The sequence below is a fragment of the Lactuca virosa genome, chromosome 8, assembly GCF_052849685.1.
Source record: "Lactuca virosa cultivar CGN04683 chromosome 8, Lactuca_virosa_CGN04683_v6, whole genome shotgun sequence".
Taxonomy (NCBI): domain Eukaryota; kingdom Viridiplantae; phylum Streptophyta; class Magnoliopsida; order Asterales; family Asteraceae; genus Lactuca; species Lactuca virosa.
In genome coordinates this window covers 35925675-35997763 of record NC_136433.1, presented here as the reverse complement: position 1 = coordinate 35997763, position 72089 = coordinate 35925675, and positions in this window count along the sequence as shown.

The following is a 72089-nucleotide window of genomic DNA, read 5'->3' as shown; positions in this document are numbered from 1 at the left end:
ATTTGAGTGTTCTGAGGATGGATATCAGGGAGTTTGTGGCGAACACCACGTATAGGACATTGGATGAGATGCAATGCCAATAGGAGAGAGGTCGAGCTGGAGACTCAGGCTAGGGAGGAAAGGGAGGCTAAAGGGAGAGACAGGAGGCCAGTGCAGTCGCAGTTAGCGACTAAGCGGGCTAAGCCCACTGATCAGAGAGCTAGAGGCCAGAAGGGCAACACTTACGGGAAGTGTGACAAGGTTCACGAGGGACCATGTCGGTCCGGGTCGGCTTGCTACCTGTGTGGTAAAGAAGGGCATATGGCTAGGGAATGCCCCAAGGAGTTTCGAGTTTGTTTCAGCATCAACCATACGGGCCATATGAAGGCCGATTGTCCACAGCTTGCATCCAGGGCAATTCAGACTCCCTCCCCAGCGACACTGCGTATCACTGAAGTCTACTGGGGTTGTGTGTTGGAGATTTTTGGTGTTGGGTATCTGATGGATCTCATCCCTGTATAGATGAGGGATGTTTATGTGATCGTGGGTATGGAATGGTTGAGCCGGTTTGGGGATTTAATTGACTACGAGCGTCAGTTAGTGACAATCAGGGATCCTAGTGGCAGAGTGCTGACTATCTATGACGAGGGTAATGGATCGGGATCAGTTTTTGGTTCTGCCGCTAAGGTAAGACAGAGTTTGCAGCATGGGTGTTTGGGTTTTCTGGAATATGTAGTAGATACTCGGGTTAAGAAGAATGGATCAACTTTTGTTTCTGATGTTCCGGTGGTATGTGATTTTCCTAATGTTTTTCCCGAGGAGTTACCGAGTGTGCCTCATGAGAGGTACGTAGAGTTCCGGATCGATCTGATTCCGGGTGCGGCGCTGATCGCCAAGGCACCGTACTGTCGTGCACCTCCTGAGATGCAAGAGTTATCCTCTCAGTTGCATGATCTATTTGGGAAAGGGTTAATTAGACCGAACAGTTCTCCGTGGGGAGCCCCAATCCTATTCGTCAGGAAGAAGGATGGTTCGCACCGGATGTGCATTGATTATCGGGAACTGAACAAGCAGACGGTGAAAAAATGTTACCCTTTGCCGAGGATAGATGATCTTTTTGACCATCTCCAGGGGGCGTCTTGGTTTTACAAGATTGATTTGAGGTCCGACTATCATCAGATGAGAGTTCGGGAGGAGGATATTCAGAAGACGACCTTTCGAAATCGTTATAGGCGTTATGAGTTTGTGGTGATGCCTTTTGGGCTCACCAATGCACCAGAACGTTTATGGACCTCATGAACCGAGTGAGTAGGCCCATGTTGGATCGATCAGTTATCGTTTTTATTGATGAAATTTTGGTATATTCAAAGACTAGGGAACAACATGAGGAGCACCTACGAGAGATTCTTGGGGTTTTGAAGATAGAGAGGCTTTATGCAGAATTCTCCAAGTGTGATTTCTGGTTGTGAGAGGTTCAGTTCTTGGGACACCTCATCAATCAGAACGGTATCTTGGTTGATCCAACCAAGATTGAGGCGGTGATGCAGTGGCAAGTGCCAAAATCACCATATGAGATTCATAGCTTCCTTGGTTTAGCAGACTATTATCGGAGGTTCATCAGAGATTTCTCCAAGATTGCTATTCCTCTCATCAAGTTGACCAGGAAGGATGTTGCTTTTAGTTGGGGGCCTGAGCAACAGACATCATTTGAGACTCTTCGTCAGATGTTATGCGAAACCCCAATACTTGCCCTCCCAAAGGGAGTTGAGTATTTCATAGTTTATTGTGATGCATTTATTACGGGATTGGGTGTTGTGTTGATGCAGCGAGGGCATGCGATAGCCTACACATCGATGCAGCTGAAGCCTCACGAGGCGAGGTACCCCACTCATGATTTGGAGTTAGGGGCGGTGGTTTTTGCCTCAAGATATGGCGCCACTATCTCTATGGTGTTCGGTGTACCATCTACGCGGACCATAAGAGCCTGAGATACCTTATGGATCAGCCTAATTTGAATATGAGGTAGAGGAGGTGGTTGGACTTAGTGAAGGACTACAATTATGAGATAATATATCATCTAGGCAAGGCCAATGTGGTGGCTGATGCCTTGAGCCGGAGTGCAGATAATACCCCGATGCAGGATGTATGTATGAGGATGATAGTGATGACTCCAGTTTTAGAGATCATCAAGGAAGCGCAGTCGGAAGTCATAAAAGAAGAAAACCGTAAGACTGAGCGGGTGATCAGTCAGATTTCGGCATTTGATATGGATAGTAAAGGGATTTTGACTCTTCATGGGCGTGTATGGGTACCGTATGCGGGTGGGGCTAGGCGGATTTTGATGGGGGAGTCCCATAAATTGAGATTTTCTATCCACTCGGGAACTACAAAGATGTATCTTGACCTAAAGCATAATTATTGGTGGCCATGTATGAAAAGAGATGTGGCATGGTTTGTGGAGTGATGCTTGACCTGCCGGAAGGTCAAGGCGGAGTATCAGCGCCCTCATGGAAAGTTGCAGCCTCTAGAGGTTACCCTATGGAAGTAGGAGCAGATCACAATGCATTTCATTAACAAGTTACCGAGGACTGCGAGGGGAGTTGACACTATCTGGGTGATAGTGGATCGTTTGACGAAGAGTGCTCACTTCTTAGACATTAGTGAGAACTCTTTTGTAGAAAAATTGGCTGAGATTTATGTTCGTGAGGTGGTGGCTCGGCATGGGGTGCCGACGTCTATTGTGTCTGACCGGTATGTGCACTTTACTTCCAGATTCTGGAAGAGATTTCATGAGGAGTTGGGTACCTGGCTACATTTTAGTACCGCGTACCATCCGCGGACGGACGGGCATAGCGAGCGGATGATCCAAACGCTTGAAGATATGTTGCGCACCTACGTTATTGACTTTGGTGGGAGTTGGGACTCCTATCTTCCTTTGGCTGAGTTCTCTTACAATAACAACCATCATGCCAGTATCGATATGCCCCAATTTGAGCTCCTTTATGGTCAGAGATGTCGAACTCCTATTTGTTGGGGCGAAGTGCGGAAGAGGTTTATAGGGAGCACGCAAGTCGTGCTCAAGACGACTGAGCTTATACAACAGGTTCGGCAGAGGCTTTTGACCGCACAGAGCCGCCAGAAGAGTTATGTGGATCAGCGACACTCTGAGTTAGAGTTTCAGGTGGGGGATTTTATGCTCCTGAAGGTGTTGTTGGATAAGGTGTCTAAGTCCATAACTATTTCTGGTATGTACTTGACCCGACCCGACATGGTCCATTTGGGTTGCATGGCATCATGCAATTGGATAGACTAAAATGAGAGAAATAACAGTTATGGTTTACTAATATATTATAAGTTCTAATATATTAATAATATTATTTAATTAGTATTGATCAAGAATTAATCTAGAATTAATTAAGTGATAAAATAGGAGACTAATTAAATATATGGGTTGATTGTGTAAATCATCCATACTTGTATAGTGGGCTAGATGCTCCATGGATTATCTAGTTGGGCTAAGGTCCATAGGATGCTCCATGGGAGTTACAAACTTGTAACACCCCAAAAATACAACCCAAAATTTTTTCGTTTGAAAACTTAACTAAACCATAATATTAAATATTAAAAGATAAATCCATGGATCATACGTCTCAAAATGTCATAATAAGTTAATCAAATCAAATGACATCAAAACATATCAAAATGTCTGAATAAAACTCCCAGGATAAACTGAAGCTGTGGTGTGTGCCATGCCATCATCCCGAGCTCTTCCCCTTACTAGCGGAAGTACCTGAAACCAAAAACTGAAATTGTAAGCACAAAGCTTAGTGAGCTCCCCCAATCTACCACATACCATACAATAGCATATCAAGCAACTACTGTGCCCTGCCCACTGCATCGGACCGAAGTCCGGAAACTGCATCGGACCGAAGTTCGGAACTAACCAGGGCCTTCCCTCTACATCGGACCGAAGTCCGGAAATTGCATCGGACCGAAGTCCGGAACTAACCAGGGCCTTGCCCTCTGTATCGGACCGAAGTCCAGAAACTGCATCGGACCGAAGTCCAGAACTAACCAGGGCCTTGCCCTCTGCATCGGACCGAAGTCCGAAAACTGACTGAACATAGCATAGCATAATCATAACTACTAGCATAAACACATATACTACATACTGCATCGGACCGAAGTCCAGAACACATAACACAAAGACATGCTTGCATCACAAAGACATCAAGCACACTGAACTACTGCATCAGACCGAAGTCCGGAACTACTGCTAACTAAACGAGTCGGCATTGTGGCCATAGACCCGTTCCTACTGGAAGGAAACTCACCTCGTATCGCTGGCTGCTGAGGTGCTAAATCTGAAACTGTCTGACTGCTACTCCGGAACTCCCCGACTACAAATCCCATAAACACCAAATCAGATATTGATAACTAATCTCAGGGAAAAATGACTATTTTACCCCTGGTCAAAGTCAACTTCCTGGCTAAAGTCAACTTTCAGTTGACCGAACTCGCCGAGTTGGGCCGCGAACTCGCCGAGTCCCTTTCATCCTTTCTGATCCTCTACGCGCTTCTGCTCGTCTAGTTTGGCAAAGGCTTGACGAGTTCTTCTTTGATACTAGCATCTAGTTCATCTTCATCTGACTCGCCGAGTTGTATGAACAACTTGTCGAGTCCTCCTTCATCCTATGAATGAGATCGGTCCTCGACTCGTCGAGTTATAAGAACAACTCGTCGAGTTCCTCCACTACTAAATCTGAGCCTTAACTCACTGAGTCTATGTCCTACTCACTGATTCCACCTTAAACTCTCAAATGGAGAAAATCGGGGACTCGCGACTCGACTCGTCGAGTCTGAAGAACGACTCGCCGAGTCCCATGCATGCCATTACTAGACAGTCGATTCCGCTCGAATCCAGTGCATTCCATTCATAGATCTGGGCTCCTAGGGCTGATTTTTCACGTAAAGTTTCTAACTTTACGTGCATGCATGCTAATATGAAGCTCAAAAGCCCAAAACAAGCTAAAGGAAGGGATCTAAGCTTAGAATGGAAACTTGGCTCAATAAAGGAGGCAACGTTGAGCTTAAGAGGCTCTGGAAATCTTAGATCTGAAGTCCATTCATCATATTAACACTTAATTCGACCTTAAGGTCTAGAAAGGGCTCAAAATCCACAAAAGTAAACTTTTCAAGAGATCTAATTGATAATAAGCAAAGATTCGAGCTTGATACCTCAAAGAGGACTGAAATGCAACCAGAAATCCGAATCTACTTGCTTCCCTTGAATACTTCCCTTTTCTCTTCTTCCCCTAAATCTCCAAAATGCACCAAAACCTTCACAAGTGAGAAAATGCTCCAAAAATGCTTAAGGACGGCTAGGGTTTCGTATAAGACTCTTTGTGGGTGAGGGAGGCTGGTCTTGGGGCGCATAAGGTGTTTAAATAGGGTGCAAACCCTTGAAATTAGGGTTTCATCCAGACTGGCAGACTCGCCGAGTCCGGAATATGGACTCGTCGAGTCGCCAACTTAAATCACGTGTAACTCCCGACTCTACTCGACGAGTCGGGCTACTGACTCGTCGAGTACCTCTTAAGGAAATAAAAACTACTTGTTTAAATTACATACCAGAAAATGGTGCGTTACAATTCTCCCCCACTTATCTTAGACTTTGTCCCCGAAGTCTGCTGCTGCATCTATAAATATCTCTGGGTAATTCTCCCTCATTTCTTCCTCGGCCTCCCACGTCCATTCCGAACCCTTCCGGTGCTGCCACTGTACTTTCACTAGCTGGACTACCTTGTTCCTCAAGGTCTTCGTTTTTCGATCCAAGATCACAACTGGCCTCTCAATATAATTCAAGCTGCTATCAACCTGAATATCCTGCAAGGGGACTACTGCTGACTCGTCCGCCAAACACTTCCTCAACTGAGAAACATGGAAAGTGTTGTGGATCTGGCTAAGCTCCGCTGGAAGATCCAACCGATAAGCAACCCGACCCACCCGGGCCAAAACCCTAAAAGGACAAATGAACCTGGGCCCAACTTGCCCCTCTTCCGGAACCTGATACCACCCTTCCAGGGTGATACCTTCAGGAGGACCATATCGCCCACCTGAAACTCCAAACCCGAACGCCTCCTGTCGGCGTAACTCTTCTGCCGACTCTGCGCAGTCTGCAGCCTGCTACGGACCTGCTGGATCAACTCTGTGGTCTTGAGTACCACCTCTGTACTCCCCATGACTCGCTGACCGACCTCACCTCAACAGATTGGGGTCCTGCACTTCCTCCCATAGAGCATCTCGAAGGGAGGTCGGTCTATACTGGAGTGATAGCTGTTGTTATATGAAAATTCCGCCAACGGAAGATACGTATCCCAACTGCCACCAAAATCTAATACACATGCCCGAAGCATGTCCTCGAGATTCTGAATCGTTCTCTCGCTCTATCCATCCGTCTGAGGGTGGAAAGCGGTGCTGAAATGGAGACGAGTACCCATCTCATCATGGAACAGCTTCCAGAATCTAGAAGTAAACCGGACATCCCGGTCCGATACTACTGATACAGGCACCCTATGTCGTGCCACTACCTCGCGCACATAGATATCGGCTAGCTTCTCGGCCGATATGCTCTCCTGAATTGGTATGAAATGCGCGCTCTTGGTCAGCCGATCCACTATGACCCAAATCAAATCGACTCCACGTGCGGTCCTGGGAAGCTTAGTGATGAAATCCATAGTGATATCTTCCCATTTCCACACGGGAATGTCTAACGGCTGCATCTTGTCGTGGGGTCTCTGATGCTCCGCCTTGACCTTCCTGCAGGTCAGGCATCTCTCCACGTACCAAGCTACGTCCCGCTTCATGCAGGGCCACCAATAATCGGGTTGAAGATCTCTGTACATCTTCGTCGCCCCTGGGTGAATGGAGAACCGAGACTTGTGGGCCTCATCCATCAGTACCTGCCGTACTCCTCCCCAGTACGATACCCAAAATCTCCCATGAAGGGTCAACAATCCTCTACTGTCATAGTCAAAGGAAGCTACTCGGCCCACAATCCTCTCACACTTCTGCCTCTCCTCCTTCAGGCCCTCAACCTGTGCCTCTCTGATCTGCTCCAACAATGGAGTAATCACAATCATCCTCAGACATACATCCCTGATCGGGGATGCTACCGCCTTGCGGCTCAGGGCGTCGGCCACTATGTTGGCCTTGCCCGGATGATAAAGGATCTCACAGTCATAATCCTTTACTACGTCTAACCATCGACGCTGCCTCATGTTCAGATTCGGCTGATCCATGAGGTACCTCAAACTCTTGTGATCCGTGTAAATGATACAGCGGACCCCATAGAGGTAATGTCTCCAAATCTTGAGGGCGAACACCACTGCCCCCAACTCTAAATCGTGCGTCGGATAGTTAGCCTCGTGAGGCTTCAACTGTCTAGAGGCATAAGCTATCACATGCCCTCGCTGCATCAACATTGCTCCCATACCTGTGATTGAAGCATCACAGTAAACTACAAAATCCTCTACTCCCTCTGGCAGGGTGAGGATCGACGCCTCGCACAATCTCTGTCTGAGGGTCTCAAATGCTGCCTGCTGCTCAGGCCCCCAGTGAAATACCACCGACTTTCTAGTCAGTCGAGTGAGCGGAATTGCTATCTTGGAGAAATCCTGGATGAATCTCCTATAATACCCTGCCAATCCTAGGAAGCTCTGAATCTCAGATGGAGTCCTCGGGACCTCCCACTGCATCACAGTCTCTATCTTGGCCGAATCTACTAGTATACCCTTCTGGTTGACGAGGTGACCAAGGAACTGCACCTCGCGCAACCAGAACTCGCACTTAGAGAACTTCGCGAACAGTATCTCCCTCCTCAGCGTCTCTAGCACCTCTCTCAGGTGCTCCTCATGCTGCTCCTGAGTCTTGGAATAAACCAAGATGTCATCAATGAACACTATCACTGACCGATCCAGCATCAGTCTGCATACGCGGTTCATGAGGTCCATGAACGCGGCTGGAGCGTTTGTGAGCCCGAACAGCATCACCACAAAATCGTAATGACCATAGCGGGTCCTAAAAGCGGTCTTCTGCACATCCTCATCTCTGACCCGCATCTGATGATATCTTGACCATAGATCAATCTTGGAGAACCAAGATGCTCCCTGAAGCTGGTCAAACAAATCATCTATCCTCAGAAGTGGGTAACGGTTCTTCACCGTTACCTTGTTCAGCTCCCGGTAATCTATGCACATACGGTGTGACCCATCCTTCTTCCTCACGAACAGGATCGGGGCTCCCCATTGTGAACTACTCGGCCTGATAAAACCCTTGTCTAGCAGCTCCTGCAGCTGCATAGACAACTCCTGCATCACTGGAGGAGCCAACCGATATGGTGCCTTGGCTATCGGAGCCGCACTAGGAACCAGGTCAATCCTGAACTCATCCTGTCTCTCAGGAGGTACTCCAGGCAAATCCTCTGGAAATACATCCGGGTAGTCTCGCACTACCCGAACATCGTCGACTGCAGCCTTGCCCTTCTCCCGGGCATCTAAAACATAGGCAATATACCCCGCTCAACCCTGCAGGAAGTAGCGCCTCGCTCTCGCTGCTGAACAGAGAATTGGTCCGCGTTGTGGCCTCTCGCCCTGAATCACTAACTCTCCCCCGCTGGGAGTGTGAACCCTCACTAACTGCAGCTCACAATCAATCACCACCCCATTGGGGCTCAGCCAATCCATACCCACTATAACCTTGTTCCCTCGAAGAGGAATAGGAACCAAGTCTACTGAAAACTGCTCATCGAATAACCGAAGCGAACACCCCTTATGCACTCTCGCAACCCTGATGGTCCTGTCGTCCGCTATTTCCACCTCGAGTGGACAATCCAGCTCCCTCGAAGCTCTGCTAAACCTCTTGTTAAGCGCAAGCGAAACAAATGATCGGGTTGCCCCCGAATCAAACAATACTGTAGCTGAAATGTCGTTCACTAGGAACGACCCTACAAACATACAATCATAAGAAACAATCAATATCAATAAAGAGATGAAAGGAAGATACATACCCGTCACCACGTCAGGAGTCACTCACGTCTCTTCTACTGTCATCTGAAAAGCTCTACTCTTCGCCACTGGCGCCTCACTCCGGCCCTGACGGCCGTCTGTAATCCTCAATGCTGCAGGGGCAGGTGCTGACACCTTCCCTGTTGCTGCCAAACTCGGACACTGAGACTTTTTATGTCCCCTCTGACTGCAATGGAAGGAAATCAGATCCGATGCTGTGGTGGTGGTGGTAGCTGTACAATCCTTGCTCATATGCCCAGTCCGGACGCACTTGTAGCAACCGGCACTACCTGCGTTGCAAGCCCCATCGTGCAATCTCCCACACTTGCCACACCAACTGTGGCTCTGCTGTCCTCTAGATCTGTGATCTGATACCTTGGGCTTTTTGCCCGAACTCCCTGTGCCAGATGCCGCCTCTGGCTTCCGCTTCTTGTCCATCTCCAAATCTATCTCTCTCTCACGAGCCCTCGCAATCATATCATCCAGCGTTTTACAGCTGGACCGGCTCACAAACTGACGGATATCACTCTGCAACATCTCATGATAATGGGCCTTCTTCATTTCCTCATCAGCTGCGTACTGAGGAACGAGAAGAGCCCTCTCCCTAAACTTGGCGGTAATCTCCGCCACTGTCTCTGTAGTCTGGGTGAGATCCTGAAACTCCCTGGCTAACTGTTGCACCTCAATAACCGGTGCAAAATCGGCTCTGAACCTGGTAGTAAAATCAGCCCAAGTCATAGCATCAAGCGTTGCGTCATCCCCGATGACATGCCCGATCTCCTCCCACTAATCTCGTGCCCTGTCCTTCAGAAGACAGGATGCTAGTCTGACCTTGTCCCCCTCGGGACATCTACTGGTGCAGAAAGCATTGGTGACATCCGCCAACCACCTGGTACTCTCTATGGGGTCTCGCGCCCCATGGTATTCTGGAGCTCCACAAGCCCGGAACTCCCTAAAGGTGAGTGTGCGCGACCCCATCATGGCCGCCACCTCAGCACGGAAGGTGCTCAACCTCTCGTCCATCAGCTCTAAAATGCCCTCCTTGATCGAACCGAAGATCACAGGAGTCTGATCAAGTATGGTGCGAGTAATCTCTGAAGAAAGAAACTCCCTAGTCTGCTCATCCATATGCTCGGCCCCCGAGCCTGATCCTGATCCCTCTCCGGCACTTGAACTGCCGACTGCTGGCCTAGGGCGTAAAACCACCATTCTGAAACACATATAGACAAATGTCAAAAACACTGATATATCTCGAGGGATCGCTACTACTACAAGTTTCCTGGTCCCATCTCAGCCTTCCTCGATTCAAGTACGGATCCTCTGCTTTCAGTAGTACAGGCCCATACTACCTTCCACATCTATCCGTACTTTCCTTAAGTACTGCCTCGACTCCACCAAGTCACTTCTACTGCTACTGATCTCTGCTACTCTTATCCTAGGCTTGCCCTAGGGAAATCTCTGACTCCACCCAATCCAGTCCTCAGCTGCTGAAGGCCTCCTTGTAATGCCAATTAGCCATCACCTGAATACCATCACATGTGACGAGGCTTAGATAATCCTTCGGGTAAAAGACTCGTCCCTACAACGGTTAGACTCAAACAAGAACTACGTAATTGGGCCAAATCCAGCACTCTGAGATTATTCAACCCTGATTACATGTGACGTGACGTATCCACCTAATGGCTAACTCCCATCACTCCGAGTCCTACAAAGCACGAAGCAAGCAACATTCGGACACATGAAACTATTCAATAAAATCTATTCTCATAATGAGAAACTGTACTAGCATACAATGCTAAGCTCATACTATCAGGCATAACCTAAACATGCTATCCTACTGCTGTCTACTCAATAGTAGCATGCAATTCTCAATAAGCTGGAACACGTATAACAGGCACATAAGGCATCCTCCTAGATCCTTAGTCCTATTCTAGCATGTTGTTCTACTGAAACTGGAAATGATAATTATAACATAAATTTGTATGGGTAATTTAGGAGTACTTACTTGAGCTCGGCTGATCGCATGCACCACACCCTTTTCCATTTTAAGTTTCTTTTCAAAAATTCTTTCGAAAACATTTTTCTTTTGAAAATCTTTTACCATTTCCTTAGTTTGAGTCCAGTCATACCCCAAAGTGTGCCTGAATCCCTCAAACCAAGGCTCTGATACCAACTTGTAACATCCCAAAAATACAACCTAAAAATTTTTCGTTTGAAAACTTAACTAAACCATAATATTAAATATTAAAAGATAAATCCATGGATCATACGTCTCAAAATGTCATAATAAGTTAATCAAATCAATTGATATCAAAACATATCAAAATGTTTGAATAAAACTTCCAGGATAAACTGAAGTTGTGGTGTGTGCCATGCCATCATCCCGAGCTCTTCCCCTTACTAGAAGAAGTACCTGAAACCAAAAACTGAAACTGTAAGCACAAAGCTTAGTGAGCTCCCCCAATCTACCACATACCAAACAATAGCATATAAAGCAACTACTGGGCCCTGCCCACTGCATCGGACCGAAGTCCGGAAACTGCATCGGACCGAAGTCCGGAACTAACCAGGGCCTTGCCCTCTACATCAGACCGAAGTCCGGAAACTGCATCGGACCAAAGTCCGGAACTAACCATGACCTTGCCCTCTGCATCGGACCGAAGTCCGAAAACTGACTGAACATAGCATAACATAATCATAACTACTAGCATAAACACATATACTGCATACTGCATCGGACCAAAGTCTGGAACACATAACACAAAGACATGCTTGCATCACAAAGACATCAAGCACACAGAACTAATGCATCGGACCGAAGTCCGGAACTACTGCTAACTAAACGGGCCAGCATTGTGGCCGTAGACCCGTTCCTATTGGAAGGAAACTCACCTCGTATCGTTGGCTGCTGAGGTGCTAAATCTGAAACTGTCTGACTGCTGCTCCGGAACTCCCCGGCTACAAATGCCATAAACACCAAATCAGATACTGATAACTAATCTCAGGGAAAAATGACTATTTTACCCCTGGTCAAAGTCAACTTCCTGGCCAAAGTCAACTTTCAGTTGACGGGATTCGCCGAGTTGGGCCGCCAACTCGCCGAGTCCCTTTCATCCTTTCTGATCCTCTACGCGCTTCTGCTCGTCGAGTTTGGCAAAGGCTCGACGAGTTCTTTTTTGATACTAGCATCTAGTTCATCTTCATCTGACTCGCCGAGTTGTATGAACAACTCGTCGAGTCCTCCTTCATCCTATGAATGAGATCGGTCCTTGACTCGCCGAGTTATAAGAACAACTCGTCGAGTTCCTCCACTACTAAATCTAAGCCTTAACTCACTGAGTCTATGTCCTACTCACTGATTCCACCTTAAACTCTCAAATGGAGAAAATCAGCGACTCGCGACTCGACTCGTCGAGTCTGAAGAACGACTCGCCGAGTCCCATGCATGCCATTACTAGACAGTCGATTCTGCTCGAATCCAGTGCATTCCATTCACAGATCTGGGCTCCTAGGGCTGATTTTTCACGTAAAGTTTCTAACTTTACGTGCATGCATGCTAATATGAAGCTCAAAAGCCAAAACAGGCTAAAGGAAGGGATCTAAGCTTAGAATGGAAACTTGGCTCAATAAAGGTGGCAACGTTGAGCTTAAGAGGCTCTGGAAAGCTTAGATCTGAAGTCCATTCATCATATTAACACTTAATTCGACCTTAAGGTTTAGAAAGGGCTCAAAATCCACAAAAGTAAACTTTTCAAGAGATCTAATTGATAATAAGCAAAGATTTGAGCTTGATACCTCAAAGAGGACTGAAATGCAACCAGAAATCCGGATCTACTTGCTTCCCTTGAATACTTCCCTTTTCTCTTCTTCCCCTAAATCTCCAAAATGCACCAAAACCTTCACAAGTGAGAAAATGCTCCAAAAATGCTTAAGGACGGCTAGGGTTTCGTATGGTACTCTTTGTGGGTGAGGGAGGCTGGTCTTGGGGCGTATAAGGTGTTTAAATAGGGTGCAAACCCTTGAAATTAGGGTTTCATCCAGACTGGCAGACTCGCCGAGTCCGGAATATGGACTCGTCGAGTCGCCAACTTAAATCGCGTGCAACTCCCGACTCTACTCGACGAGTCGGGCTACTGACTCGTCGAGTACCTCTTAAGGAAATCAAAACTACTTGTTTAAATTACATACCAGAAAATGGTGCGTTACAATTCATGGGTCATGGAAATGAAGAGCCATGTTACATTAGGGTTTACATGGTGTAACCCTAATGCAACATACTATATAAGCATGCTTCTAGCAACCAAAATCGGCTACACTAGTGAGACAAGAGGGCAAGCCAAATTTAAAAGTGTTCTACATTCTCTCAAAGTCATTCCAAGAGCATTTGGTGTTGTGTGAAACATTTGAGGCATCACACTTGGGGTGCTAGGCACTCAAGGTTTGCAAGGAATCAAATCAACAACAAGGTATGTAATTCTAGCCATCTTTCATGATTAAAGTTCCCCATGTATGCTAGATAAGATTATAAACCTTGGAAAAAGTATTTTGCATGTATTTTAGACAAACATAGATCCAAGGTTTTCTAGGGTTGCATGTACACTTAGGAGTATTAGAATGCTCAAAACCCATCAGTGGTATCAGAGACTAGGCTTGTTTGTTTAATACTTTATGCAAAATTGTGGAAAAACTCGTTTTTGTGTATTCTAATGCATGAACTCGCCGAGTCCATGGGGGGACTTGACGAGTCCATGAGCAAACTCATCCTAATCGTCGAGTAGGTTCGTGCGCTCAATGAGTCGGAGCCCCTGAGTGCAGTTTTTCGAGTTTTGCAGCTGGAAATGGACTAGAAACATTACCCAAAACTGTTTTGGTGTTTTTAAACTTGTTTTAGATGGTGTAATGGTGTTCTAATCCATTTACAATGGCTAATATCAAAATTACATGATTATATGTGTTCATATGTTCTTGAAATTTTGATATGATTATTCATGTTCTTATGAGTTCTTGTTATATCATATGAATTACTAGTTTAATGTTGAATTCATGATCTCTATGTGTTTTAATGGAGTCCATAACTTATCCTCATAAGTTATGAATTGAAAGGTTTTGTAAAGTCACAAAACTTGCCCTCGAGTTTTGGAACATGTAAAGTCATCTTAATAAACTTTAGTCCCAACCTCTAGAATTTTAAAAGTTAAAATTCAACCCTTATACTTTATAATATTATAAGTTTAATAGTATATATATATATATATATATATATATATATATATATATATGTATAAGATCAAGTCGTTTTACCGGTAGTAGGACTCATTCACGAAGCCGGTCTATAAGGGGGGTATAAGGTTGTTGCCTATAAAATGGCAGCCTATAAAATGGCACATCGATTAAGTGAAAAACCTATTAAGGGTACCAAGTAATTTGCATGGTTACTTCACACCTTGTTTTGTGATCCTCGGTATCCTAGTCACAAAACATGAAGGGCACACTCGAGATTGAAACATGCCATTGAAAAGTTCAATGAATCTCAAAAGAATCTAGGAGTTTCTAAAAACCAAATAAAACCTAATAATTTATATATTTCATTTTCATGGTGGAAATTGGTGAATCGTCATTCACCTACCTTTCAAATATGTTTTAGCTTAGATTACGACATCCCTCTTCTAAGTTATAATATATTGTGATTGGATCCTAGCCTTAATATTACATTTGGGTGTTTTATTAAGGACTATCCTTATATCTAAACTAAACTTGTCTTTTCTTCTTTTCAGATGTCTTCCAACAATGCTGCTCCTGGCTCAAACCCTACCGGCTCCTTCTCTCTCATGAACCTTTGTGGGAGAGTCATCTTTGATGGATCCAACTTTACAGATTGGATCAGGAACATCAGGATGGTCACTCAGTTCGAGAACAAAGAATATGTTCTCGACAAGGAGATTAAGCTACCTGAGCCAACTGCTACTCCTGAGGAGTTTGCTGAATATGAGGCACATGAAAGAGATGCTACCAAAGTGGCATGCATCATGATGGCCACTATGACAGCCGAGCTCCAAAAGTCCTATAAGGACTACTATCCTTTTGAGATGCACCAGGATTTGATGGACCACTACCATCAGAGTGCTCGTCAAGAGCGATATGAAATCATCTCCTCCATGATAACAAACCGAATGAAAGATGGTGAACCCATCACGGGCCACATGCAGAAAATGCAAAGGTTTGTGGACCGTTTGATGAAGCTGAACGTGAACTTCCTAGAGGAGTTAGCAATAGATATCATTTTGCACTCCTTACCTTCATGTTATGATGAATTCCGCATGACATACCACATGAACAAGGAGGAAGTTACACTTAGCAAACTTCAAGGACTCCTAAAGACCGCAGAATCAGGTCTTAAAGGTAAGTCGGTTGTTACCACTCATACTCCTACTCCAAACTACGCACCTGTCTTGGCAATCGGGGAAGATAGAGGGAAGAAGAGGAAGAACCCTTCGAAGGGTACCAAGGGTAAGACCCTTGATGTCTCCTCTTCAAGCTGAACCAAGAAAGGTTTCGTCACTCCTTCTTCTGATCCCAAAGAGGCTGAATGCTTCTATTGCCATGAAAAGGCACACTGGAAGCGGAACTGCCCAAAGTACCAGCAAGATTTGAAGGATAGGAAAGTGAAACCCAACCATGCAGGTATTTACACTATATTATCTAATAACTCACACTATTCTAACTCTTGGGTCCTTGATACCGGCTATGGTATTCGTATTTGTTCTGATTTGCAAGGACTAAGAAGAAGTGAGAATGTAGAGCATGGAAAGATAAACTTGATCATGGGGAATAGGAAAGTTTCACATGTCACCAAGATTTGAGTTTATACTTTTTTGCTAAGTAGTGGGTTTACTTTAGATTTGAATAAATGTTGTTATTCGCCTGAAATGGCAAGAAATGTTATTTCCTTTCATGCTTTGTACAAACAAGGGTTTACCTTTTCTTTTGATAATGAAGTTGGTGCAATAAATGCTTTCTTTAATAATGTGTTTTATTTTAAAGCATTACCTTGTGATGGTGTGTATCAAGCTGTGTCTGTTGTAGATAATTTAGGAAATAATGTGTTGTGTATTGATTCTACTAATGATAATAACTTGGATAAAGCATCATTATGGCATTGTCGTCTTGGACATGTAAGCAAGAAACGCATAGGCCAAATCCAAAAGGATGGAGTCTTGGAGTCATTTGACCTAAAGTCAGATGATAGTTGTGAATCATGCTTACTTGGAAAAATGACAAAGTCACCCTTCACAGGTTCTTGTGCTAGGGGTGAAGGTTTGTTGGATCTAGTGCACACGGATGTGTGTGGACCCTTCAAAACTTCCACAATGGATGCTAATCGTTATTATGTGACTTTTACAGATGATTGTAGTAGATATGTATATGTCTACTTAATCAAGCATAAGTCAGATACTTTCGATAAGTTTAAAGAGTTTAAACAGGAAGTAGAAAATCAATTGGGCAGGAACATTAAGATGCTTCGATCCGATCGAGGTGGTGAGTATCTTAGTACAAAGTTCCTCGACTATCTTAGGGAATGTGGGATTGTCTCACAATTGACACCTCCCAGGACACCACAGTTGAATGGTGTAGCTGAGAGGCGTAATCAAACCTTGTTAGACATGGTTCGTTCCATGATGAGTCGAACTTCGCTACCAATCTCATTCTGGGGGTATGCCTTAGAGACTGCCGCCCATATCCTTAATCTGGTCCCTACAAAGAAGGTTGCCAAAACACCTCACGAGATGTGGACTGGAAAAGTTCCTAATCTAGCCCACATCAAGATCTGGGGTTGCGAAGCTTTCATGAGACGCGAGACTCAAGATAAGCTCGAACCTCGCAGTGAGAGGTGTATTTTCATCGGCTACCCACAGAGATCCTTTGGTTACCTCTTCTACAGACCTAGTGAGAATGTGGTCTTTGTAGCAAGGAGGGCTGTTTTCGAGAGAGAGAGTTCATAAGCCAAGGAAACAGTGGGAGGTAAATTGACCTTGAAGAAATTCAGGAGTCAAGTGGTGAAGGAACCTCAAACCCTAGCAGTCAACTTGAGGAGGAAACTCCTATTGATCCAATTGACAAGTCTGTACCTCTGAGGCGTTCCACAAGGGTTAGGAATGCACCTGAGCACTACTATGGTTTCCATATTACTGCGGAAGGTGAGACACTTATCAGTGATGAGACACTGATAAGTATGGATGAACCTAACAGCTATGCGGAAGCCATGGCAGGCCCCGAGTCTGGTAGATGGAAGGAGGAAATGGACACCGAGATACAGTCCATGTATGACAATCAGGTTTGGGACTTGGTTGACAATGTACCAGGTCGCAAGACACTTGGGTGCAAATGGATCTTCAAAAAGAAGACCGACATGGATGGTAATATACAAACTTAAGGCGCGGGTGGTTGCAAAGGGCTTTTCTCAAACTCCAGGAGTTTATTATGATGAGACCTTTTCACCAGTAGCCAAGATTAAGTCTATTAGGGTATTGTTAGCCATTGCTGCATTTCATGACTATGAAACATGGCAAATGGATGTCAAAACCGCTTTCCTTAATGGAAAGTTGGCTGAGGATGTTTACATGAATCAGCCAGAGGGTTTTGTGTAACGCCCGTGTTTCTAGGATAGGCATTAATATTGACATAATGGTCTAAGTTAACCTTTGTAACTCATTTAGAAGAAATGAAAAGGAATTATGTGAATATTATGTGAATTATGTGTTTTATGCTTAAGTATTAGGGTTTAATTAATTAAGAATAAAAATGAGCGTCAAAAATTAAATTTTAGATAAAGCCGATATCTATTAAGAAACTTATAGTGGGCGTGACAAGGATTACGGATATATAAAGAATGCCGAAATCCGAGTTATAACGAAGAAGTTATGACCTGTCGAAGTTTCACGATAACCCGGCACGGTGCCGAATGTCATAAAAAGTGAGTTTTTGATAAACTACTTTTTAGCCTCAGTGATCTAAACGAAACTCGTAGTGTTCGTTAAACCGAGAGTAGGTATAAAAAGAACACCCAAATCTGACTTCGTATGGCGAAGTTATGATTTTTCGAAGTTTCAGCTTAGCAGTAGACAGCAAAAAACTCGAATTTTAGATCGAGTGATTTTTAGCCGACACGACCTAAATGAGAATCGAAGGTCTCGTAAATAGTAGCACAACGGTAAAAAGTCTGACGAAAACGGACGTCGGATGAAGAAGTTATGAATTTTTAACGGATTTCCTGTCCCGGTGTAATTTTACCTACGCGTGCATATAAAGAACGTCAAAAACGGAGCTCGTATGCGAAAGTTATGGATTTTAGAAGTTTTTGCACAAAAACCGAGAAAATTCGCATAGTCACAATTGCCACGTCACCCTCGCTTAGAATGTGACACGTGTCCGAACTCTGTGACTCATGCGAAGCCACGTGGCGAAGCTGCTGAGTCATCTGAGCACATGGCCTTATCCGAAGCGGTCCAGTAGCCATGCGACACGTACCCTCTTAGCACGAGACCGAACCCTCGCTGACTGCCACGGTGCCTAGGCTTCGGACCAGTAGACCTCGGTCCAATAGGAGACTGCCAGCGAGCCTTCGCAGGTGCGACCCACGTGCAGCCCTCGTGCGAGCCTCCTCTGCGAGCCGTCGGATCCGCGGAGCGTGGCCACTTCTCAGCCATTGGATCAGGAGGCTCGGCCCTATAAATACAAGGGTGCGAGACCTCCCGGGGGTACTTTTGAAAATTGTCAATTTTAGCCCCTAAACTCATATTTCTTTCATATTATCACCCCCCGAAGCCCCGGTATCAATTATAAGCCCCGGTATCAATTATAAGCCCCGGAATACGCCACGAAGTGCCCGTGAAGCCCGGAAAATTTATCTTTTCGGTTTCGAAGCCCGACTTTTGCAGAGCCCGGTTTCTCAATAAAACTCCCGGTTTTATTAGAAACGAACGTTTTAGGAAACGAATTGCTGCCCGATTATCATCAAATCATGTAAGTGTATAGTCACTTTCACCTTACACATAGATATGAAGTATTTACCTTAAAATACGTGCTATGTGTAAATATATTAATTGTTTATTTGAGGTGACTGTTGAATTGATGTTTTATACAAGTTTTAAACTGTATATATATATATATATATATATATATATATATATATTTTGATCTACAAATATGTTGGGTAAAACATGGGTAGATTAATTAGATGATGTGTGATGAAATAAAAGTGATGAGAGGTATCGATGTTTAAGATGATCTAGTCATCTAGCAGAGTATAGACAACGGCCACAGACTATTTTAGATAGTCCAGTGGAACGTTAGTAGACTTGTAATCGGTACGTATGTTTGAACTATATGTTCATAAAGTGTTCTTGAACTATATGTTCATTAGGTGTTTTTGAACTATGTGTTCATCCATTAGTTCTTCCTTTTGACACTATTACGTGTCGGGGTACGGGAGCGTACAGGAGTACTTTATCAGTATTTTCCCTATACTTTTATTTGGAAGAGTTTTGGAGTCTTTGTTCTTTTATGAAGTGATCGGACTAGCTTCATGAGTTAGTGATATAGATCATGAGTTAAATAGTGGGTGTGTGATGAAAGGTGAGTTGGGTAGATGAGATGATCAGTGATATAGATCATGAGTTGAAAGTGAGTGGTGAAATATGGGAAAAGCTTTTACCCAGATGTTGGCGTGAGTGGTGCAATATGAGAAAAGCCCTTACCCAACGTTGACCCCCGTCATTCAGCAGAGTATGGATGACAACCATGGACTGTTTTGATGGTCTGTGGAACACTAGCAGGCTCGTAAACTGTAGGTGTTAATGGACTTAAGTGTTCATTCGCTGTACTCTAAAACCCCCGTCATTCAGCAGAGTATGGATGACAACCATGGACTGTTTTAATGGTTTGTGGAACACTAGCAGGCTCGTAACCTGTAGGTGTTAATGGACTTAAGTGTTCATTCGCTGTACTCTATTCCCCTCATGAGTGCCTTTAGGGCAAGTAAGGCTGGGGAAAACCCCTTAAGTATGTTCATCAGCCGTATGGAAAAACCCATTGACATGTATTGCGGGGGAGAACTCCCATCGGAAATACCGTCGATAAATAAGAGCTATGGACTTAGTATATGGAAAACCCATTGACATGTATTGCGGGGGAAAACTCCTGTGGGAAATACCGTCGATGAATAAGAGCTATGGACTAGCACATGGCGACGATGTGACTTCGTGCCTATTTGACATAAATTGCTGAAGGAAAGCAATGTTGTCACCTTGTTGGTTGTTTTATGTTAGGATGTCTTGTTTGACATAACTTGCTGAAGGAAAGCAGTGTTGTCACCCCGATGTTTGTTTTATTTGACATAACTTGCTGAGGAACCCCCAAAGCAATGTTGTCACCCCTAGTGATAATCCTTAGGCTAGGTCCCTTATGATAGTTGTTTTAGGGACGTAAAGTGAGGATAAAGGGAATGGGTAATTAGGGTTATTTTTGTTGATGGAATTAATAAATTTATTGTTGATTGAGAACTTAATAAGTTTATTATTTATTGTGGGTTGAAAACCCTACATGCTCACCAGGCTCCCAAGCCTGACCCACTCAGTTTATTTGTATCACAGGTATCGATACGAAGTTGCTTTACACTGAGAGATTAAAAGAGAAGTAGATCACTAGTGTAAATGAATGTAAGTTTTGTTTATGCTTATGTTTTTGTATTGACAATGACATCCCAATGGTTTAAGTGATTAAAATACATTTCTTCGGAAATGATTTGATAACATTTTATCATGTTTGGTTTTGGGAACAAATTCCGTAACACTTTTAATCAAATGATTACTCTGATTTTATTTTAAAAAGCATAAACGAAATCGGTCTTTTCTGGCCGTGAAATTAGGGATGTCACATTTTGTCAGTACAGAGTACCCTAATAGAGTGTGTAAGCTTGAGAAATCCATCTATGGATTAAAGCAAGCACCTCGTAGATGGAATCTTTGCTTTGATGAGAAAGTTAAACAGTTTGGCTTTTCGAGGAGTGAAGATGAATCTTGTGTATATGTCAAGGCTAGTGGGAGTATAGTTAGCTTTTTGGTACTGTATGTGGATGACATACTACTCATAGGGAATGATATCCCAACTCTGCAGGAAGTAAAGTCCTGGCTTGGGAAGTGTTTCGCTATGAAAGACCTAGGTGAAGCTGCCTATATCCTAGGGATAAGGATTCTGAGAGACCGGAGTAAAAGACTAATTGGACTTAGTCAGAGTACATACTTGGATAAAGTGTTGAAGAGGTTCAGCATGCAAGATTCCAAGAAAGGAGAGTTACCCATCCAGAGTAACACTAGATTGAGCAAGACCCAGAGCCCGAGTACCGAGGTTGAGATAGCAGAAATGAGTCGAGTACCTTATGCTTCAGCTGTAGGCTCGATCATGTATGCTATGACGTGTACTCGTCCTGATGTAGCCTTTGCTTTGAGCATGGTTAGCAGGTATCAGGGGAATCCTGGTAAGGCTCACTGGATTGTGGTAAAAAACATTCTCAAGTACCTGCGGAGGACTAAGGACTGGGTCCTTACCCTTGGTGGGAGTGATGACTTGAGAGTTGTAAGGTATAGTGATGCTAGCTTCCAGACTGATAGGGATAATTTCCGCTCTCAGTCGGGCTGGGTCTTTACCTTAAACGGAGGAGCAATTTCTTGGAAAAGTTCCAAGCAGGAGACAGTGGTTGATTCAACTTGCGAATCAGTGTATATAGCGGCAAACGAGGTAGCAAAGGAGGCTATATGGCTAAAGAACATCATTGGAGACCTTGGAGTTGTACCAACTATAAAGGAGCCTATAGAGATTTTCAGTGATAGTGAAAGCACAGTTGCCTTAGCTAAGGAACCAAGGGATCACGGGAGATCCAGACACATTGATAGAAAATACCATTTTATCAGACATCGTATAGAAGAAGGAATCCTCGTGGCAAAGAGGGTATCATCGGATGAGAACCCGACAGATCCCCTCACGAAGGGACTGGGTAGGGTTAAGCATCTCCAGGATGCAAGGAGCATAGGGTTGAAGGATGATATTAGTTTTAGTAGTTAGATAATTTTCGAAATGTGTATAATGTAAATTGACATGTGATGATGAATAAAAGGTGTGTTTTATTTATAAGTAAAGTGTTGCTATCTTTTGTCAATCGTTTACTATTATTTTTTTTTGCATGTTTTGACTTCCAGAATATTTATGTTGTGTTTTACATATTATTCAAATTATCCACAGTCGGTCATATGTTGGAAGTAGATATGAATTAAGACTGTCATGAGTTGGTTGTAGAGGTCTAAGATGTTGGACATGGCCTCAACACTCATGAGTGCTCATAAGTTCTGAGTATTGGATTCAACCCACGCTTGCTGGTATCACTTCTACTGCTACTGATCTCTGCTACTCTTATCCTAGGCTTGCCCTAGGGAAATCTCTGACTCCACCCAATCCAGTCCTCAGCTGCTGAAGGCCTCCTTGTAATGCCAATTAGCCATCACCTGAATACCATCACATGTGACGAGGCTCAGATAATCCTTCGGGTAAAAGACTCGTCCCTACAACGGTTAGACTCAAACAAGAGCTACGCAATAGGGCCAAATCCAGCACTCTGAGATTATTCAACCCTGATTACATGTGACGTGACGTATCCACCTAATGGCTAACTCCCATCACTCCGAGTCCTACAAAGCACGAAGCAAGCAGCATTCGGACACAGGAAACTATTCAAGCAAATCTATTCTTATAATGAGAAACTGTACTAGCATACAATGCTAAGCTCATACTATCAGGCATAACCTAAACATGCTATCCTATTGCTGTCTACTCAATACTAGCATGCAATTCTCAATAAGCTGGAACACGTATAACAGGCACATAAGGCATCCTCCTAGATCCTTAGTCCTATTCTAGCATGCTGTTCTACTGAAACTGGAACTGATAATTATAACATAAACTTGTATGGGTAATTTGGGAGTACTTACTTGAGCTCGGCTGATCGCATGCACCACACCCTTTTCCTTTTTAAGTTTCTTTTCAAAAATTCTTTCGAAAACATTTTTCTTTTGAAAAGTCTTTTACCATTTCCTTATTTTGAGTCCAGTCATACCCCAAAGTGTGCCTGAATCCCTCAAACCAAGGCACTGATACCAACTTGTAACATCCCAAAAATACAACCCAAAACTTTTTCGTTTGAAAACTTAACTAAACCATAATATTAAATATTACAAGATAAATCCATGGATCATACGTCTCAAAATGTCATAATAAGTTAATCAAATCAAATGACATCAAAACATATCAAAATGTCTGAATAAAACTCCCAGGATAAACTGAAGTTGCGGTGTGTGTCATGCCATCATCCCGAGCTCTTCCCCTTACTAGCGGAAGTACCTGAAACAAAAAAAAACTAAAACTGCAAGCACAAAGCTTAGTGAGCTCCCCCAATTTACCACACACCATACAATAGCATATAAAGCAACTACTGGGCCCTGCCCACTGCATCGGACCGAAGTCCGGAAACTGCATCGGACCGAAGTCCGGAACTAACCAGGGCCTTGCCCTCTGCATCGGACCGAAGTCCGAAAACTGCATCGGACCGAAGTCCGGAACTAACCTGGGCCTTGCCGTCTGCATCGGACCGAAGTCCGGAAACTGCATCAGACCGAAGTGCGGAACTAACCAGGGCCTTGCCCTCTGCATCGGACCGAAGTCCGGAAACTGACTGAACATAGCATAGCATAATCATAACTACTAGCATAAACACATATACTACATACTACATCGGACCGAAGTCCAGAACACATAACACAAAGACATGCTTGCATCACAAAGACATCAAGCACACTGAACTACTGCATCGGACCGAAGTCTGGAACTACTGCTAACTAAACGGGCCGGCATTGTAGTCGTAGACACGTTCCTACTAGAAGGAAACTCACCTCGTATCGCTGGCTGCTGAGGTGCTAAATCTGAAACTGTCTGACTGCTGCTCCGGAACTCCCCGGCTACAAATCCCATAAACACCAAATCAGATATTGATAACTAATCTCAGGGTAAAATGACTATTTTACCCCTGGTCAAAGTCAACTTCCTGGCCAAAGTCAACCTTCAGTTGACCGGACTCGCCGAGTTGGGCCGTCAACTCGCCGAGTCCCTTTCATCCTTTTTGATCCTCTACGTGCTTCTGCTCGTCGAGTTTGGCAAAGGCTCGACGAGTTCTTCTTTGATACTAGCATCTAGTTCATCTTCATCTGACTCGCCGAGTTGTATGAACAACTCGTCGAGTCCTCCTTCATCCTATGAATGAGATCGGTCCTTGACTCGCCGAGTTATAAGAACAACTCGTCGAGTTCCTCCACTAGTAAATCTAAGCCTTAACTCACTGAGTCTATGTCCTACTCACTGATTCCACCTTAAACTCTCAAATGGAGAAAATTGGGGACTCGCGACTCGACTCGCCGAGTCCCATGCATGCCATTACTAAACAGTCGATTCTACTCGAATCCAGTGCATTCCATTCATAGATCTGGGCTCCTAGGGCTGATTTTTCACGTAAAGTTTCTAACTTTACGTGCATGCATGCTAATATGAAGCTCAAAAGCCCAAAACAAGCTAAAGGAAGGGATCTAAGCTTAGAATGGAAACTTGGCTCAATAAAGGTGGCAACGTTGAGCTTAAGAGGCTCTGGAAAGCTTAGATCTGAATTCCATTCATCATATTAACACTTAATTCGACCTTAAGGTCTAGAAAGGGCTCAAAATCCACAAAAGTAAACTTTTCAAGAGATCTAATTGATAATAAGCAAAGATTCGAGCTTGATACCTCAAAGAGGACTGAAATGCAACCAGAAATCCGGATCTACTTGCTTCCCTTGAATACTTCCCTTTTCTCTTCTTCCCCTAAATCTCCAAAATGCACCAAAACCTTCACAAGTGAGAAAATGCTCCAAAAATGCTTAAGGACGGCTAGGGTTTCGTATGGTACTCTTTGTGGGTGAGGGAGGCTGGTCTTGGGGCGTATAAGGTGTTTAAATAGGGTGCAAACCCTTGAAATTAGGGTTTCATCCAGACTGGCAGACTCGCCGAGTCCGGAATATGGACTCGTCGAGTCGCCAACTTAAATCGCGTGCAACTCCCGACTCTACTCGACGAGTCGGGCTACTGACTCGTCGAGTACCTCTTAAGGAAATCAAAACTACTTGTTTAAATTACATACCAGAAAATGGTGCGTTACAATTCATGGGTCATGGAAATGAAGAGCCATGTTACATTAGGGTTTACATGGTGTAACCCTAATGCAACATACTATATAAGCATGCTTCTAGCAACCAAAATCGGCTACACTAGTGAGACAAGAGGGCAAGCCAAATTTAAAAGTGTTCTACATTCTCTCAAAGTCATTCCAAGAGCATTTGGTGTTGTGTGAAACATTTGAGGCATCACACTTGGGGTGCTAGGCTCTCAAGGTTTGCAAGGAATCAAATCAACAACAAGGTATGTAATTCTAGCCATCTTTCATGATTAAAGTTCCCCATGTATGCTAGATAAGATTATAAACCTTGGAAAAAGTATTTTGCATGTATTTTAGACAAACATAGATCCAAGGTTTTCTAGGGTTGCATGTACACTTAGGAGTATTAGAATGCTCAAAACCCATCAGTGGTATCAGAGACTAGGCTTGTTTGTTTAATACTTGATGCAAAATTGTGGAAAAACTCGTTTTTTGTGTATTCAAATGCATGAACTCGCCGAGTCCATGGGGGGACTTGACGAGTCCATGAGCAAACTCATCCTAATCGTCGAGTAGGTTCGTGCGCTCAATGAGTCGGAGCCCCTGAGTGCAGTTTTTCGAGTTTTGCAGCTGGAAATGGACTAGAAACATTACCCTAAACTGTTTTGGTGTTTTAAAACTTGTTTTAGATGGTGTAATGGTGTTCTAATCCATTTACAATGGCTAATATCAAAATTACATGATTATATGTGTTCATATGTTCTTGAAATTTTGATATGATTATTCATGTTCTTATGAGTTCTTCTTATATCATATGAATTACTAGTTTAATGCTGAATTCATGATCTCTATGTGTTTTAATGGAGTCCATAACTTGTCCTCAAGTTATGGATTACCAAAAGTCTCTTTGTATTAAAGCCATTAAAAGGTCACATAAGTTACAAAAAATGAAGAGACTTCATTTTAATAACTCATAAGTTATGAATTGAAAGGTTTTGTAAAGTCACAAAACTTGCCCTCGAGTTTTGGAACATGTAAAGTCATCTTAATAAACTTTAGTTCCAACCCCTAGAATTTTAAAAGTTAAAATTCAACCCTTATACTTTATAATATTATAAGTTTAATAGTATATATATATATATATATATATATATATATATGTATAAGATCAAGTCGTTTTACCGTTAGTAGGCCTCATTCATAAAGCCGGTCTATAAGGGGGGTATAAGTTTGTTGCCTATAAAATGGCAGCTTAATGGGTGTCCACTCTCACCCACCGCTTCCTTGACTGGTGGAGGGTCGTTAGCCGAACAGGTAGGACAATGACTTGAAAATTCTCATTAAAAGTATAATGATTATTATAAAGTAACTAAATGTTTTATAAATTTCCAATCTTAGTTACTTTAGGAAAATGTGAATAAGGTGCTAACCCATGAAATTACACTTTGCACTTTGATTAAGTCGTTAGTGGAGCGTGTGTGGTTAACCGGCACACTAACTTGGGCTTAACAAGGTAGGCAAAGGGTGACTTAAGGTTTTTCATAGGTCGATGGAGCGCGTGTGGTTTACCGGCACATCGATTAAGTGAAAAAACCATTAAGGGTACCAAGTAATTTGCATGGTTACTTCACACCTTGTTTTGTGATCCTCAGTATCCTAGTCACTAAACATGAAGGGCACACTCGAGATTGAAACATGCCATTGAAAAGTTCAATGAATCTCAAAAGAATCTAGGAGTTTCTAAAAACCAAATAAAACCTAATAATTTATATATTTCGTTTTCATGGTGGAAATTGGTGAATCGTCATTCACCTACCTTTCAAATATGTTTTAGCTTAGATTACGACGTCCCTCTTCTAAGTTATAATATATTGTGATTGGATCCTAGCCTTAATATTACATTTGGGTGTTTTATTAAGGACTATCCTTATATCTAAACTAAACTAGTCTTTTCTTCTTTTCAGATGTCTTCCAACAATGCTGCTCCTGGCTCAAACCCTACCAGCTCCTTCTCTCTCATGAACCTTTGTGGGAGAGTCATCTTTGATGGATCCAACTTTATAGATTGGATCAGGAACATCAGGATGGTCACTCGGTATGAGAACAAAGAATTAGTTCTCGACAAGGAGCTTAAGCTACCTGAGCCAACTGCTACTCCTGAGGAGTTTGCTGAATATGAGGCACATGAAAGAGATGCTACCAAAGTGGCATGCATCATGATGGCCACTATGACAGCCGAGCTCCAAAAGTCCTATAAGGACTACTATCCTTTTGAGATGCACCAGGATTTGATGGACCGCTACCATCAGAGTGCTCGTCAAGAGCGATATGAAATCATCTCCTCCATGATAACAACCCGAATGAAAGATGGTGAACCCATCACGGGCCACATGCAGAAAATGCAAAGGTTTGTGGACCGTTTGATGAAGCTGAATGTGAACTTCCCAGAGGAGTTAGCAATAGATATCATTTTGCACTACTTACCTTCGTGTTATGATGAATTCCGCATGACATACCACATGAACAAGGAGGAAGTTACACTTAGCAAACTTCAAGGACTCCTAAAGACCGCAGAATCTGGTCTTAAAGGTAAGTCGGTTGTTACCACTCCTACTCCTAGTCCAAACTACGCACCTGTCCTGGAAATCGGGAAAGTTAGAGGGAAGAAGAGGAAGAACCCTTCGAAGGGTACCTAGGGTAAGACCCTTGATGTCTCCTCTTCAAGCTGAACCAAGAAAGGTTTCGTCACTCCTTCTTCTGATCCCAAAGAGGCTGAATGCTTCTATTGCCATGAAAAGGCACACTGGAAGCGGAACTGCCCAAAGTACCAGCAAGATTTGAAGGATGGGAAAGTGAAACCCAACCATGCAGGTATTTACACTATATTATCTAATAACTCACACTATTCTAACTCTTGGGTCCTTGATACCGGCTGTGGTATTCGTATTTGTTCTTATTTGCAAGGACTAAGAAGAAGTGAGAATGTAGAGCATGGAAAGATAAACTTGATCATGGGGAATAGGAAAGTTTCACATGTCACCAAGATTGGAGTTTATACTTTGTTGCTAAGTAGTGGGTTTACTTTAGATTTGAATAAATGTTGTTATTTGCCTGAAATGGCAAGAAATGTTATTTCCTTTCATGCTTTGTACAAACAAGGGTTTACCTTTTCTTTTGATAATGAAGTTGGTGGAATAAATGCTTTCTTTAATAATGTGTTTTATTTTAAAGCATTACCTTGTGATGGTGTGTATCAAGCTGTGTCTGTTGTAGATAATTTAGGAAATAATGTGTTGTGTATTGATTCTACTAATGATAATAACTTGGATAAAACATCATTATGGCATTGTCGTCTTGGACATGTAAGCAAGAAACGCATAGGCCAACTCCAAAAGGATGGAGTCTTGGAGTCATTTGACCTAAAGTCAGATGATAGTTGTGAATCATGCTTACTTGGAAAAATGACAAAGTCACCCTTCACAGGTTCTTGTGCTAGGGGTGAAGGTTTGTTGGATCTAGTGCACACGGATGTGCGTGGACCCTTCAAACCTTGTTAGACATGGTTCGTTCCATGATGAGTCGAACTTCGCTACCAATCTCATTATGGGGGTATGCCTTAGAGACTGCCGCCCATATCCTTAATCTGGTCCCTACAAAGAAGGTTGCCAAAACACCTCACGAGATGTGGACTGGAAAAGTTCCTAATCTAGCCCACATCAAGATCTGGGGTTGCGAAGCTTTCATGAGACGCGAGACTCAAGATAAGCTCGAACCTCGCAGTGAGAGGTGTATTTTCATCGGCTACCCACAGAGATCCTTTGGTTACCTCTTCTACAAACCTAGTGAGAATGTGGTCTTTGTAACAAGGAGGGCTGTTTTTCGAGAGAGAGAGAGTTCATAAGCCAAGGAAACAGTGGGAGGCAAATTGACCTTGAAGAAATTCAGGAGTCAAGTGGTGAAGGAACCTCAAACCCTAGCCGTCAACTTGAGGAGGAAACTCCTATTGATCCAATTGACAAGTTTGTACCTCTGAGGCGTTCCACAAGGGTTAGGAATGCACCTGAGCACTACTATGGTTTCCATATTACTGCGGAAGGTGAGACACTTATCAGTGATGAGACACTGATAAGTATGGATGAACCTAACAGCTATGCGGAAGCCATGGCAGGCCCCGAGTCTGGTAAATGGAAGGAGGAAATGGACACCGAGATACAGTCCATGTATGACAATCAGGTTTGGGACTTGGTTGACAATGTACCAGGTCGCAAGACACTTGGGTGCAAATGGATCTTCAAAAAGAAGACCGACATGGATGGTAATATACACACTTAAGGCGCGGCTGGTTGCAAAGGGCTTTTCTCAAACTCCAGGAGTTGATTATGATGAGACCTTTTCACCAGTAGCCAAGATTAAGTCTATTAGGGTATTGTTAGCCATTGCTGCATTTCATGACTATGAAATATGGCAAATGGATGTCAAAACCGCTTTCCTTAATGGAAAGTTGGCTGAGGATGTTTACATGAATCAGCCAGAGGGTTTTGTCAGTACATAGTACCCTAATAGAGTGTGTAAGCTTGAGAAATCCATCTATGGATTAAAGCAAGCACCTCGTAGATGGAATCTTTGCTTTGATGAGAAAGTTAAACAGTTTGGCTTTTCGAGGAGTGAAGATGAATCTTGTGTATATGTCAAGGCTAGTGGGAGTATAGTTAGCTTTTTGGTACTGTATGTGGATGACATACTACTCATAGGGAATGATATCCCAACTCTGCAGGAACTAAAGTCCTGGCTTGGGAAGTGTTTCGCTATGAAAGACCTAGGTGAAGCTGCCTATATCCTAGGGATAAGGATTCTGAGAGACCGGAGTAAAAGACTATTTGGACTTAGTCAGAGTACATACTTGGATAAAGTGTTGAAGAGGTTCAGCATGCAAGATTCCAAGAAAGGAGAGTTACCCATCCAGAGTAACACTAGATTGAGCAAGACCCAGAGCCCGAGTACCGAGGTTGAGATAGCATAAATGAGTCGAGTACCTTATGCTTCAGCTGTAGGCTCGATCATGTATGCTATGACGTGTACTCGTCCTGATGTAGCCTTTGCTTTGAGCATGGTTAGCAGGTATCAGGGGAATCCTGGTAAGGCTCACTGGACTGTGGTAAAAAACATTCTCAAGTACCTGCGGAGGACTAAGGACTGGGTCCTTACCCTTGGTGGGAGTGATGACTTGAGAGTTGTAAGGTATAGTGATGCTAGCTTCCAGACTGATAGGGATAATTTCCGCTCTCAGTCGGGCTGGGTCTTTACCTGAAACGGAGGAGCAATTTCTTGGAAAAGTTCCAAGCAGGAGACAGTAGCTGATTCAACTTGCGAATCAGTGTATATAGCGGCAAGCGAGGTAGCAAAGGAGGCTATATGGCTAAAGAACATCATTGGAGACCTTGGAGTTGTACCAACTATAAAGGAGCCTATAGAGATTTTCAGTGATAGTGAAAGCGTAGTTGCCTTAGCTAAGGAACCAAGGGATCACGGGAGATCCAGACACATTGATAGAAAATACCATTTCATTAGACATCGTATGGAAGAAGGAATCCTCGTGGAAAAGAGGGTATCATCGGATGAGAACCCGACAGATCCCCTCACGAAGGGACTGGGTAGGGTTAAGCATCTCCAGGATGCAAGGAGCATAGGGTTGAAGGATGATATTAGTTTTAGTAGTTAGATAATTTTCGAAATGTGTAAAATGTAAATTGACATTTGATGATGAATAAAAGGTGTGTTTTATTTATAAGTAAAGTGTTGCTATCTTTTGTCAATCGTTTACTATTATTTCTTTTGCATGTTTTGACTTCCAGAATATTTATGTTGTGTTTTACATATTATCCAATTATCCACAGTCGGTCATGTGTTGGAAGTAGATATGAATTAAGACTGTCATGAGTTGGTTGTAGAGGTCTAAGATGTTGGACATGGCCTCAACACTCATGAGTGCTCATAAGTTCTGAGTATTGGATTCAACCCACGCTCGCTGGTATCACTTCATGGAATTTATCTCGAGTGATCGCGAGACGGTAATATCATATAAGTCTTCAAACCTAGAGATATGACTTGTTTTCTATGAGTTGGTTATGCATTGATCGTGCGAAAACGCATTGGTAACTCGATGTTATAAAACGTGCGTTTGTATGTGATTTAACAAGTAGTAGAACAAGCATATGAGTCGAAGTTTATCTGTTCCTTCTTGGATTAGAAGCGATATCTGGGCACCTCGATGATTTTGTTTTGACCTATGTATCGGGCCTGGTCAGAACTAAGTTGATGTGTTCAATTAAGTTCTATGTCAAACAAATCGGAAATCGGGAAACAAACTGTTGGACAATAAGCAAGACATTGTTCCATGTATTTGTCCGGCTGATATCTAGAACAGAGGGTTATATGACCACTTATCTTAAATGGCGTATCATCTTCTTCTCAGTTCCGAGAGACCTTGAAAAGAGCTACGATTGCTGATCGATTCCTGAAGTCATACTTGCAGTTATAGTTATTAGACTTATCCAAGTGGGAGATTGTTGGATAAGGTGTCTAAGTCCATAACTATTTCTGGTATGTACTTGACCCGACCCGACATGGTCCATTTGGGTTGCATGGCATCATGCAATTGGATAGACTAAAATGAGAGAAATAACACTTATGGTTTACTAATATATTATAAGTTCTAATATATTAATAATATTATTTAATTAATATAGATCAAGAATTAATCTAGAATTAATTAAGTGATAAAAAAAGAGACTAATAAAATATATGGGTTGATTGTGTAAATCATCCATACTTGTATAGTGGGCTAGATGCTCCATGGATTATCTAGTTGGGCTAAGGTCCATAAGATGCTCCATGGATGCTCCATGGGAGTTACAAACCCATGGGTCATGGAAACGAAGAGCCATGTTACATTAGGGTTTACATGGTGTAACCCTAATGCTACATACTATATAAGCCTGCTTCTAGCAACCAAAATCGGCTACAGTAGTGAGACAAGAGGGCAAGCTGAATTTAGAAGTGTTCTACATTCTCTCAAAGTCATTCCAAGAGCATTTGGTGTTGTGTGAAACATTTGAGGCATCACACATGGGGTGCTAGGCTCTCAAGGTTTGCAAGGAATCAAATCAACAACAAGGTATGTAATTCTAGCCATCTTTCATGATTAAAGTTTCCCATGTATGCTAGATAAGATTATAAACCTTGGAAAAAGTATTTTGCAAGTATTTTAGACAAACATAGAGCCAAGGTTTTCTAGGGTTGCATGTACACTTAGGAGTGTTAGAATGCTCAAAACCCATCAGGTGTCACCCTGGAAAGGTGTTATCCGCTTCAGGAAGAGGGGCAATCTGGGCCCCAAATTCATTGGCCCTTTTCGAGTGTTGGCCAGTGTGGGCAAGGTGGCTTACCGGTTGGAGCTACCGAAGGAGCTGAGTCAAATACATGATACCTTCCTTGTATCCCAACTGAGGAAGTGTATAGCCGATGAGGCAGCTGTGGTTCCCTTGGAGGACATTCAGGTCGATGATCGCCTGAATTATGTGGAAACGCCTGTAGCCATTTTGGATCGGAAAGTGAAGTCCTTGAGGAACAAGGCCGTGAACTTTGTCAAAGTTAAATGGCAACATCATAGAGGATCAGTGTTGGGTCAAAATTGTGGTTTATACTTTGCTTTTCTAGGAAAATGTATTTTAATGTCTAGGACCGTAAACAGCTTAGTGTTTACGGCCATATATGTGTTTACGGTCAGTGTTTACGGCCGTAAACAGGTTTACGGCCGTAAACCCATTTACGGCTCATGTTCCCCATGTCTACTATATATAAGGTGAGGAGTGCATAATTGTAGGAAGACTAGAGGAGCTTAAGTGTGTGTATTTGAAGGTGTTCTAGAGAGAGAGAAAAGAGAGTGTATGTTAGTGTGTGTGAATCTTGTATCCGGATCTTCATTCATATCAATACATACAAGATTCATCATCTTCTTCTTCTCCTTCTCTTCTATTTTCATCTGACATCATCCAATTGATTGGGATTCCGCACCATCAATTGGATCTGATTGATACACAAGCAGATTATGGACTTACAATTGGTATGAGAGCTTGGATTGTATCAGTCAATTTTGTCAGATCTGGAGCTTATTTGATCTTATTTTCGAAAGCTTTTTGCGTTTTCAGATAGATCTCTGAAAATTAGGTGGGGTTTGTTCTTCGCGTTTTTCATAAAAACGGGTTTTTGATCGAGTTTTGGAGCAAAAAGGGGCAAAAATCGCTGTTTTTGGTCGTAACCAGTGAGGGGGTGGCGGCGTTTACGGCCAGCAGCTAGGGTTTCCGGAGTTTACGGTCCGAGTTTACGGCCCCGGAGTTTGCGGTCCGAGATTACGGCCCTCCGAGGTTTACGGTGCGAGCTTACGGTCCGAAGTTCACGGTCACGTGTACGGTCGAAGCTTACGGTTCTTGCCTCGGATTACATCTCGTCGTCGCATCGCAATCTCGGCCTCGCACATCCGAAGCTCGCATCAGCGCTTTACTTAAAAAAAATATCAAAGCGAAATTGGGGGCTGCCGAGGATCGAACTCGCCACCTCTGATTCATCGACCAACGCCTTAACCAACTCAGCTAGGCTACCTGTTGATACATCCCTTCGTTTTTTAATTCAAAAGGCGTTCCTCTCTCTGTTCCAGTTTCGCAAAATTGACACTTTTAGCCCAAAATTCAAAATCTTTTATTTTAAAATTCCTTTTTCAACCAAAAATTATAGTTTTTAATTTTTGACTTTTATTTTTGACTTTTTACTTAAAATTTTGACCTTGACTTTTAAAATTTGACCTTTGACTTTAAACTTTGACTTTCTCGTTTAACTTTTAAATTTTCAAATTTAGCTTTTCGGTTTGACTTTTAAGTTTGACTTTTGAGTTTGACTTTTTTAATTTGACTTTTAAGGTTGACTTTTGAGGTTTGTAGTCAAAGGGTTTGACTTTTGAGTTTTAATGGCTTTTGAGGTCTACGAAGACATGAAAGAGAGTCAGGATATGTTAAGACAAAAATTCAACATGTTCGATTATATCCCTGGAAAAACCATGGAAGTTCAGTTGCAGCGATTTACTACACTTAATACTGAGATGAGTATAGCTGGGATCTTCTTGACTAAATCTGAGATAAACAAAAAGTTGCTGAATGCACCTCCAAAGTCGTGGGATATGAACGTGGCTGTCATCAAGAAGACAAAAGATCTCAATCGTCTTAGTCTTGCTAATATAATTGAAGAACTTGACGCTTTGAATTGTCAAAAAACAATGAGTTCCGCAAACATCCCAGTCAATGAAGTTTCATGTACTCCATCTTATGAAGATACGATTAAACTTCTTCGTGAACATAATTATTTGCTAAAAGGGGAAGTCGAGGACCTAAAATACGAAGGATATCAACTTAGGAAAGGACAGAAACCCCTAAAGGCCCAGTTAGGAACAAAAATAAAGGACTTTAGGAAGCTTCAGGAAGAATTCAGCAACAAGTGTGAAAATTATGACTATATTAAGAGACAACTTGATGCTGTAACCGAAGAACTTGACGCTTTGAAAATTAAGTGTGGAAAAACAGATGTTAGTTTCAAAAATTATACTGCGTCAAGTAAGACAGTCGAGTCCTTATTTGAAACCCAATTAAAATTCAAAGATAATCAAAACAAGGGTCTAGGGTATGATAGTGTTCCTCCACCTTTCAATCATAACTACACATCCATCCCTACGACACAGGAAGAAATTGACAGGGAGGCACATCTTCAATATGGCAAACCAACTGGATTTGTGTCAGGAGGTATTCAGGTTGAAAATACTAATGTTTCTACCTCATATGAAGGTAAAGTAGCAGAAGATGAGAACAAAGAGAACACCATTGAACAAACCAACATCTCCTTGAACTTTGAATCTGTTGCTTCGACCTCAGCTGCTTCTGATCAACCTGCTGTTGAGAAATACAGGCCACCAATTCAAGTGAAACAGAGTGCCTGTTGTAATTGTGCTTGTGGGAACAATAAGAGACAAGGCAAAGATACGCCACCAGGGGCAGGAAGAAACAACTTCACAGTGAAGAAAAAGACATGTTTTCACTGTGGAACACCTGGACACATTGCCAGAAATTGTCCTAATCGCACATACGTTCCCTACTATGCACAAGGTGGCAGAACGCGCCAAGAGGGAGATACTCCAAAAGAAACCCCTCAAGGTCACGTTCAGACATTGGTGACTGGAACGCGCAGAAGGCCAAGAATCAAACCCACATGGCCAAGAATCTGAATCCCAAGGGCAAGAAGGGAATGTCAGCCAAGAAGCCAAATCCAAGAGATGCTCCCGTGAAGCCAAAATCAAAGTCATATGAACGGCCGACATCAAGATCAAAAGCAAGTACTGAGCCACCCATCAGATCGAAAAAGAAATGGGTTAAAACCAACTACAAATGGGTTCCAAAGGCTCACTCTCCCAAATCTTCTAACGATTCTAATATTTCTACATCTTCTGTTTGTGATAAGCAGGACATGTCATGGGAGAGAGTACTATGCAAGGATGACAAAGGTCAACCCAGTTTCAAAATGGACTGGGTTCCAAAGACCAACTAATCCCGCTCTGTGTCGGAGCAACTATGGAGGCATATCATCATACTTCGGTTTGTTGGTAGTGGCTGTTCCAGGCACTTGATAGGGGACATCTCTCAACTGTACACCACTCAGAACATTGTTTGAGACTATGTGTCCTTTGCGGGAAGGGAAGAAAGGAAGGGATCACTCATGGGGTTCGTGCTTAATGATATGAAGAATTTTCGGATCTGTTCTGAGATTATGCGTGCTGTTCTCAGACCTTCTGGATGCAAATTCAATCGGTGACTTACGGTTTGAGTTTTCTTCTCTATACTCCTGAGTTTATCTTACATTGTTTCATTTCAAAGACAATTTTCTTTTATTTCCTTGTATGTCTTTCATTAGTAGGTATTGTATTGGGAAGTGATATGAAGTCTAGTGCTAAAGGGCAATATGCAATTCGTGTAATGCACTAAAGCCGAATTGTCTAGACTCTGTATTCAATGTGCTGGTAGGCACAAACGATTCAAATGGACTAGACATTGATTGACCATGAAAGGACTAGACAATATAGACTTAGATAGTTTCATTTGGACTGACCATACGACGCTCGGGTAGATTGAGCAGTGAGATAAACATGGGAACCTGCGAAATACACTAAAAGTTAATTATCTAGAACTGTGGCACAATTCCGGTATTGATAGGGCAACTGGGGGGTTATGATAAAGTAGGTCTGTAGGAAATTATTTTCTTGCTTTCTATATGTCAGTCATATGTTGCCTCCTCTGCATGATCGGAAGATCCGACCTGGATTGCAACATATGCAACTCTATTTCTACGCACCTCCTTATCTATGAAATTCTTTCTATCTGTTAGCCATATGTTGTCCCCTCTGCGTGATCGGAAGATCCGACCTGGGACACAGCATATGCAACATTCTACCTCTCAATCCCTCTATCTATGTTAGTCATATGTTGTTCCCTCTGTGTGATTGGAAGACATCCAACCTGGGATACAACATATGCACTTCTATATCTGACTTCTTTCTTAATGATTGAATACTCACCTAAAGTAAGGAGTTCTTTAGAAGTTCTTGATTACCGGGGTATATCGGGAAGTGGGAAACATGTTCTAGTACATCTAAAAATTGAACCATTTAATAGGGTGTCTGTAGATCTTGCTGCTTAATTTAAGTGGACAACAATATCCTTGGTCGTCGTCAGCTAAATGTCAATTTAGGAATATATATCACAATGACTTGTCACTTATAATCTGTCCAAATTGACAACATCCTTTCTGTTTAAGTGGACCACAATACCGGTGATTGACCAGATCTAGACATGCAGGAGTGTGCTGATAAACGATATTGGATTGTTTGACAACTTTGATCCCAAATATTTTTGTTTTTTGTTAAATTTGTTCATAGTTTTCCTCTATGCACAAATTTAGGGGGAGAATTAAAAAAATTCAAAAATCAAACAAAAATCAGAATAATTAAAAAATCCAAAAATAGTGTTATTTCTGTTTTATTTCTTGTTCAGAAAAATCAAAAACCCAAAAATATTGTGTGCTAAATTTTCTTTTAGTTTTGTTTTGTCTTGAAAAGTGAATTCAGGTGAAGATGAAACTCATGGAAACTGAATCGAAAATTTCTGAGCCAAGGCTTCATCCGTGATCATCGAAGAATTCTCATTCGAAGGAGCAAGAAATGAAGATTATTCTTTCGACATTCAATCTTTCAACTCCAAAAGCAAGGTGAAGCTGCACTTGAAGATTACGTGACGAATTGCATTGAAGCCTCCTCAATCAATCTGTTGCTATCTTATACCTGCTGAAGTGATCCAGAAGATTAGTTCTCTCTGATGTTCTCTCTGAAGATTCTCAAGCTGAAAGCGCTATCTTTCAAGAATCAGTACGTCAAGCCTCCTCACCCAATGTGCGTTCAAATCCAAATTATGAAGAAAAGCCCAACTGCTCAAGATGAAGTCATTCATTAAAGATTGATATGTTCATCTTGAAGTCATGAAGATATCGAAGAGTAAAGCTGAAGCCAAAGCTCCCAATGAAGATTAACAAGAGAGCCAGCTACTTTTTAGGGGGAGCTTGTTGGGTCATTTAAGAAAAGAAAGCTATAAACCAAGGGGGAGATTGTTGGGTCAAAATTGTGGTTTATACTTTGATTTTCTTGGAAAATGTATTTTTATGTCTAGGACCGTAAACAGCTCAGTTTTTACGGCTATATATGTGTTTACGGTCAGTGTTTACGGCCGTAAACCCATTTACGACTCATGTTCCCCATGTCTACTATATATAAGGTGAGGAGTGCATAATTGTAGGAAGACTAGAGGAGCTTAAGTGTGTGTATTTGAAGGTGTTCTAGAGAGAGAGAAAAGAGAGTGTGTGTTAGTGTGTGTGAATCTTGTATCTGGATCTTCATTCATATCAATACATACAAGATTCATCATCTTCTTCTTCTCCTTCTCTTCTATTTTGATCTGACATCATCCAATTGATTGGGATTCCGCACCATCAATTGGATCTGGTTGATACACAAGCAGATTAGGGACTTACAATCAGAGTGGAAATGGGAACCAGAGTCCGAGATGCGTGAGCAGTATCCAAAGCTGTTTCTGGAGGATGAGTTCGAGGGCGAAGTCTGATTTTAGTGGGGGAGAATTGTAACATTCCAAAAAGAGGTACATTTATCATTATTGAATCTTTCTCTAAAGTGTCAAATTAGTCCCTAAAAGAGAAAAGTTGGCAAGATAGTACTCGGGGCGTACGCATGAGTACTCGCAGCGTATTCATGCACCATGCAGAATCACGGAGGCCACCTATTACGCTGGGCGTACTAGGCTCATATGCAAAACCCTAATAATTGATTTGACCCTATATAAAAAACATTATAATCTGCTTTCTATCCACCCTTACCAACCTCCAACCCTCTCTAAAACCCTAAATTCGTGTGTATGGCTTGTGTGTGTTTTTTTACAAGTTTTAAGTGTTCTTGGCTTTTATGGTTTAAGAAGGAGTTTAGAGAAGAAGAAGAAGGTGCCAACAAGCTTAGAGATCTAGAAACTTCCCACCTTTGTGTATCATTTTTAGGTATAACGCTTATACCTTGGCTAGTGTTCTTGTAGATCGCTTTAGTTTAAGATTTATGAGCTTAAGTCCCCATGTTTGGACCTTTTAGGGTTTGGGACTCTCCAAAGAGTTTAAGTTGTCCTTTCATGCATCTCAAGGCATGTAGATTGATAAAAATGCTTGCTTGATCTTTCCTTTTGAATCATGCAAGAGCAAAGTGGCTTGGAATGGATGAAATGATGTTTTAGCCTCTCATAGCCTTGAAAAGGCTTAAAGCCCACATATTTATGGATTAAGAGGTTTTAAATTGGTCAGATCTGTAATTGGAATGGTTGTCTTAACGGATTAAGACAACAAAAGAATGGAAATGGAAGTTTGTGGAGTATACCGTGCGTACTCCTAGCTACGCGCAGTGTAGCCTAATTTCACCTCGTCGCATGCTTAGCTAGTTATACGCCCAACGTTAGGAGTAGTACGCCCAACGTACTCGTTGGGTGTTGACGTTCTGTTGACTTTTGTTGACTTTGACCTTTAGTCAAAGTTTGGGGTTTTGGGACTGAGGGAACGCCAAAATAGTCGGAGTCTAGATACGACAGTTCAGGGTGCTAGGTTTTGGGACTGAGGGAAGGGCAAAATAGTCAAAGTTTGGGGTTTTCGTTGACTTTGACCTTTAACCGTAGACTTTAGACTTGTGAGTGGTTTTGGACCTTAATTTTAATTAAGGATAAATTTTTGTTAACTACGCGGAGTTTAGATCCGGCAGTTCGGGGTGCTAGGTTTTCGTGTCATCAATGTCAGGTGAGTCTCCTCACTTACGCTTACCTGTATGGTAGGTTAGCTATATTATTATGACCAGCTGGGTCTAGCTGCTATATTATGTTATGTGATGATATGATAATTGTATGTGGCTGGGGTTGCTGATAGCCAACTGGGGGTTGCAGATAACGCTACGAGCATACTGTTAGCTCACAGGGACTGCTGATAGTCTCAGGGTTGTAGATAACCCATAGTTGTTTTCCTATGTTGTGATTATATGTGGTATCTTGGGGAACTCACTAATCTTTGTGCTTACAGTTGTTGATTTATATGTGGTAGGTACTTCGCAGGACCACGGGAAGGTGAAGATTTGATTGTACACACACGCTGGGAAATTTACTTCTGGGACATGCTTTTTATGTACTCTAATAACTATGATATTTGTGGTTTGGGATGACTTGTACTTGAAATCTGCTTCTAAAACTATGTTTTTGGAAGTTTTAAAAATGAAAATTTTGGTCTAAAATTTGGGGTGTTACATTAAACAAGAAGTTCACAAACGTTTTTAACAAGAATCAAGATTGGTATATAAAAATAGATACAAAACTCATTTTCAATAGGAATCACGTCAATCTTTTTCAAAAGCGAGTAAAACAAAACTAACGATTAATGTATCAAAGAAAAATGCACCATTTAAACCTGATGATCCATGCTTTCCAAATCCAAAGACAACACAAAAATCCAAGGTTTCCTTTTCTAAAGGCAAAAGTGAAATGAACAATTTCAATCATTGGTTTGAAAACAAAGGAAAGAATACCAATCAAAGCAGTTTTCACAAAATCAAGTCAAAAAGGCTTATGATAATTACTTATGTGAATCAATGAATGGAAGTAAATCGTCACAAGAGTCATTGTCGAATCCTTTAAAGTGGAAGAAAGTTCAGTCAAAAACCAACTTTGGGCTTTCAGAAAATAAAATTAAAAAAAAAAGATTTCAAAGATAATACTTCTATAGTGAATGAATATATATATTTTTTCCTGAAGACAATGAAGTTAATTTGATTGATAGAACTAAATTCAAAGTTCGAAATTGGATTTACATTTCCATGTTTCACATGATATTTCACGCTAATTCACAAGGACCCAAAATGCCTTGGGTACCTAAATATCTTTAATTGATTGTTGGTACTATGTGACAAGCAATATGATGATAACTTGTATATCAATAGTGGTTGTTCACGTCACATGACTGGGAGGAAGGAATGTTTGCGAGATTCGGAAACTAGAAAATGATGGAGTGGTGAAGTTTTCAAAGAAAAAAAGTGAAAAATCAAAGGATATGCGAACATTACTAATGAGAATTTTACAGTCAATCGAGTTTGATTATGTCAAAGGTCTGAAGCACAACCTAATAAGTGTATCTTAGTTGGTTGTTGGAATGGGGAATCTGGTGTTGTTTGATGAAGAAGGAAGCATCATATCAAACTGAATGAAGTTTTCCTAAAGTTAAAAAGAAAATGAGATATGTTCACTCTGGACATGAACCCAATAGTGGGCTTACCTTCCATTTGCTTACTATTGAATGCTTCTTCAGATTTAAGTTGGATCTAGCATCGAAGGCTTTCTCATCTCAACTTTAAAAATCTCAATAAACTTCTTTTAAATGATTTAATTCGAGGTTTACCTCTTCTCAAATTTGACAATGATTTGTAACACCCGTGTCTTGAGGTAATAACAATTATTTAATTCCTTTATAATTAATTGTTGGACTTGAGATTAAGGATTGGATTATTGAGTTGGGCCTTAAGTGAGTGGGCTGATATCTAGTGGGCTGCCCAAAGACGTACGTTGGGCGTAAGCTTGGCGTACGCTGGGCATAGTGCAACATTGGATGCAGGGGGATCAGGCGCGTATGCGCAACGTACCAAGGAGTACGCGCAGCGTACGTGGGCAGACTGCAAACCCTAATTTTTAGGGTTTAAGCCATATATATACAACATTATGACTCAAACCCTAGCCTCCGTACCAGCCCCTCAACCTCAGAAACCCTAGATAGCCTTTCATTCCTCATTGTGGGGTTTAGAAGCTTGGAAGGAGACAGAAGTTGAAGTAGAAGAAGAAGAACTTGAGTAGCTTGAGCTCAAGGATCTGAGATAACATCACCATTTGGCACTCATTTGAGGTAAAAAGCTCGCAACTTGCCTCATGAATGCTTAGATCTATGTTAATGGAGTTTTGGACCTTTTTAGGTCCCAAGAATGGATTTTTATGTTTCAACTTCGTATCTAAGCCTACGGTTGCCACCCTTAGTGCTATATGAGTCCCAATAACAGTAAAGTTTCGATCTTTAAGGTCCTTTTATGGTCATGCATGAGTTCTAGCCATTTCCATGGAAGTTAGTTGTCATATTTCAAGTTTGGGTCTATTTGGCGGGTTGCAAGCCACCAAGTAATCGACTTTATGGATTAAGACACTCTAGGGGACTCAGATATGTGTTTGGAGACTAAGGTCTAAAGTGATTAAGCCCTTTTGAAGTTTATGGCTTAACAGGGTAGTACGTTGGACGTTCAAGCCCGTACGTGCAACGTACACGCCATGCAGCCTGTACGCTTAGCGTACAGAGGAGAACGCCCCACGTACTCACTGGATTCGGGTTCTTCATCGTTTGGGACTTGGTTTGGGCCAATCTTTGGACTTCTTAGCTATTTGGCCTTAGTGGGCCATCAGAAGTCAGTTAATGGGTTAAGGACATGTTTGGGATTAAGGGAAGGCCCATTTGAGGAGTTGGGCCCAATTTAGAAAATTGGGCCATTAGTGGGCCTTTAATGGGCTTGGAAATAGTAGATGGAATTGGGCCTAGGATATGGTCCAAATTAGATCAAAGGGTAAAATAGTCATTTTAACCTAAGAAGGATAATTGGATTTTGACTAAGTCTTATTGTGATAATGATAGTCGGGGAGTCGCCGGAGCAGCCGTAGAGATTCCTTACAATGAGATTCTGCATTCAGCTTTGCGAGGTGAGTTTCCTCCTGTAGGAACGGGTCGAAGGCACCAATGCCGACACGTTTATGTTGGTTAGCATGTTCTGGACTAAGGTCCGATGCCGGTCAGCGCCCGATGTAGCTTTATATGTTTTCCGGACTTCGGTCCGATGCCGGGGAAAGCCCGATGAATGTTTGTATGCTTCCGAATTTCGGTCCGATGCCGGGCGGGGCCCGAGGAATGTTTATATGTCTATGTTATGTGACTATTTATGTGTATTTGTTGATATGTTATTATGTATACCGAGCGTTGTTCGATTCTGGGCGGGGCCCGATGCCGGATCTCGGTCCGATGTCGGGCAGGGCCCGATGCCGGACTTCGGTCCGATGCCGGGCGGGGCCCGATGTAGCGAGCAAGGCTCATGTTATGTTATTATGTGATTATATGATTATGAGTATGGTATGTGGTAGTTTGGGGAGACTCACTAAGCTTTGTGCTTACAGTTTTCAGTTTTGGTTTCAGGTACTTCCGGTAGCAAGGGAATGAGCTCGGGATGACTGCAGTGCACACACCATGATTTTAGCCTGGGATGTTTTACTCTGATATATTGACATGTGTTTTGATATGATACTCTAATTTTATACTATGACTTATGATTTTTTGATGGAACGATTTTGATATCAATGGTTTAATTAATAAATAAAAACGAAATTTTTGGACCGTATTTTTGCGATGTTAAATGATTCTTTGTGTGCGGCTTGCGAACAAGGAAAACAAAAATCGACAAGGACATCCATTTATCATGAATTCCAAGATAGTTGAACCTCTGGAACTTCTACATATTGACCTGTGTGGTCCTTTAATAGTTGAGTCAATCTATGGGAAGAAGTACATCTTAGTCATAGTAGATGATTTTTCACATTTTACATTGGTCAATTTTCTTCGAAAAAGTATGAGACTGCTCAAGTTAGGATTGAATTTACCAAAAGAATCGAATTGAGTTTGAAGAGGAAAGTTTGACGAATCAAAATTGACAATGGAACATAATTCAAGAATTATGCCCTTGACTCATTCTTAACGAATCTTGTCATTTCCCATAATTTTTTGGCACCATATACACCTCTACATAAGGAAGTTGTGGAAAGGAGAAATCGATCCTTGTGTGAGGTAGCTATAACAAAGCTTACATATGCAAATCTATCTCAATACTATTGGGATGAGGCTATTTCTATTGCTTGTTTCACTAAAAATCGTTCTTTCATTCATCAAAGATTCAATATCACTCCATATAAAATTATTAACAAAAGGAAACATAATGTTAATTTTTCCATGTTTTTGGTTGCAGATGTTTCATAATGAATTTCAATATTATCTTTCTAAATTTCAAGTGAAGGTTGATGAAGAAATATTTCTTGGATATTTGTAAAATTTAGTTGCGTACATGGTGATGAATAAAAGAATGTAAAGGATTGAAGAGACTTTCAACTTAACATTTGATGATTATTATGTTAAAATTGTCGAACATGATTTTCTTCAAAATCCAATTATTTCTAATTCTAATAAGGATTCTGAACAAATGCTTACTTTTGATGTTGATTTTGAATAATTTTTTGGCATTCTTGACAGATCCATTAATGTTGAGTTGAATATCGAAGATAATCAAGTCCCTGAGGCATCATAACATTTTGATGATTCCACAGTTACTGATGGACACTCTGATGGATGTGTAACTTCGATACCTAGTGCTTATATGGAAGGAGATCAATCTTTGATACCAACTGGTCATGTCGAAGGAGAGTCATCTCATATGCAAGTTCATGTTGAGGGGTAGCAAATACCTATCTCTACTCAAGTTGAGGGGGAGCACTATATGTCTAATGAAAATGTTGTGGGGGAGCAACATTTAGTTAACACACATGTCCAGGGGGAGCAATGTCGAACATCTGTCGAAGAAGAACATCTTACCAATATTGAAGTTGAACGAAATGATGATATCAACGATACAATTTCTGTTGCAGAAGAATTTTTAGATACTAAAGAAATTTTTGAAGATGCAGACCTGAATTTTGATCCATCATATCCTCCAATGGAGAAATAGACTTGAAATCATCCCAAGGAACATATTATTGGTGATTTTAATTCTGGTGTTTTAACGAGAGCACAAATATGAGACAATCTAGATTGCATTAGAACATCCTAAGACTGAATTGGATGAGTTTGATAGAAATAAAGTTTGGAGGTTGATACTTAAACCAGAAGGTGTTTCTATGTTTGATCTTAAATGGGTTTCTAAAAATAAATTTGATAAAGAAGGAAATGTCCGAATAAATAAAGCAATACTAGTTTTCAAAGGTTATAGTGAACAAGAAGGGATTGATTATGATGAAACTTTTTCTCCTGTCGCAAGACTCGAAGCTGTTAGATATTTTCTTGCGTATGCAGCTCACAAGAACTTAGATGTTTATCAAATGGATTTGAAGTGTGAATTCCTCAATGGAGTTCTTGAAGAGACAGTGTATAGGGTTTGTAAATGATAAGTTTCCTAATCATTGCTATCTTCTTGACAAAGTTGTCTATGGCTTAAAACAAGCACCAAGGGCTTGGTATGCTACGTTAAACAATTTCTTTCAAAATTTATAAATTTAAGCAAGGATCGGTTGATCCCACATTATTTCGAAAGAAATTTGGCGATCATCTAATGCTTGTTCAAATTTATGTCGATGATATAATTTTTGGTTCTACTGACCCTGCTTTGTCAAAGGAATTTGAAAATCTAATGAAAAGTCAGTTTGAGATGAGCCTGATAGGGAAGATAAATTACTTCTTGGGGTTGAACATTCGACAAAACAAAGAATTCATCTTTATCAATCAGGAGAATTACACAAAGAACTTGCTTGAAAGATTTGGAATGACAAATTTTTCTAATGCAAAAGTTCCAATGGTTGTTGGCACGAGATTTAATCCATCTTTAGATAAACCTACTGTTGATCTCAAGACATATCGAAGCATGATAGGTTCTTTGTTGTATTTAATAGCAAGTCCTCTTGATATCAAGTTATCTGTGTGTAATTGTTCCAGGTATCAAGCTAACCCAAGGGAACCACATCTCACTGTTGTAAAGAGTACCTTTAGATATTTACATCGAACTCCTATGAGATTTAGTATCCAGCAAACACAAGAGTTTACATTCAGTCATATTCAGACGCTGACTTGGAAGGTTGTTAACTTGATCGGAATAGTACAACTGAGGTTGTTAATTTCTTGATCGAAAGTTAGTAATTTGGCAGTCGAAGAAGCAAACAAGTGTATCCATTTCAACCTCCAAAGCAGAGTATGTTGCTTCTGCTGCCTGTACTTCGCAACTGATATGGATTCAAAATCAATTACATGACTATGCACTCAACATGAAGAAAATTCATTTATTTTGTTATTCTCAGAGTTCCATTCACATATGTCATAATCCAATTCAACATTCAAACACAAAATACATTGCTCTTCGATACCATTTCATCAAAGATCATGTTAAATATGGAAATATCGAAGTTCATTTTGTTAATACCACAGATCAACTAGCAGATAGTTTCGCAAAACCTCTTGATGAAAAATCTTTCATGAGAATTTCAAATGGATTAGAAATGATGGAAGTTTGTTATGTTTCAAAATCGTACTCGGATTTTTTATATAACTATCGAAGTGTTTTTTAGACTTCGACACTTCGACAATAGCATTGGATCGTTTAGAGATTACTATTCACAGACAAAGCTTCGTTTTTCTTTGATTTCGAAATTTGCTCTGAATCATTCGTACAACTGGCATACTTCTGAAGGTTTGATATACTTTTCATTCAAAATCAAAAATCCATTTTTTTTCACTTTTGGTCTTTTGTTGAAAACATTTATAATATTCAAAGATTTTTCTTTTATAAATTTTCTTCAAAAAAATCCAAAAATATTTTCTTTATTTTTGTCTTTTAATTCAAAATTTCAAAAATTCCAAAAATGTTTCTTTGTTTTTGTTAAATATTTTTCTTTTTTATAAATTTTGAGCATATCAATTTTTTACACCTGTGGTTTTCGCATGCAATAACGAAGTTCACAGGGATAAGACATTGTTTGATACACATCGACTAGTTAAGTGTCCATAGAAGCATATTACAGCATGTTGTCTGAAACCTCCAAGACTCTGTTTGTGAAGCCTTAATGAAATTTTTGTTCTAAAATTTTCTTCCCAACAATCTATATTAACAGAAGTCATTGAGCTACATTTATGTACTTATTTTGTAGTTTAGAGATGACTGCTTGGTCATTATTTCATAGCAGAGGTACTATGCTTCTCTTTATCAATCTTGGAAACGTATGACGTCTTGGGTATATGCATTGTAAGGACAATTTTTTTCTTCTTATTATCAATAAAAGTAAATTTTGTTTTTCTAGTTGGTGGTTGTCGAGGCCAACAAAATTAATAACCCTAAAACTTGTACACGAAAATAGTGTATAGTGGTAAAGGGGTCGAATCCGTAGAGATTGGTTCAATTTTATAACTCTATGAAAATCTCTTTGTAAAAAATACTTGTAAATTGACAAGAAAAGTAAAAATGGGGGTTTTGGTCTTTTTAAATACTTGAAATTAACTAGAATTAAACTAAGATCTAAATAGACAATTTCAACAAAACAAGGGTTTGATGTAAAATCAATAAGAGAAAGATGGTTGACATAAGGTTTCCTCACTTGAACATTTGATGAACATATAATTAGAATCCAATGGTGCAATACTTGTTTTAAATCTTTAATTTGGCTATAGTAATCCAAGAAGCTTGAGATTACTTAGACTTTTCTTAGTTATTAAAATAGTTAGAAAGGCTCATAACAATTTCCTTAGTCAAAGTCACAATTTCTATTAAGCATGTAATTAGTGAAAGTCAACTAGCATTAAGAACCAAAAACTCACCAAATCCAAGAGGAGTCAAATGCTTTCACTTCCATGTCGGAGAAAATGTTTTTATGATTGTGTGAAGTAAAACAAACACAAGAATCACTTGTTGCTTCCTAATATGAGGATCCTTTACTTAATCAAGAAATTAGCCAACTAATCACTACAAATACATTTAAACCAGGAATAAAAACATACAAGTAGTAATAAGATGTTAAAATACAAAACATTCTCATAAAGATTCAAGAACAAGTTCATGGAGTCTTCAACATTCAACAAACATTCAAAGGATTTCACCAAAGTCAACCAAGTTTAGTGTAGCCTAACATGGATAAACTCAAGAAAACAAAGTAAGGATAGATTGTACCAAACATTTAGCAAGAATCAAGAGCAAAAATATGAAGTTCTTGAGGTGTTATTGGTCTTCAAAATGCTCCAAAATCTCCAGATAAATGATGAATTTTCGGATGTGCAAGAGTGTGCAAAAGATGCACACCAACCTTCGTCAAATAGCCTTCCAAATGAAATTCCGAAATTACCCCTGCAGTTTCGTGCGTGGCCACGCAACCCTGCGCTGGTGGGTTGCGCTAGTGGTATCTGATTGTGGGTTTCTTTAAGTTTTGGGCCTCCACAGCTTAGTCCATTGGCCCAGTTCGAGTCCGATCAGCTTCTAGCCCATTTTTCTTCAATTTCTCTTCATTTTAAGCCCAATTTGGCTTCTCCAAACGATCCATAGCTCACGTAATTTCGCGATAAATAATCTACGCACGCTCGAATATTCTTCCGTTTCTTGTAAATTTAAAGTTCCTTTCCTCCAAGCCTTCAATTAATCAACAAGCTCACTCCATGAATCAACTCCATTAGCTACCAAGCCCAAAATTCTTGTCGTCCTCCAAGCCCAATCGCTTGCCAAAGATACCGCTCTGCTAGTCTCCATAAAATATGCAATTATACTCACGGAACTAGAAAGCACCTGAAATGGTCATAAAATAACAAAAAGGAAAATATGCATTTAAATTAACTAAATTATGAATGAAATATACTAAAATAAACTATAAAAAGAAGTAAATAAAATAAAACTATAAAATCACCCCAAGCTTAAACCTTACTTTTCCTCAAGTAAGACATGACAAAAATGAACTTGGGATGAATTATCTTAAGAAAAATAAAGAGAATGGATAGAACCATAGAACCTGATCACCGTTAGTCAACATGGTCAGAATTGATATTGCTATCATCCCAAGAATTTTTCGTCCGATGACAATGGAACCATAAACCACAGCCAGAACAACTCCTCTAGGTGAGTAAGGAGGGATGGTCAGACGTAGCCCCAATGGAACATGCATACAATGAAGAAAATCTATAGTAGGGAGAAAGCAGATGGATGGGCTCATGTGAAGCTCTTCTTTTAAGTGTACACTCTTATCACGAAAGTAGCATGATCTCATGTCTGTCGGCTACTCTCATGTGTGATTGGGTTTCATCACTCTGGCACCGTTGTAGGAATCAGTTCACTTAGTGTTGGCCCGAACCTCCCGTAGTATCCGACTCGACAGACTCCCTAACATCATCAATGTGTTCAATAATTGAACCGGTTACCCATCTAAGATAATCGCAGCCTGGAATTTGCTTGCTTGAGCTTCTCAGTTTTTTTTAGAACAAGAAGATACTTGAAGCTAATGCACTAACATATCGAATTTTTTATCAATAAAACTTTATGATTCGAAATTTGGTTCCCAAAAGTATGTAAGTGGAACCGAAAGATAATAATAATCTGAATGGTCAAAATTGTGAAAATGACCATGTGTAGAGCATACAGATGTAGGCTCCTTTTCAAACTTGTGATTTTCCAAATATAATGAAAATTCCCAAATGTGGGCTAAAAGACTCTCTAAAATCCTAAGGAAATCGCAAACAAATATGGTGATGTAAAGAGACCGTATATGGATTCTACTCGGGGGAAAGCACTAGTGCTTCATCCTAACGATTCAAACATGATCAAGAGTGATCCCCTCAGTGGTATGGACCGCAGGCTAAAAACATTGATTGCTATAGTATATCCTACAGTTGTTAGTATTACATGCATAATTCTTCATGAAAACTACCTGGCCATGATCACTTACCCCTTTAAGCTCCAACAGTTGATCCCAAGTATGAAGTCCCAAACTGCAGCCTAATGGTCCCGGTTCGATGTGTGAGATAACAACAAGATCCTGGACCAATAATGATATAATAACTATGAACCTGTTCCATGTCATCCAAGGGGGTGAGAATAAACAGACAGCAAAAATGCATGAATGCTAATGCCCTAAGCTAAATGTTATGCAAAAATAAAAAGTGGAAAAGAAGAAAATAAAATCTTTTTGGAATTTTATAAAATAATAATAATAAAATGAATGTAAATTCGATTAAAACTAATATGATATGTAACCTAACTAAAAAAATTCATGAAAAAAGTAAAAAGGAATACCCCACCCTAAGCTTAAGAACAAGCATTGTCCTCAATGCTTAAGGTAAGGGTAGAAATGACCAAAATCGGAGGACCGGAAGGCAGAAAATGTCTGTGGAGGTAGTTGTAATTCCTTGTTTCTAATTGTTTCCATGTTGGAGATGGTGATCAGGGAATGGGTATTAGCAGGCTTCGAATCCTTGAGGAATTGAGTTTTGGACCCAATTGGAGTTGGATAATGTAATTCGGATGTTTTGGGTATTCGGTATGTGTTTGGAATCAAAGGGCATTTTGGTAATTTGTCAGCTCAGGCTCTTATGGAAAGTGGAGGTTCGTTTGGGATATCTTATGGTGATTATGAGTTGATAATAGTGTCGAGCGTCCCTATACCTTTTTCATGGATATAAGGATGGTCAAAATTGGAGTTGTATCGAGAAAGTTATGACATTCGAAATGATTTAGGGTTTGGGGAAAACCCTAGTACGTGGGGCATACCAAGGTGGTACGCAGGTCGTATAGATGCGAACGAGGTTACGTAAGGCGTATATGGAGGAACACGTAGTGTAAGTGTGAAGTTGGGTCAGGGTACGAGACCTCGTACGCTGGGCGTACGAGGGTCAGGTTGAAAACCTTGATTTAGGGTTGTACCATATATAAGCATAATGTTAGCCTCTTTTCTTCATTCCTAAGTCAGCCACCACCCTCTAAAAACCCTAAATCGATCTTGTAGCCTCTTGATGGTGTTATTGAGCTCTTAGAAGGTTTTTGGTGCATATTTTGACAATAGGAAGGAAAGAAGAGATACTTGAAGATGTTTGGCTTGGTGGAGAGACCTTGGATCCAGAATCATCATCTTGTGGGGAAGCTCTTTGAGGTATCAAGTTCCCATCTTGACTTGTGTATGATTATATCTCCTCATGGCTAGCTTATTGTGGTTTTGGTCTTCTTTTTGGCTTTATGGATGAGTTAGTTTGCTTATGGGGTTGTCCATTCAGATCTAAGTTCATTTTGGAATCCTTAGGCATAAAGGTGCCAGCTTTATGTGTTTTGTGGTGTCATTTATGCATTAAGTCAACCATTAAGTCCCTTTTTAGCTTAAGAGCCTCATTTAGCCATGTGTGGACATAAAGTTCGCAACTTTCTGTGTTAGTCCAATTCAAGAAGGTCAGATATGTGTTGTGGAGCCTTGTCTTAATGGATTAAGTGGGAATATCAAGTTTGGGTTGATTAAGGTGAGTACGTTGGGCATACAAGCAGGTACGCGCAGCGTACAAGCCTCCAAGAGAGTACGCTACGTGTACATGCTTGTACGCCCTGCGTACTCGGTCTGAGTGGGTTTGTGTATTTGGGCTTCAGTTTGGGCTTGGTTGCTTGGGGATTTGTTGGGCCATCTAAAAAGGTGTGTTTTGCATTAGGGATAAGTAGTGGGCTTTAGGGTAAGGCCCAAGTAAGGGTTTGGGCCCAATTTAGAAAATTAGGCCATAAATGGGCTTTGGATAATTATTGGTTAGTGGGCCTTTATGTTAAGAAGTTTGGGGCTTTAGTCTTAGACTAAACTAAGTGAGGGATAAAATGGTATTTTTAACCCATGAATGGATTATTGGATTAGGTGTGGTCCCTAATTGTTAATTGGGTGTTATTTGTTTGATAGCGCGGGGATATTATCGGATCTGTAGTCAGAGAGTATTCGTGGGATTCAGTTGTCCGAGGTGAGTCTTCTCACTATATCCATGGGTCGAAGGAACCAATGTCGACCCATTACGTGTTATGTGGTATGGTAGTTTTCTCTGTGATGCTTGCAGTGAAGACCCCGGGATGAGCCCGTGGCAAATGGATATCAGACCATGGGGGAGCCTATGGCATTCCAGGAAAAGACCATGGGGGGGGGGGGGAAGCCCATGACATACCAAATAAAGACCATGGGAGGAGTCCATGGCAACTATATGTATGTTGCATGATAATATGTGGTTGTATGTTGCATGGTATTTTTCGGAACTCACTAAGCTTTGTGCTTACGGTTTTCAGTCTATGTTTTAGGTACTCCGGTTTTCAAATGGAAGGGCTCGGGATGATTGTAGAGTACACACATCACATGTTTCCACTTTCTGTGAATTACTCTGATTTGTTGATGTTTTACTAAAACTTAGTGACTATGGTTTCATGGGAAATATATGTATTAACGATTTATTAATCAAAAAACAAAGAATTTTTATGTCATGATTTTTGGGGTGTTACAGTACTGGTAGTCCCACATTGATGGGTTTTGAGCATTCTAACACTCCTATGGTGTACATGCAACCCTAAATACCTTGTATCTATGTTTTCTCTAATATACATGCAAACTTTCATTTTCCAAGGTATCATCCTAACTAGCATACAATGGAGTATATGTAATACAAAAAACTAGTAGAATGACATACCTTTTCTTGTAGCTTGATTCCTTAAGCCTTTAAGAGCCTAGCACCAATAATGTGAATGCCTCAAGTGGAACCACAAATCACCACTAACAAGTGGAAGAACTAGAGAGGAGATAATATGCACTCAAAATCGGCTAGCACTCTTACAAGAACTCTAGGTGCCGATTTCATGAAGCAGAGGGCTTATTATATAGTGTGGCAAACTAGGGTTACACCATGTAAACCCTAATGTCTTTCCATATCCCCCATGCTCCATGGGTTAAAACCTCCATGGAGTATCCATGGGTCACCACATGGGTTTAGTCCAACATGAAGAACTATGGATCATAAGCCTATTTTATAAGAATGAATGATTTACCAAATCAACCCCTTATATTTAATTAGTCTCTTTTGATCACAAAATTAATTCCAAATTAATTCTTGATCAATACTAATTAAATATTATGATTTCATATTAATATATTAGAACTTATAATATATTAATAAATCATAAATAACCTCTTCTCAAAAGTCCATCCTTACAGATTGTTCTCGTGAAGTGCAACTTCAGGATCCGACTAGCAATCGTGGCTCTTAAATTCCTTAGTCGAACTCAGACGTACTATTTTAGATAAGTGATCATAGAATCCTCTGTTCTCAAGATATCAGCCGGACAAACACATGGAACACAATCAATCTTTTTGTCCAACAGTTTTTTCCCCGATTTCTGATTTGTTTGACATAGAACTTAATCGAACACATCAATTTAGTTCTGACCGGGCCTGGCACATAAGTCAAAACAAAATCATCGAGGGGCCCAAGATATCGCTTTTAATCCTCCGAGGACTAAAAGGAACAGATAAACTTTGACAGTATATGCTTGTACTAACTATTTGTTGAATCATACACAACAGCACGTTTTATAACATCGAGTTATCGATGCGTTTTCATACTGTCAATGTACGACCAACTCATAGTAACCAACTCATATATCTAGGTTTGAAGATTATATGATATTATCGTCTCACGATCACTCGAGATAGATTCCATGAAATGATGCAAGTGAGCGTGGGTTGAATCCAATACTCAGACCTTATGAGCACTCATGAATGTCATAGCAATCTCTAACCATTTCTGACAATCTACAAGCCAAATTGATGACAATCTTGCTTCAATACCTACTTCCAAAGTATGATCGACTGTGGATGGTTTGAATAATCCAATTATTCTGGAAGTCAAAACATTCAAAAAATGAAACAATAGTAAAACAATTGACATGAGACAGTACCATACTAGTAAATAAAAACACCTTTTATTTAAGCATCAAATGTCAATTACAGTTTATCTATTACAAGTTTCGAAATAGCTATCTAATCATTAAAACTAATATCATCCCTCAGCCCAATGCGCCTCGCCGACTGTAAATGCTTAACCCTACTCAGTCCCTTTGTGGGGGGATCTGATGGGTTCTCATCTGATGATACCCTTTTTTCCACGAGGAGTCCTTCTTCTATCTTGTGTCTTATGAAGTGATATTTCCTGTCGATGTGTCTGGACTTGCCATGATCCCTTGGTTCCTTGGCTAAGGCAACCGCACTATCGCTGTCACAGAAAATCTCCACAGGCTCCTTTATAGCTGGTACAACTCCAAGGTCTCTGATGAAGTTCTTCAGCCATATCGCCTCCTTCGTCGCTTCGCTTGCTGCTATGTACTCTGATTCGCAAGTTGAATCAGCTACTATCTCCTGCTTGGAACTTTTCCAAGTTATTGCTCCTCCATTCAGGGTAAACACCCAGCCCGACTGAGAGCGGAAATTATCTCTATCGGTTAGAAAGTTGGCGTCACTATACCCCACCACTCTCAAGTCATCACTCCCACCAAGTGTAAGGACCCAGTCCTTAGTCCTTCGCAGGTACTTGAGAATGTTCTTTACCGCAGTCCAGTGAGACTTGCGAGGGTTCCCTTGATATCGGTTGACCATGCTCAAAACCAAGGCCACATCAGGGCGAGTACAAATCATAGCATACATGATCGAGCCAACAGCGGAAGCATATGGTAATCAACTCATCTCAGCTATCTCAGCCTCTGTACTCGGACTCTAAGCTTTAATCGGTTTGGCATTGCTCTGGATCGGTAAGTCACCTTTGTTGGAATTATGCATGTTCAACCACTTAAACACCTTGTCCAAGTAGGTACTTTGACTAAGTCCAATTAGTCTCTTACTCCTGTCTCTCAATATCCTTATCCCTAGGATATATGCAGCTTCTCCAAGGTCCTTCATAGCGAAACACTTCCCATGCTAGGACTTGACCTCCTACAAGGTTGGGATGTCATTTCCTATGAGTAATATATCATCCACATACAGTACCAAAAAGCAAACTATACTCCCACTAGCTCTGCAATATACACATGACTCATACTCACTTTTCGAAAAGCCAAACTCTTTGACTTTCTCATCGAAACAAAGATTCCATCTGTGAGATGCTTGTTTCAATCCATAAATGGATTTTTCAAGCTTACACACTCTATTACGGTACTTAGCATCGACAAAACCCTTTGGCTGACTCATGTAAACATCTTCAGCTAACTTCCCACTAAGGAAAGCGGTTTTGACATCCATTTGCCATATTTCATAGTCATGAAATGCAGCAATGGCTAGCATGACCCTAATAGACTTAATTTTTTCTGCTGGTGAGAAGGTCTCATCATAGTCAACTCTCGGAGTTTGAGTAAAGCCCTTCGCAACCAGTCGCGCCTTATAAGTGTGTACCTTCCCATCCATGTCGGTCTTCTTCTTGAAGATCCATTTGCACCCGACTGTCTTACGACCTGGTACATTGACAGCCAAGTTCCAAACTTGATTGTCATACATGGACTGAATCTCGCTTTCCATAGCCTCTTTCCATTTAGCAGACTCGGGGCCTGCCATGGCTTCCATGTAGTTGTTAGGTTCATCCAAATTTATCAGTGTGTTATCACTGATAAATGTATCACCCTTAGATGTTATATGAAAACCATATAACACAGGTGGAACACTAACTCTACTTGAACGTCTCAGAGGTACAGACTCATCAATTGGATCGACAAGAGTTTCCTCCTCAGGTTGATCGCTAGTGTTTGAGGTTCCTTCATCGGTTAACTCTTAAAGTTCTTCAAGGTCAATTTGCCTCCCACTGTCCCCTTGGAATATAAGTTCCCTCTCTCGGAAAACCCCTCTCCTCGCAACGAAGACAACATTGTCACTCGGTCTGTAGAAAAGATAACCAAAGGACTTTTGCAGGTAGCCGATGAAAATACACCGCTCACTACGAAGTTCAAGCTTGTCATGAGTCTCGTGCCTCACGAAATCCTCGTAACCCCAAACCTTGATGTGTGCTAACGCGGGAGCCTTCCCTGTCCACATCTCGTGAGGTGTTTTGGCAACCTTTTTAGTTAGGACTCGATTAAGGATATGGGCGGCAGTCTCTAAGGCATACCCCCAGAATGAGATTGGTAACGAAGCTCGACTCATCATGGAAAGAACCATGTCTAACAAGGTTCGGTTACGCCTCTCAGCCACACCATTAAGCTGTGGTGCCCTAGGTGGCGTCAACTGTGAAACAATTCCACACTCCTTAAGATAGTCCAGGAATTCGATACTAAGATACTTACCACCCCGATCGGATCAGAGCATCTTTATCTTCCTGCCCAGCTGATTCTCCACTTCTTGCTTAAACTCTTTGAATTTCTCAAAGGTTTCTGACTTATGATTGATTAAGTAGATGTAGCCATATCTGTTGTAATCATCAGTATAAGTCACATAGAAGCGGTTAGCATCCCTTGTGGCAGTTCTGAAGGGCCCACACGCATCGGTGTGTATGAGATGCAATAAACCCTCACCCCTTTCACAAGAACCAGAGAAGGGTGACTTAGTCATTTTTCCAAGTAAACAAGACTCACAAGTGTCATCCGACCTTAAGTCGAATGACTCCAAAACTCCAGCCTTCTGGAGTTGGCCTATGCGCTTCTTTTTGACATGTCCAAGACGACAATGCCACAAGGATGCCTTATCCAAATCATTAGAAGAATCGATATGCAACACATTATTTCCTAAGTTCTCTACAACCATCACAGTTTCATATACACCATTACAAGGTAATGCTCTAAAATAAAAAACACCATTATAATAAGCATTTATTGCACCAATTTCATTATCAAACGAAAATGTGAAACCTTGTTTGTACAAACCATGAAAGGAAATAATATTTCTCGCCGTATCAGACGAGTAGCAACAATTATTCAAATCTATTTCTAACCCACTACTAAGCAATAAAGAGTAAACTCCAATCTTGGTGACAGGTGAAACCTTCCTATTCCCCATGATCAAGTTTATCTTCCCGTGCTCCACATCCTTACTTCTTTTTAGGCCCTGCACCTCAGAACAAATGTGAAATCCACAACCTGTGTCAAGCACCCAAGAGTTAGTATGTGATGAGTTTTTAGATAGAATAGTGTAAATACCTGCATGGGTAGGTTTAGCCTTCCCATCCTTAACATTGGGGCAGCTTCGCTTCCAGTGCCCTTTTTCATGGCAATAGAAACACTCTACTTCTTTTGGGATGGCCGAGGGAATAGAAAAACCTCCTTTGGTTCCACTTGAAGAGGATCCATCAAGATACTTTCCCTTGCAGCTCTTGGAAGGAGCCTTCCTCTTTTTCCCCTTACCTTGCCCAATCGCCATAACAGGGGCATTAGCAGTAGGAGTGGTTACAACATTTTTACCTTTGAGACGACTTTCGACAGTCCTCAATAGGCCCTGAAGCTTGCTCAAAGTGACTTCCTCCTTGTTCATATGATATGTCATGCGGAACTGATCATAACATGGAGGTAAGGAGTGTAGGATAATATCTATAGCCAGCTCCTCATCAAAGTTCACATTCAATTTGAGCAGACAGTCCACAAACTTTTGCATTTTCTGCAAGTGGCACATGATGGGTTCACCATCCTTCATCTTTGTCGTAAGCATGGAGCAGATGATTTCATACCGCTCTTGACGAGACTCTGATGGTATCTTTCCATCAGGTCCTGGTGCATATCAAAAGGGTAGAAGTCCTCATAGTACTTTTGGAGTTCAGGAGACATGGTGGCAAGCATGATACAAGCTACATTGGTGGCATCTTTCTCATGTGCCCTAAAATCAGCAATCTCCTGAGGAGTAGCACCAGACTCATCGATTTCCTTGAGCTCCTTGTCGAGGACATATTCCTTGTCCTCATAGAGAGTGACCATCCTAATGTTCCTTATCCAATCATTGAAATTAGTCTCATCTAAGATGATTCTCCCACAAAGGTTCATGAGAGAGAAGGAGCTGGTAGGGTTTGAGCCCGAAGCAGTGTTGGAAGACATCTGAAAAGAAAGAAAGACAAAGTTTAGATTAGATAAAGAGTCCTTAATATAACACCCAAAATGAAATTTTAAGGCTAGGACCCAACACAATATTATACAACTTGGAAGAGGCATGCCGTAATCCAACTTGCAAAATATTTGAAGGTAGGTAAATGATGATTTACCAATTTCCACCCTGAAAATGAAATTTATTAATTAAGTTATAATTGGATTTGAAACTCCTAGATCCTTTGAGAATCATTGAACAATTCAATGGCATGTTTAAATCTCGATATGCCCTTCAGGTTTGTGACTGGGATACCGAGGATCACAAACAAGGTGTGAATAACCATGCAAATGTACTGGGTACTCTCAATGTCAATTATCACCTTAATTAATGTGTCGGTTAACCACACACGCTCCATTGACCTTATGATAAACATTAAGCTACCCTTTGCCATCCTTACTAGTCCAAGTTAATGTGCCGGTTAACCACACATGCTCCATTAACGACTTGGTAAGGTGCAAAGTGTAATTTCATGGATTAACATCAATTTCACATTTTCCTAAAGTAACTAAGATTGAGAATTTATACAAAGTTTAGTTACTTTATTACTATCATTATACTTTTAATGAGAATTATAGTCTTTGTCCTACCCGTTCGGCTAACGACAAACCACCAGTCAATGAAGCAGTGGGTGAGAGTGGACACCCATTAAACCACCATTTTATAGGCAGTAACCTTATACCCCCCTTATAGACCGGCTTCGTGAATGAGGCCTACTAACGGTAAAACCGACTTGTCTTATATATATATATATATATATATATATATATATATATATATATATATTAAACCTATAATATTATAATATTATAAGGGTTGAATTTTAACTTTTAATATTCTACAGGTTGGAATTAAAGTTTCATTTAGTGAGACTTTACAAATTCCAAAACTTGAGGGAAAGTTTTGAAACTTTTCAAAACTCTTCAAATCCATAACATATGAGTTTAATGACATCTTTATTAGAAAAACCTTTCATGTTCCATAACATCCATAACTTGAGGACAAGTTATGGAGTCCATTAAAATCATTTAAAACATTATTTAACTAACACAATAATCAAATAATTCATAGAAGATTCAATCAAACTCATTTGAACAAGACAATTCAAATCAAAACATATTTCATGTAATTAGCCTAACCATGTAAACTAATACAAAACATGAAACTTTTGACAATTATCTTTTAAATTGGATTAGCATGATCATTACCACATCAAAAACAGGTTTACAAGTTCAAAAACAGTTTAGGGTAATGATCCTAGTCCAATTCCAGCCTTAAAACTCGAAAATCTGCACTCAGGAGCACCAACTCGTCGAGTGCATGAACTAGCTTGGCGAGTTGGTCAGAATTGTGAAGGAACTCGGCGAGTTCACCAGTGGACTCGGCGAGTCCAATGTCCAGACAGCAAAAATTCGATTTTTGAAGAATTTCTAAGCAACTAGCATCAAGTATATTGGAAAACAATCCTAGGCTCTGATACCACTGATGGGTTTTGAGCATTCTAACACTCCTATGGTGTACATGCAACCCTAAATACCTTGGATCTATGTTTTGTCTAATATACATGCAAACTTTCATTTTCCAAGGTATCATCCTAACTAGCATACAATGGAGTATATGTAATACAAAAAACTAGTAGAATGACATACCTTTTCTTGTAGCTTGATTCCTTAAGCCTTTAAGAGCCTAGCACCAATAATGTGAATGCCTCAAGTGGAACCACAAATCACCACTAACAAGTGGAAGAACTAGAGAGGAGATAATATGCACTCAAAATCGGCTAGCACTCTTACAAGAACTCTAGGTGCCGATTTCATGAACCAAAGGGCTTCTTATATAGTGTGGCAAACTAGGGTTACACCATGTAAACCCTAATGTCTTTTCATATCCCCCATGCTCCATGGGTTAAAACCTCCATGGAGTATCCATGGGTCACCACATGGGTTTAGTCCAACATGAAGAACTATGGATCATAAGCCTATTTTATAAGAATGAGTGATTTACCAAATCAACCCCTTATATTTAATTAGTCTCTTTTGATCACAAAATTAATTCCAAATTAATTCTTGATCAATACTAATTAAATATTATGATTTCATATTAATATATTAGAACTTATAATATATTAATAAATCATAAATAACCTCTTCTCAAAAGTCCATCCTTACAGATTGTTCTCGTGAAGTGCAACCCAAATGGACCATGCTACTCTCGGGTCAAGTACATACCAAATATAGTTGTGGACTTAGACACCTTATCCAACACACATGTCCAGGACCTGACGGGAAGTGGATGGGAAGTGCTGCTCCAGTCTATTAACGCGAGTCACCACATCCTAAATGGCTCAGGTGCTCTCCTAAGTTTGAGTGTCGATGCGCTGAACGATGGGGGACATTGTGGCGAATTGGTCAAAGAATGTAGGGGTAAATATGATGGGATCTCGTGTCCCCCCTACTGTTGCGGCTGATACTGAGGTTGGTCAAAATGTTGTGGAGGGGCCTGGAAGTTGTCATGATGATACATCGGCTGCTGCACCGGAGGCTGGTCAAAATGGTCTTCCACCTCGGGGAGCTCTTCTTCATCTTCTTCTTCCTCCTTCTCCTCATTCTCAGAGTCGGGTAGTACACCCGCTGGAGTCAACTGATCCGGAGGGAGCCAAGTGTCGGGGTCATTCAGTAAGAATGAGTCACCAACCCAGCTGGGGAGGATGTAAACCGGATGCTTGTCACCGTCAAGCCAATTGTACGATTCATTGCCCCAAATGGCCAACATCTCTGCTCGCTCAAGAGCGAAATAATCCAGTAGGAAGTTGGGCTGGTAGTGATCAACAGGCAAGTAATCGGGGGCGGGGAAGTCTAGGCCGACGGCTCGACCTATGATGGTAATAAGCCCCCCGATATGGATTTCTCCGGTGGTGCGCTGATGAATGGCCTCACATTTATCGAGGAAAAATATTGAGAAATCAGGTTCACTACCCCGTAACATGCAATGTAGAGAGAAGAGCTAGCATCTATTTATTTGACCCAACTCGAGGCGACCGAAGATGCATGTGGTGAGAAATCGGTGCGCAATTCGCCAACAAGGATGAACTATATGTTTGTCCCTCTGGCGGCTCATATTGAACATGTTGAGACCGATTGTTTGTGACCAAAAATGCACGTTCGGAGAACGCAGGAAGCTGATGTACTCTTCAGAACGGATGGTTGTTGCATTTGTGTGATCGACTCCCATGATATAATTTAGCTGTCCGTATGAGAGCCGGTGACTTTGACCCTGTAGTTGGAAAGTAAGGACTTGGGCTTCATGATCTGCAGCGAAGGTGGACAAGAATTCTAGTGTGGGCTCTTCGTAGGTCCTATCACAGAGATTAACAAAATCACCCCAACACATCCTACGGAACATAGTTTCAACACCGATGTGTACCCCAAGCTTCGTCATTGAATCTTCGTGGTAAAACTTTGTGGGTTGGATTGGATGTCTGTGAAGGTTAGACCGATATGTTTTGATTTCCGCCTCTGTAAGGGAAGGACCACTTCCCTCATTTCCTCTATTCTTTCATTTTCTCGTGGCTTTTTTAAAGTTCCGCCGACATCCTTTTGTGGGTTAGAATCTACGGATGATCCATGAGTGCGTGCCCGAGTTGTAGTTTTGCTCATTTTTAAGACCTACAATAACAAAAACAATCCACCAAAGTAATCTCTCCCTCACCACTCTCAAAATAATATAACAATGTTTAAACCAAACACAAACAATTTCACAAATAATTGCACCTAATTTTTGACAATTCAAAACGATTTTAAACAACACCACTCGTTTCCTTTCTTTGACAATTCAAACAAAAATTTGGCAGCATTTCTAGTCAAAATGAATAAATTCCAACCAAAGTTTAAACACTATTTCAACAATTCTCAAACCAATCTTTTAATTAATCCGGGTAATATCTGGCAATCCTAGGCCATTTTTCAAAGCATAATCGGTTGCAAATATCACATTTGAGCATGCAATGTAAATAAATCCAAGGAAAAAATATATTTGATTCAATCGTTTTTCGTCCCCAAAAATTAAACTTGAACCCGAAATCCGCTCCCGTGCACCCCACGCTTAATGGTTGTTCATGGGTGCCAAAATGCAAGACTTGTTCAATAAAACAATATTTTCAACTTGATTCTTGCAAAAAATCTGGTGGCGGCTCAAAATTTCCAACAAAAATTTTGGTGAGAAATTGTGGTTTCGTTCGGTTAGACATATAAAGGTTGGAAAAAGAAGCACTTTGTTGGTGTCGGAATTGCGAGATGTGGCCGGAGTTGGCCGGAAAACGGTCGGAAAGCGGCGAGGTGGTTGTGGTGGCGCCCCTAATTCTGGCAACAGATCCGGAAATATTTTGGGTGGGATTTGTAGAGAAGGAAAAATGGTGAAGAATGGCGGTGGTCTCGCGGGATTCCGACCGGTAGAACTCCGGGAAATCAAGTTTTTGTGGGAAGTGGGTGTTTGTGTTCTTGAGTTCTTGAGAGAGAATGGCGGAGGTTTTGTAGGGTTTAATGAAGAAGAAGAGTGGATGAAGTGTTTAATCCATGGGTCAATTGAAGTCAAACTCGGTCAATGTTGGTAAACTCATTTAAACATCCAGTCAACAAAAGTCAAAGTTGGGTCAACGAAATTAAATTGGGTCATCGGCGTGTGCGTGGGTCGCGCAAGACAGCACGCGGCCGTGCAGATCTCTTAGGGTGAAGGGGTGCATTTCGAGTCTATGTTTCATCCGATCTAGTCTACCCGCGCAGGCAGGCCACGCACGGGCACGCGGGCGCGTAAAGGGAGCGCGCTAGGGGCGCGTAGGAGGGCACGAGCGCATGCTGACTGCAGGTCCGGCTTCGTTTCGCTTCAATTTGTTGGCACTCTTGGCTTGCATTTTAAGGCCTAAACACTTGCAAAACTTATTTCTTCATAAATGATTCCAAAATAAACTTCAAAACTTATTTTTTCGAATTCAAAGACATGAAAGCACAATGCTTTCCAAAAATGCTCTTCTTTAACGTTTTTGGGGAGACGTCCTCCAAGCTTGATTCAACACCTCGGGACATCCAAATAGATGATTTCAAGAGCATTTGCATTAAAACCTTCATAGAATGGCTTCAAACGGTGCCTATTGACTTTGAAAATTTGACCCGTCTCTTCACTTTGAATTTCTACCGCTCCATGGTCAAAAGTTTTGATTACAACAAAAGGCCCAATCCACCTTGATCTTAACTTGCCCGGAAATAAGTTCAATCGTGAATGGTAAAGTAAGACCTTATGTCCCGGTTCAAAATGCTTCTGGGTGATGGACTTGTCATGAAAAAGTTTCGTTTTCTCCTTGTAAATTCTCGAGTTTTCATAAGAGTCATTTCTTAATTCTTCTAACTCTTGAAGTTGAAGCTTCATATGTCTTCCCGCTTCGTCAATGTTGAAGTTTCATTGCTTGACCGCCCAAAATGCACGGTGCTCTAATTCCACGGGAACATGACATGGCTTTACAAAAACCAATCTAAATGGAGACATGCCTATCGGAGTCTTGTATGCGGTCTGGTAGGCCCATAAGGCATCATCAAGCCTCAAACTCCAATCCTTTCTTATTGGGTTCACTGTTTTCTCAAGTATGGACTTGATTTACCAATTTGAAACCTCCGCTTAACCGTTTGATTGAGGGTGGTAGGCGGTAGAAACACGGTGGGTCACATTGTACTTCTTATCTAAAGCCTCCATCAATTTGTTGCAAAAATACATCTCTCGATCACTAATCAATGCCCTAGGCACACAAAATCTCACAAAAATATTCGACTTTAAGAAGTTGATAACCGTTTTGGCATCGTCCGATCTTGTGGCTTTGGCCTTAACCCATTTAGAAACATAATCAACCGTGAGTAAGATGTAAATGTTTCCAAATGAGACGGGAAATGGGCCCATAAAATCAATCCCCCCAAACGTCAAAAAACTTCACAAACAAGGATTGGATTTTGTGGCATTTGGTTCTTTTGAGAAATATTCCCCGTCCTTTGGCACCGTTCACAACTTTTACAAAATAGATAACAATCGTGTGACATGGTTGGCCAAAATAATCCACACTCAAGAACTTTTCTTAAAGTTCGATAACGTCCGAAGTGTCCCCCACAAGCAAATTCATGAAAAAATTGCAAAATGGATTGATGTTCTTGTTGCGGCACACATCTCCTAACAGTTTGATCGGGCCAATGTTTCCACAAATAAGGTTCATCCCACACATAATATTTTGCATCACTTTTCAATTTATCTTTTTGAGCACGTGTGAATGTGTCGGGATACCTTTTCGTGACCAAAAATTTAACGATGTCGGTATACCAAGGAATAGATTGAGTAAGGTAAAATAGATGCTCATCCGTAAACTCGTCCCGTAATGGGAGAGGAGTTTCATTTGAAGTGATCCGGATTGGATGATCGGTAACAAGATTTTCGCATCCACTCTTGTCCCGAATTTCCAAATCACATTCTTGAAATAGTAAAATCCACCATATGAGTCTTGGCTTTTCATCTTTCTTTGTCATCAAGTACTTGAGAGCCGCATGATCCGAATATACAATGACTTTGGTACCAAGTAAATATTGCCTAAACTTCTCCAAAGCGAACATTATGGTCAATAGTTCCTTCTCCATCGTAGACTAGTTTCTTTGAGCATTGTCTAGTGTTCTTGATGCATAATAGATCACATGGGAGGCTCCTCCATTATTTTGACCCAAAACGGCGCCTATAGCATAGTTGCTTGCATCACACATGATCTCAAAGGGGAGATCCCAATTTGGTGCTTGTATGATGGGGGCGGATGTAAGCAACTCCTTGAGCTTGTCAAAAGCTTCTTTGCATGTCTCATTAAACTCCAAATCAACTTCCTTTTGCAAGAGTTGGCACATTGGTCTTGTTATCTGTTGAAACATAAAAGTGACCCTTTTAAACTTAATCCAAACCGCAGCCTCTCTCTTATCCGCAACCACTCTCTCATCAGCAGTCAAGTACCGCAACCGCAGTCATCGTCATCAGCACTTAGTCTTAGTCTTTTATCTGTTTTTCTTAAAGTACTTTCTTTTATCCAATGTGCCCTGCGTGGCAACTCTTAACAGATAGGACTTTTTTAACCTTAGAGATTCTATAAAAGGAGCTCTCTCTTTCTGAATGAAACACATCTCTCTACTCATCTTGAATCTCATATCTTTTGAAATTCATAACTTACTCATCTCCTTCTTACTCTCTAAACTATAATCTGAAATATATCAGATTTAAACCTCTCTTCCTGAGCAAGTCAGTCTTGACTTAATCACTAAGTTTGATCACACTCACTAACTTGGTCTGATTGCATTCCTCGTTAAGAATCAACTTAAGTGTATACTTGATATAATACTTCCTGTCTTTTATATTTCCTTATATTTCCGCAACTAACCATCTAACTATCTAACTCTAACTTATATTATTGTTGAGCTTTATGATCCTTTAAGATAAACTTTAATTTCCACAATATAAACTTTAATTAAACAGTCCAAATTGCATTCTCCGGTATGCAAAAGTGCTAAATAGGCATGTAAAGGTTGTCTTTTCTTGGTCTTCCGGTGCCACCAGGATTTAGTGAAAACCGGAATACCCGTCTAGACAACATTAATGAGATTTCCCGGCCAACCATTCTAACATTTGATCAATGACATGCAATAGAAAATGGTCTTTTCTTGTGCTTGCATTGAGTTTTCGGTAGTCAATACATACTCTCCACCCGTTTTTCATACGGGTGGGGACCATAATACCTTTGTTGTTCTCGACCACCGTGATCCTCGTCTTCTTCGGTACTACTTGGATCGGGCTCACCCACTTGCTATCCGAGATTGGATAGATCATTCCCGCATCAAGAAGCTTCAATAGTTCTTTCTTCACAACTTCCATCATAGGTGGATTCAATCTTCTTTGTGCATCCCGACCTGGCTTGAATTCATCCTCCATCAAAATCTTGTGCATACAAGTGGAGGGGCTCAATCCTTTGATATCTGCAATCGTCCAACCCATGGCTTCTTTATGTTCCTTCAACACCTTGAGGAGTTGTTCTTCTTCAAATTCGGTTAGATGAGTGGAAATGATAACCAGAAGAGTCTCATTCTTTCCCAAGTAGGCATACTTCAAGTGTTGAGGCAGGACTAGCAATTCCAATTTCGGCGGTTGAACAAGGGAAGGTGGTAACTTTGTATGAGTTGGAGGCAATTCAACCTGCTTAACATCAAATCTTGTGGATTTCTTTACTTCCAAATTGTTGACTAACTTCTCAACTTTCAGATCTAGAGAATAAAGCTTCAATATCTCGGCTAGCTTCTCACAATCAAATCATTTTCTTAAAATCATCTCCAACATGTCACCATTATACAACTCAAACAATTCTTGGGTTATTGGTTCAACAACATCAACAAAATACAAAGATGAAACATCACTTGGATATATCATAGCATCATAAATATTAAAGCTTATTGTTTTACCATCAAATTCCATTGTTAAACTACCCGCATACACATCAATCTTTGTTCTAGCCGTTTTCAAAAACGGTCTTCCAAGCAAGATTAGAGCCGATTTGGAGGAAACTTGTTCCTCTAAATTAGTCACATAGAAATCCGTCGGGAAGACCAATTGATTCACTTGCACTAAAACATCTTCTAAGACACCCTTAGGAAAAACACTTGATTTATCCGCAAGTGAAATTCTGACACCAGTTTCATTTAAAGGGCCAACATTTAACGATTCATATACCAAATAGGGCATGACATTAATAGAAGCACCAAGATCTAGCATGGCACTACTAAAAGTGACATCTCCTATCTTTCAAGGAACCATAAACATTCCCGGATCTTTGCATTTAGGTGGAAGTTTTCTTTGTAAAACCGCAAATGCATTTTCATTCATTGAAATCTTTTCATTCCCCTTCAATTTTCTTTTTTTGGTGCAAAGTTCTTTCAAATTTTTTGCATATCTAGGGATTTGTTTGATTGCATCAAGTAATATAATATTTACCTCCACCTTTTGGAAGGTGTCCAAGATCTCATTCTCCTCCGTATTCTTCTTTGAGGTTGCAAGTCGGGAGGGGAATGGTGGGAGAGTGGCTATCGGTGTCACTAGAGGGGTAACTTTCTTTGGAAATCCGACTTGTGCATCATTCCTCACAATAGGATCCTCAATGGGAGTGATCTCTAATTCTTCCTCATCTTCCCTTGAATTCTTGTTTGAACTACTCTCTCTGGTTTGTTTACCACTTCTCAAGGTACTACGTTGACATTAGGATTCTTTTCGATTTGAGAAGGTAGTTTTCCATGGGACTCCAACTTGCTTAAAGATGTAACTATATCTCCCACTTGTGCATCAAGGTTGGAAATACTAGTTCTTGTCTCTTTTTGGAATTGTTGGGTGCTAGTGGTAAGAGATTTGACAATGTCTTCAAGAGACATTCCGGAGCTACTTGGTTGGGATTGAGGAGGTTGTTGGTGATGATGTGGAGGGTGTGGTTTGGGTTGATAGTGGGGTTGAAAATGTTGGTAATGGGGTTGTTGTGGTGGGTAGGAAGGTCTGGCCAATGCATTTTGAGGCAATGGTCTTGGGTTGTAGCTCATATTGGGATTTGGCTTCCAACTTGATCTCTATGCATTTTGGTAACTGGATGGTTTGTTGTGGTACTTTTGAAACTCTCCTGTGGCATTCACATGTTACGCATCTTCTTGAAGGATGGGACACATATTTGTAGGATGTCCCATTTTTGCATATATTCCACAAACCATCACTTATGGAGTTTATCCCATGGATAGCTTTTGGACAACGGATGTCAAGTCTTATGACATCCCCAAATTCACGATCATTTTAAAAATTTTATTTACGCTTATTTTAAAATTAGAGTATTTTTTTTTGAAGAATAATATTGCGAAATTTGTTCCCAGAAAAATGATAAATATATTATCAAAGCATTTCCGAAGAAATGTATTTTGTTTATATTAAAAATTTGGGATGTCATTGTCAATGCAGAAACATAAGCATAAACAGACCTTACATTCATTTACACTAATGATTTACATCTCCTTTAATATATCGGTGTAACGTATCTTCGTATCGATACATGTAATACAAATAAACTGAGTGGGTCAGGTTGGGGAACCTAGTGAGTACATAGGGTTTTCGACCCACAATAATATAATTATTATGTTTAATCATCAAACAATTAACCCGATTACCCATCCCCATTTTCTTTATTCAATATTCCCTAAAGATTTATCCTTAAGGGTCATCTCATACATCATATTTACCCCTCATCTCCTTACATCGCATTTTCTTATATGTTTGTTCGTAAGGACTTTTCCTAAGGATCATCGCCTACATCGCATAGACAATACTGATTTGGGGATTAATCCCCCAATACGAGTCTAGTAAGGGTTAGAGTATCATCGCATGAATACGTAGTTACTACATCGCCTGAACTCTTAATTCATCATGTGAAAGCAAGATCTTTGCCCAGGGACAAGGTTTGAGAACTCAAACCTTGAGTGAATGCTTGAGATCAATGTCTGCTTAGTAATGGATGTTCAAGTCAAGACTGGAAAGACCAGTCAAGTCTTAGATAACCGATTCAACAAGATGATCAAGATATTAATTGAGAATAAGTGAATAGTGATCAAAGTGAAGTTAATAAATGAAGAACAGGAAGAATGTGATAAGAGTAAATGTCAAAAGTGAGAGAAAGATCCGTAGTTGACTTGTATTGAATGCTCCTTTATATAGGAGAGAGTGTTACAGCGAATTATCTCAGATGTTTACATAGGACCGGACAAAAGGCATAAGCCTGACATTCTGATTGTCCTATTACAACTTTAGACTAAGTCCTATGAAACGTTACATCAAAATACAAGACAAAAGTAATAAATGCATAAGAGACAAAATAACTTCATTCCGGACACGTGATGTTCCGGAGATGAAAGTTTGATTCCGGACTATAGGATTAGTTTCGGAATGCGTTCCTCTTCAAATAAAGCTTCACTCCATTTCTTCAGCTCCGGATAGGTTCCGGATCACATCTTCCTTCGGAACCAACAGCCTTCGGAATATGTACTTAGGATTGCTAGAGGTTCACTTTCAGGTTCCAACAATCTCCCCCTAAGTGAACTTAGCAATCCATCAAGCTCAGTTCATTTCTTCCTTGATGAAGGTGTATGCTCGGAACAGCCATTCTCGCACTGCAATGTACCAAGTCAATTGACTTATAAACTTCGCCTTAACCTTTTCCGGAGCATCAGATTTGGACGCCCTGGAAATGAACTTCTGCAGAGCTTTGGTAGGAACCAGGTGTTTGTCAAGGACTCGGAAGAAGTCCTTATTGTTTGATTTTCTGGTGGTGTAGACAAACCCTAGAACCGGTTCTTCAATCGGACCGTCGGCAAGAATTTCAGCTTCCGGAAGAATAAAGTCGATCCTAGCCACGAATTGTTCGGTTCCGTAGAGATGAGCAAGTTCGTAATCACATCTGCAGAACTTAGCAACATAGTCTTTGAGAAAGCTGAGAGCTGCGTGATAGGCACCCATACTGATGTCATCCAATTGATTTTCTCTGAACTACGCAGCAAGAGAAAGGATGTCGTTCGGATTCATAGAAGGAAAATCCGCATCAGTAATAGTCTTTGGAGTTGGGTTGTTCCGGAGAAGATGGAAACGGAAGAGGGGGCAGTTAAGCTCAAATTTTACCAGGATTTTTCTTCCGAAGCCATGAACCTTAGTGATCCTTTTTCTTGTCCATACCGCCTTGAAAGGTAGAGCATTCTTGGCGTAAAAGGTTTTGAGCCTTTCATGTTCGGTCCGTATGATCACTTCCGGATTGTCGTTTGGATGGAGCGGAGCAAACTTTGGGAAGTGTTTCGCTATGAAGGACCTTGGAGAAGCTGCCTATATCCTAGGGATAAGGATTTTGAGAAACATGAGTAAAAGACTAATTGGACTTAGTCAAAGCACCTATGTGGACAAAGTGTTGAAAAGGTTCAACATGCATAACTCCAAGAAAGGAGAGTTACCCATCCAGAGTAACGGCAGATTGAGTAAGACACAAAGCCCTAGTACTGAGGCTGAGATAGCAGAAATGAGTCGAATACCTTATGCTTCAGCTGTAGGATCGATCATGTATGCTATGACGTGTACTCGACCTGATGTAGCCTTTGCTTTGAGCATGGTTAGCAGGTATCAGGGGAACCCTGGCAAGGCACACTGGACTGCGGTAAAGAATATCCTCAAGTACCTACGGAGGACTAAGGACTGGGTCCTTACCCTCGGTAGCAGTGAGGACTTGAGAGTTGTAGGGTACAGTGATGCTAGCTTTCAGACTGACAGGGATAATTTCCGCTCTCAGTCGGGCTGGGTCTTTACTCTAAACGGAGGGGCAATTACTTGGAAAAGTTCCAAGCAGGAGACAGTGGCTGATTCCACTTGTGAATCAGAGTATATAGCAGCAAGCGAGGCAGCAAAGGAGGCTATATGGCTAAAGAACTTCATCGGAGACCTTGGAGTTGTACCAGCTATAAAGGAGCCAATGGAGATTTTCTGTGACAGCAATAGTGTGGTTGCCTTAGCCAAGGAACCAAGAGATCATGGGAGATCCAGACACATTGACAGAAAATATCACTTCATCAGACATCGAATAGAAGAAGGAATCCTCGTGGCAAAGAGGGTATCATCGGATGAGAACCCAGCAGATCCCCTCACGAAGGGACTGACTCGGGCTAAGCATCTCCAGCATGCTCGGAGCATAGGGCTGAAGGATGATATTAGTTTTAGTAGTTAGATAATCTTGAAATTTGTAAAATGTAATTGACATTTGATGATAAATAAAAGCTGTTATTTATGAGTAAAGTGTTGCTATCTCTTGTCAATCGTTCACTATTATTTCTTTTTGCATGTTTTGACTTCCAGAATAATTATGTTATGGTTTATATCATATTATTCAAACTCTCCACAGTCGGTCATATGTTGGAAGTAGATATGAATCAAGACTGTCATAGGTTGGCTTGTAGAGGTCTAAGATGTTAGACAAAGCGGGGCTACAGCACTCATGAGTGCTCATAAGTTCTGAGTATTGGATTCAACCCACGCTCACTTGTATCACTTCATGGAATTTATCTCGAGTGACCGTGAGACGGTAATATCATATAAGTCTTCAAACCTAGAGATATGATTTGTTGCCTATGAGTTGGTTATGCATTGATTGCACGAAAACGCATTGGTAACTCGATGTTATAAACCGTGCTTTTGTGTGTAATTCAACAAGTAGTAGAGCAAACATATGAGTCGAAGTTTATCTGTTCCTTCTAGGATTAGAAGCGATATCTAGGCCCCTCGATGATTTTGTTTTGACCTATGTACCGGGCCCGGTCAGAACTAAATTGATGTGTTCAGTTAAGTTCTATGTCAAACAAATCGGAAATCGGGAAACAAATGCTGGACAATAAGCAAGACCATGTTCCATGTATTTGTCCGGCTGATATCTAGAACAGAGGATTAAATGATCACTTATCTAAAATGGCGCTTCATAGTTCAACTGAGTTTAAAGACCTACGATTGCTGATCGGTTCCTGAAGTCATACTTGCAACTATAGTTATTAGACTTATCCAAGTGGGAGACTGTTGGATATAGTGTTTAAGTCCATAACTATATTTGGTATGTACTTGACCCGACCCGGCATGGTCCATTTGGGTTGCACTTCACCCGAACAATTTATGGATAATCGTTTGAGAATAGTATAAGTTATGATTTATTAATATATTATAAGTCCTAATATATTAATATAAAATCATATTATTTAATTAGTATTGATCTATAATTAATTTAGAATTAATTTAGAGATCAAAAGTATGACTAATTAAATATGGGCTCTTGTATTTATATAGTGTGGGCTAATGCTTATTTGGAATGGGCTAGGCTTGCATGGAAAGTCCATGGATACTCCATGGAGCTTTAACCCATGGATCTCATGGAAATGAAAAGACATGGGTATTAGGGTTTACATGGATGTAACCCTAATCCACCACACTATATAAAGGAGGCTTTGGTTCTTGAAATGGCACTAGTTGATGTGTGTAA